The sequence below is a fragment of the Nansenia antarctica genome (genome assembly GCF_963989245.1).
Source record: "Nansenia antarctica genome assembly, chromosome: 18".
Taxonomy (NCBI): Eukaryota; Metazoa; Chordata; class Actinopteri; order Argentiniformes; family Microstomatidae; genus Nansenia; species Nansenia antarctica.
The window spans coordinates 21145489-21217577 of NC_137691.1; the positions used below are offsets into that span (position 1 = coordinate 21145489).

Here is a 72089-nt window from a genome sequence, read left to right on the forward strand (position 1 = left end):
CATATCATAACAGCTGGAGTTTCAATTAATCGGTACATCCATATTTGGCCATACTTTCAGGTTAAGACCTCAGTCTTAATGACATCAGTATTCCATAAAATAACAGATACAAGTAGCTTGTTAGTAGCAGAGTTGTACAATAGACATTTGAAGGCCTTCATTAATACTTGGGAGTGAGACTCCCCTCATCAGACTTCTTAATTAATTAAAGTCCACCTGCAAGATGACTTTATTTCTATGACGGAGACCTTGTACAAAATGTATAAAATAATTTAACCATATATATAATATAACAGAGTAGAAATATCGCAGTGTAACTATCAATTATCAAATGGTGTATGGCCTATCACTACAACCCTCCTTTCTACTGTATGTCTTGACTTTATGCATTCAATGGCTAAAGTAAACATTGTTTAGACAACACAGTCGTGGTTTATACAGTCAAATGTCACTTAACAGTCATGTTGTTCCTTAACCCCATTTAAAAATGCATTCAGAAACTATACAGTATGTGCACCATAGTTATCAATATCCATTAGTTATACAAACACTTAGACAAATAAGACTCCCTTTAAAGCACCTCTTGGCTAATTACTCTTAAGTTTTAGTATACTTTGTGCATTACCTACAAACTGATTCTATGACATCAGTAAGTAGTTGCTATTGTTATGACAATGAGAACAGAAACACTGGGAAATGTAAGAAGGTTTTTAATGGCTCACTTACCCAGGTTACTGGCAGCCCTCCTGATACTCTTCATCCTGTTTATGACATTATTTGTCATGCGAGAGATTGAGTCTGCTGACACAACACTCACCAGACAGTGAACTTTGTCACTTAACTGGGGATTCCCATTATATCCTGCTAGATGGCCCTTTAGAGCATCGATGACATCATCAGGGTGAGTCCCTGACTCCTCTTCTGGCTCCAAACCCATCATATCAAACCCATCATATCGTTGAATGCAAAGGGCAAACGTGAAGGTCCGTCTTGAATGTAGTGTGTTTTGTACTCAAAAGAAAAGCATTAAACATCTAAATAATAGGCATAAACATGTTGAATAATACCCAATGAGCTAATGTTTTGGTGAACATTTACTTTAACTATATAGTACAGAACAAATTCATATCAGAGCTCAAAAAATACAAACCAAATCCATTGAGCAATGTTTGTGCTCAATGAATTTGGTTCTGTATTCCTAATCTATAGGAATTTACAGTGTTTGTGAAGCTTTTGCTTGGGAAGGAGGAAGCCACCAGTGCAACAGATGTTATATGCCCTTGAAAGACATTATTGATCGAGTTGATCAGCTGAAACTGTTTCAGGTTCTCAACCAACTGCGTTCTCTCACTGTCAGAGGCAATTAAGAGTTACTGTACCTCCCAAAATAGTAGAAAATTAAGCCTATGTAACACCTAGAGCCCTATGTTTACCTGATTGTAGTGTTATTACAGGGGTGCAAACTTGTCACCTTTCTGCTAAATTAGCCGTTTTTATCTCAGAATTGGTCATCCATGTGAATTGTGTAGATCTGCAAAAAATATATTTTGGGTGGGGGCGGGGGTCTAAGTCTCATCCAAGTCACATGATGCGCGAGCTAACTAATCTTCCTGTCTGCTAAACTCCGCTGCTGTTGAAATAACTTTTAGCTTCAGGCAGCTAGGTACAATTCCAGACAGTGTGGAGAACAGTCACACTGTGACAGTAAACTGTTTTCGAAGTAATTATGCAGGTGTTAAGGTCAGGGCTGCCGCTACTTACACGCGCATCATTGTTAGACCACCGTTAGTGCTAGCGCTATCGCCCCCCCCCCCCCCCACCCAAGGTTAGCCGCACATTGATAGTTTTCAGGCAAAAAAAAAAAGAAATCACCTTTTTGGGCCATCACCAGTTTGCACCCCTGAGTGAGTGTAGTACTGTGCCATTTATCATAGGCCTATGATGATGACCTATCCATTGACTATAAAATGGAGTAAGTGACAATCTGGTCTACTGAATACATTTTTAAAAGGAAACTATTTACATTACTACTACATTATCAATCACATTGTCAGTGTTGGAGTATTGCTATAGTCTAGTTTGTTGCAACCTGTTGACAAACACATGTTCCAAAGGCTCTTGTTAAGAGAGGAATAGTGTAGTTTTCTTCTAGTTAAATTTAAGGTAAAACAGATTAAAACTTTGGTTTTCCTCTTGCGTTGTCCTGTGAAGTGAATCTGCTTTCATGTCAGTCAATACTTATTTCCAATCTAGATCATCAAATTCATTCATTGAACTTTCCTCTGATATAATTTATGCTCTAAAGTTCCAAATATCTCTGAACTTCTCACCAAAACCATTGACACATCATTTACAATTATTTTGTAAGAAATGTTGTACTTATTCCATAGCATACTTAGATCTTGTTTGTTTCACTATGCAGACAGAAATACAGTTTTATTTCTGACACCAGATTTGACATTTTGTGACAATGAGTAATACAGTTGACTATGAAATGCCTTAGCACTCTCAAATGTGTTTGTTATGCCGAAGAATGTAGATATCCAGATTTAGTAGAACATAATCTGAATGAGGACTGATGGGCTGCTGGTGAACTGCAAATGTGTATCTTATGTGCAGCACCGGTAAATTGTTGACAGTATTAAACAAATAGATGTCACATGCTGTGTATGCTACAGAGATAGAACAGTCCTATAGGCCTATATACAGTATGGTGTACACAACATTACATCCTTACTTGGTGATGGTTGGGGTGTCTGTGAAGAAAATAGTCCACCCATGTCTTCTTTTCTGAGGGAGAAAATACAAATAAGTAATTAAAATGTAATGTACAGTAGGCAGCTGCCACAGTAATCAAACAGATATTTGGTCAGATATGAGTGGAGTGGATCCTTCAATAAGAGACGTGTACATACTGTATTGATATCCATTGCCCTTGCTCTGTACATATCACACTGTACATATATCTTTACTGTACATATCATATTGATATTCAAGCTTATATATTGACTTTTTATATTCATATGCATGTACTCACTGTAATACCGTATACCACCACCATGCACTGTCCATACATTTATGGCTTTTGCACTGTTGCTCTGCTTAGATGCCCAACTGCGTTTCGTTGTACTTGTACTTGTACTCTGTCAATGACAATAAAGTTGAGTCTAATCTAATCTGATCTGATGAGCCTCCTTGTTACAGAAAACGAAGGGATTTGAAATTGACAAAAAGCAGCAAATCAAATAAATGTCGGTATTACTTGACTTGAAGAACCCTTTAAGTGTTTTATAACATTCATTGCACATTATACAGTATGCTATAATGTAGATGCAGTCATGTTACCGGATATAGAGCATCAATATAACACAGTGAATACACATACAGCTCTTTCTTAATTATATATATATATTTTTCATTTCATATCATTTTTTAATTATAAAGTAGGTCCGTTTAATGTTTAACCGTTTCACTTTTATTAACTGAATTATTTCTGAAATTCCTCCAAATTAAACACATACATTTATCCGTTTCATAATTTATTAGCTATCGAAAGTCAATTCACAGACCTTGCATGCTTACCTGCGTATAGACTGTTGTATGTTCTCAGTTGTGCTCCCTCAGTTTGAACTGTAGGCTTACTTGTACTTTGCATGGCAAATAAAACAGATTATTGACAGCAGTCTAGTGGGGGAACATTTTTGAGACCTTTTCTCTGTTTTGTGATTTCAGGTGTACCAACATTCACAGAAGCATATTATCTTCTTAACACGTGCAGCAACTTCGCTGCTGGATTTTCAGTTAAATTCCGGGCTTCATATAGTTATATTTCTAGTGTCATATGGCATCAAAGGGGGGAAATGGAAAGATGTCAAAATGCGGGACTGTCATGCACAAGGATAAGGATAAGGATTTATCACAATCTATGCTTGATGGAGGTCCTGAACGTTGATAAGCCATAGTGGCGTTGATCTTGTAAACCGCGTCTGTTTACAGGTTCAAAGCTTTCAAAGGAAAACACAATGCCATTTAAGAAATATTGCATTTTCACTATAATAATGTTTCAGAGGGCAATAGTGCTGCTGCAGCAATCATGTCTGTGCCCCATGTGGTTAACCACTGCTTCCATTTTGACATAGGCCTAGTTCTTTTAGTAAGATGAAGAGATTTGACAGTAAGTACAGTTCCTATAGTATAGTAATTCAATAAGAAACACACACACACACACACACATTGTGAGCTACTGTTCAATTCTCTTAGCAGATCCATTCCAATTAACAGAGTATGGCCTTCTTAGGGGGATCAGCAGGAAGAGTGTGCGTGTCAGTAATTAGGCTCCACTCCCCAGGACATGACAGCAGGATTAGAGCCTGCAGGGCTGTCAGGGAGAGACCTCAAAGCTGTACTCCGCCCCCTCAGCCCTAAAGAAACAACAATAGCTGTATCCAGGCATGCTCAGAGCAGAAATGGGCTCATTCATAGCTCCCTCCACATCCTTTTGTCTGCCCACATCATTTACACCACACTCTTCCTCATCCAACTGTATCAGAGAGGTGAATAAATGAAACCATTTACAGACTTTTAAAGGTATTGCTACGACAACCAGTAGGCCTATGTGACATGTGTATTTGGCTGGTGTTTATTTAGCAGAGCAGGGATGTGGTGTACTTCATTGTTGTTGTGTTTCAAAAGGCTGGAGGCCTTGGATCCTTTTTTGCATTGTTATCCTCTCCAACACTACCATCTACTTCTCTGAACTCTATTACACATCTTTTGCTCTCTGTGTCTTAAAATGTATTTGCGTTGCTATACATTGATGTGGACAATACAAATAGAGGCCGTGGTTTGGATGGGCTGACATGTTTAAATTGCTAAATAATAATAATAATAATAATTTAAGATGAATGATTTACGTTATTACATCCCATTATACAAGTACAAGAGAGTCACATGCTTATGGCTTCAGTTCCAGTCGACATCGCAGCAGCGAGAGAAAACTACATGGCAATGGAAACAATAAGGCAAGATATAATTGAGCAAAACAATAATAGTAACAAATAATAATGTTTCTGTAGTGTGTCTGTATGCATTTATCATTATAGTCCATAATGCATCTAGTGGGACTTTGGTGGAGTTCCTTCCCATCCCATCTGGGCATCAAAGCCGTAATAAAAATAGAAGACAGTACATTTACTGTGATTATGATTGTCCACTGTTACCAACACACCATTTTTACAAAATAATACTATGTTCATAAAATAGAATTGCTAATACAATGACAATCACAAATGCCTGAAGTGCTGGTGACTCACATCAAGGTCTCATCTCTCAGAACCTCTCACCTTGTCATTCTGTAGAACAAATTTCAGGTCAGAGGTGTGGACACTTCTATAGTGTGGGCTTGCATGCTTTCCACTCACATAGACTCTCATGAACATACTGTACTTGTTGAAGTCATCCTGTATACACATACTGCACAGAAAGAAGTAGGCTAGTGAAATCATTTCAATCCACAGTATTATTCTACAGCAAATCTACAAATCAGCAACATTATCCAGCATACATCATTCATACAGAAATAAACCAGAACCCCCCATGACAAATGGGAACCGATCACTGGGTCCTACTAGCGGGTAGCACTGCCACCACCTTTTTTGTACCGGTAAGGTCCAGGGACAGAGGTCGGAGCACACCACCACACAACACAGAGTTAGCAAAAATCAGTATAAATACTTTATTCATCAACTTGACAATTCATAAGCCTCACAGCAGGTTATTAGTGGGCTGACCGGCCCTGCCAAGACCTACCCCCCTCAAGCAGTCCATCCCAAAGTTAACCAGCGCATAAGGCACTTACGTGCAGTTCACACCCCTGGATAACCAGCTATCATATAGAAGAATTACACCTTATAATACAGGCACACATGATTTCACCCTCCCACTAGGCACACATGATTTCACCCTCTCAATAGGCACGCATGATTTCACCCTATTAAAAAGGCACTTAACTTGCTCAGGTGGCAAGACCCTTAACTACTAAATCGAAGTACATTTGAGCGATATTAGAAGCATCCAAATGGTTTTCCATAAAGAGAACGACTCTAGCGAGTTAACGCAATGTCATAATTCTCTGTCTTGATGAGCATTCATTAATTTTGGATATACACTATGGAGGACCAAGTCTGTCAAAATTAACAATAAATATATAGATAAATAAATGAGTGTATGAATAAATAAATGAATGAATACACACAGTAATAAGGAAATACATTTCTATATTTCTGTATTATTTTACGCATTCAGCTTATTAGTGGGTATCACCTCTTAAAGGTATGGACTGCTTTTCTTCAAAACCGGAGTTTTGCCAGAAAAAGTCCCCTGCCATATCTTGCTCCCCTTCGTATGATTCGCTCGTAGGTCGGGCTGTGGTTGTGATAGAGACATGAGACCAGAGGGTTTTTTACCCACCTGTCTCCTGAACACGTAGATATCGACCCCTAGTCGATCAGACTTGATTGATTGATTGAAAACTTTATTAGAATGTTTGCAGAAGTAGGTACATGAAAGTACATATTACATACAAGGTCAAACTAAAAGGATAAAAACCCAAGAAAGCCACTGGCTTATTTCAATTGGGGTCCTTGATTTTCAATTCATCGTTACATGTAAGACAGACATAAGAAAAGAACTAGTACTATCTACATGATAATACAGACAAATAACTATTACTATCTACAAGATAAACGTACATCCATCATGGGAAGAACAATACAACAAAACATAAGGTATGTACAGCGGGTAGGACAGGTGGGGACATATACCACAGGTGGGGGCGGGGGACAAAACACAAAGTATGTACAGTGGGTAGTTCGGGTCTTTTAATCTGATTTTTGTTTTAGAGGGTCCAGTTACGGATTGCAGCCTCCTGTAAATGTTTTTTGAGAGTGGTTTTGAAGGTGGGCAGTGTTTTGCACTCCTTTAAGATTATAGGAAGGGCGTTCCACATCTTTACTGCATAGTTTGCAAACGAGTTTAAACCCTTGTTTGTGGTGCAACACGGTTGAACGTGGTTCGTGGAGCTTCCTCTGGTGTTGTATGTGTGGACGTTGTTCACTTTTTGGAAGTATGTTGACAGGTACTTGGGTGTCTTTGTGGTGTAGCGTATCTTGAAGACTAGGCCCAGTGCAAGCTGCTGCACTCTGTCAACTACTCGTAGCCAATCAAGGCTCAAAAAATGATCAGCGGTTAGATGTGTCCTAGGGTTGAGGCCTAGCAGAAGCCTAACCAGTTTATTTTGGGCTGTCTGGAGTCTTGTTTTATGGGCCTTTGTGGTTCTATAGTACCATGATGTTACGGCATAGTCGAAGTGACATTGAATGAGAGCTCCTGATAGGGTCCTCAGTGTGTTTTTACTGACAAGTGAGGATATCCTGTACAAGAATCTAGTTTTATGGTTCACTTTTTTGATTACTTTTGCTGCCATTTTATCTCCGGAAAGATTTGCCTCTAAGATGGAGCCCAGGTATGTAATATCCTCTTTTCTTGTGATATTAATGTTACCCACTTTTATTTTAAAATGTTCAGCCTTTCTGAGTTTAGATGGGGATCCGTATAGGATGGTTTCAGTTTTACCTAGGTGTATTGATAGTTTATTGTCAGCTAGCCAGATGCAGATTCTACTCAGTTCAGTGCTTAGCGCTTTTTCCACCTGCAATATGTCCCTGTCAGAGACCAGCAGAGCCGAGTCATCCGCGAACAGGAACAAATTGCAATTACATGCTGATGACATGTCATTCACATATATTAGGAACAGTAAAGGTCCCAATATGCTTCCTTGTGGAACGCCGCAGGTCACTGGGAGGGGGGGGGACAGTGTTCCGTTCACACTAACCACCTGTTCCCTCCCCTCTAAGTAGGATTGCATCCAGCTCACCGATGTTCTATCGAACCCAATTGCTTTCAGTTTATCTAACAATATGTGGTGATCTACTGTGTCGAAGGCCTTCTGGAGGTCCATCATGACCATGCCGCAGTACTTGCCCGAGTCCACCTCATGGTTGATGTGGTCGTTCAAATAGAGAAGGCATGTGTCAGTGGAATGGGATGTTCTGAATCCTGATTGAAATTCATACATCAGATTTTTTTCGGTAAGGTACCTATCGACCTGTTCATAAACTATTTTTTCCATAAGTTTCGAGATGGAATTAAGAATAGAAACAGGTCGGTAGTTGCCTGGGTCTAATTTGCTTCCTTTTTTATACAGTGGGGTTACCCTTGCTATTTTAAAGTCAAGGGGGACGTGTCCCTGTTTGATGGAGAGGTTTATTATGTGGGTGATGATTGGGGTAATGGAGGCAGCTGAGTCTTTTAGAAATCTGGCTGGAATATTGTCATGGCCCGTGGCCTTTTCTGAGTGTAGAGCGCCTAGCTTTTTAAACACCTCATCGTTTGACACCATGGAGAGTTTAAAATCATCATTGCGTACACCCAGTTTATTGTAGAACGCACGGATGTGCTCTACACCATAACGCCCTGAGTGGGGTGGTAGATTGTTAACTAATTTAGTGGCTATGGTTGTAAAGAAAGTGTTTAAGCACTTAGCCACATCCAGCTTGTCTGTAAGGAGAGAATCACCAGATTTTATGCTGATGTTTGTAGACCTGGTTTTGAGTTTTTGACTGCAACCTAGTTGGCTATTAAGTAGCTTCCAAAGGTCACGTGGTTTGTTTAAGTTTTCTTCGATTTTGTTATCGAGGTATTCTTTCTTAGCAGATTTGGTCATGGTAATTACCTGATTGCATAGTTTGTTGCATTGTTTTTTAATTTTCTCAAAGTGGGTTTTGTGATCTTCGTTTAAGTGTTTCACTAATTTTGATTTGCATTTTTGAACTTCAGAGCATTTTAGGTCTCTGACTTTCATAGCATTTAGAATGTCCGAATTCATCCATGGTTCCGATCGGGTTTTAACCCTGGTGGTTCTCATGGGGGCTATACTGTCAATAATATTTAGGAATTTGGTTTTGAAACCTAGCCATGCCTCTTCAACCTGTGTGCATTTTAGTTCATCTAACCAGTCTTGCTTCTCCAGTATATGGTTTAAGGCCTCACTAGAATAGGATTTAAGGGATCTAGTGGTTACAGTTTTATGACCGCCAGCCTTGGGTTTATGTTTTTTACGAGTGCAAAAGATCATGTAATGATCACTTAGCCCACATACAATAACCCCACTCTTGGAGATTTTGGACTCATCCGATGTTAGAATGAGATCTATGGTGGTTTGAGTAGAAATACACACCCTAGTGGGTTTGGTAATTTGTTGACGGAGACCGTGTAATTCAGAAAACCTAGTGAAGGATTTGAAAACGGATGCTTCATGCTTCAGACCTTCTGCTATGGTCACGTTTCCGCACCTACCCCCTACCAGTGAATGCCACATTTTTTGCGGGTCTCTGAAATAGAATCTAGTTTGACATTAAATTACCAACCTCATTCTAAACTAAAATATTGTCAGGGTGCAGTAATTGGGGCAGATCTCATTACAACTTAGAGGGGCTACAAACAAGGAATCTTCTGTAAATTTAACGTAAATTAAGTTACATTAATATTACTACAATATAAAACCCTGTCTCAAGCCTAGGTAGGCTACACAGCAGGCTACAGAGTGCTACAGAGTAAAAACAAAACAAACAAAAAAACTGCCTAAAACATAATAAGTTAAAAACATAGTAAAAAAACACAAAATAAATCACAAGAATGAACACAGTTCAACAGTCAAAGGCCTTTTTGAATAAGTGAGCCAATGTAGTGAGTGTAGAATGGGGGTTATATGGGGGTTATGTGCTTGTATTTGCAGACTTTTATCAGGATCCTGGCAGCGCTGTTCTGGATGCATTGCAGCTTCTGTATGCTTTTGCCAGGAATCCCGATGAAGAGCGCATTGCAGTAGTATAGTCTTGAGGAGATAACGGCATGGACAAGTTTCTCTGCATCTGACAGGGTTAGAGTGGGACGGAGTTTGGAAATATTTCTGAGATGATAGGAGGTTTTGCACAGGTGTTTTATATGGTCACTGAAGGTCAGGTGAGGGTCAAACCTAGGGAAAGCAACTTCCTTCTCTAGCACCTTGGACAGGAAGGCAAGGTTGGAGACAGGCCTATAGTTGGCTAGAACCTCCGGGTCCAGGGTGGGCTTCTTGAGAAGGGGGCGGATGACAGAGACTTTGAGAGCAGGTGAGACATGACCAGTTCGAAGGGAGAGGTTAACAGCTTGAGTAATGAATGTGCTGAGAATGGGGATGTATGACTTGAGCAGAGCAGTGGGAATGGGGTCCAGTGCGCAAGTGCATGATTTCATACCTCTAAGGATTTCAATGATGTGGCTCTGCTGAACCTCTGTGAAGCATGGGAGGGATGGCAAACTCCCAGGCGAGGGGTTGGTAGCAGAGGGAGACAGAGAGGAGGAGCTGGGCATCAGAGATCGAAGGTTGTTGACCTTGGATCTGCATCGCTGCTCTGTAGCTTCAGTAGTGGGAGATGGTTGTGGCTTCAGGAGATGGTTTATGGTGGAAAAAACTAGCTAGCTAGTTATAATAATAATAATAATAATAATAACTTGAATTTATATAGCGCCTTTCAGGGAACCCAAGGTCACTTATAGGGCTTTCACACCGGCAAAGAACCGTGCCTGGAACCGGCCGGCGCGTTCAGACCGAAGCTCAATTGGTTCGGAACCTGAAAAGTTGGTTCCCAGCAGGCACCAACAAATAGTGGTTCTCAAGCACGAACCAAAACGTAGAAGAGTCACGTCGTCAGTGGGTGTGTCATATTCTAGGCTGCAGAGACCAGCAAGAAGGAAGTAGACAAAATCTAATCTAATCTAAATCGAATCATTAGTGATCAAAAACAATATCAAAAGTTTAATTATTCTCTCTTTCTTCCTCACATGCTCAGCAAACACACACACACGCGCGCGGACATGCGCGAACGCGAATTTCGTAAGCCATTTCTATTCCAGTAATGGAGCAGCTGATTAGTAAAATAACGCATATATAAAGTGTCTTTTGTTTTGTTTCACAGAAAATAGTGTTTATTTCAGACACTGTAGTGGAAGATATTATCCTCTTTTCCAGTGAAATAGCTGCCATCTAGTTGTGAAATGTTTGTTTATCCCGCCCCTTCATCACCCAGCGTTGATGACGCGGATGGTTCAGGTTACACTGGTATGAACGCGGGCTCGTTCGCCAGACAGCACCAACGTTCGGAGGTTTCCGAACGCGAACGCGAACCGGCACGGTTCTTTGCCGGTGTGAAGGTTCGCGTTCGCGAACCAAGTCTGGAAACGGCTGGCGCGTTCAGACCGAAGCTCAATTGGTTCGGAACCTGAAAAGTTGGTTCGCAGCGGGCACCAAAAAATAGTGGTTCTCAAGCGCACCAAAAACGCGAACCGTGACGTCGTCAGAGGGTGTGTTCTATCAATAAAATCCAGCTGGAAATACGAGAAAAGAAGGAAAAGGAGAACGAAGAGAGAACGACAACATTAATTTAATTAATTAATTAATTTTGCCATTTAGCAGACGCTTTTATCCAAAGCGACTTACAATTACGAATTACAGGGACATTCCCCCTGGAGTAACTGAGGGCTAAGTGCCTTACCCAAGGGCACACTAGTAGTGGTGTGGCTTCAGGCGGGATTTGAACTCACAACCTTCCGATCACAAGTCCAACTCACTATCCACTAGACCAGTGGTTCCCAACCGGGGGTACGCGGACCCCTAGGGGTACGTGAGGGGATTGCAGGGGGTACGTGGAAAGATTTGGAATTATAATTTATTTCCCTTTCCAAAAAAATAATTAAATATAGTAGTTTCATAAACCTGTTGTTAAAATGGTACGCTGCAACTTAAGTTCCTCCCCGACAGGTGATGACTGTAACACAAGTGGTAGTCACGTCACATTTAAATCACGTTCATTTACGTTCATTTACGCGCGCACGTCAGCTAGGCCTGTCAGTATACCGCAAAGATGGACAGATGGCTAAAACGACCAGCTACAGTAACGGTCAGATCAGAGGCAGATCAGACGGTCAGATCAGAGGCAGATCAGACGGTCAGATCAGAGAAAAAAAGAAAAAAAGGACCCCGCTATTATTTGGAAACATATGTTTTGTGGGGATTTACATGTACATCGGCTGATCCACCACAGCCACAGTGCTTTTTCTGCGGCGAAGTCCTGGCTAATAATTCAATGAAGCCAGCCCATTTACAGCGACACCAGAGCACCAAACACCTAGCAACTGTTGGTAAAACTGACGACTTTTTCAAGCGAAAACTGTCAGAGTTCAAGTCAAGTCAGGCTACACTGAAAAAAGCGGCAAGTGTGTCGAGCAAAGCACTGGAGGCGTCCTATGCTGTTTCATTACTAGTGGCTAAGTCAAAAACCCCACATTCAATCGCCGAAGATCTGATTTTGCCTGCCGCTATGATTTTGGCTAAAACTATGCTGGACAAGAAAGCAGCTGACGCGCTCAAGTTGGTACCATTATCAAACAATACCGTCTCCCATCGGATTGATGATATGTCCATAAATATTGTCGGACAAGTGGTGGATAAAATGAAGCAAGCAGGTCAGTTCGCTTTGCAATTAGATGAAATGACCGACGTTAGTGGGGAGGCTCAGCTGCTGGCTTTTGTGCGTTATAAAGAAGAGTCGGACATAAATGAGCATATCTTGTTTTGCAAGACGCTGCCAGGAAAGACAACTGGCGAGGAAATATTTCTGATTATTGACAGCTTCTTCAAAGACAACGATCTGGAGTGGAAATCCTGCAGTCACATCTGTACCGATGGAGCGGCAGCAATGACGGGTAAGGTGCGTGGGCTGCTTGGGCGTGTGATGAAGGTGAACCCCGAAATTAAGTGGATGCACTGTATTATTCACCGGGAGGCACTCGCCAGCAAAAGGATGAGCCCCGAGTTAAGTGCAGTTATGGATGACGCAGTTAAGGTGATTAACTTCATTCAGTCCCGGCCAATGAACCACAGACTGTTTCAAACTCTTTGTCATGGCAGCGGGTCAGAGCATGAGCAGCTACTGCTTCACACAGACGTTCGCTGGCTGTCTCGTGGCAAAACGCTGCTGCGGCTCTATGAATTGCGCATCGAGGTGTTTGCTTTCCTGACAGAAAACGACCACCCTCTTGCAGCCCTGTTTGAGGATGCAGTGTGGGTTGCGCAGCTGGCATATCTTGCTGATGTCTTCACTAAGCTGAATGAGCTCAACCTTTCACTTCAGGGCAAGTACTCACACATCCTTAACATGTATGACAAAGTGAATGGATTCATAAAGAAGGTTAAATTATGGGAGAGGAAATGTAAGGATGGAGATGTGAGCTGTTTCCCACTGCTTGATGGCCATCTCGCCACCACTGATGCTGACAGAGGTCCTGTGGTGAAAATAGTTAAAGCACATCTGTCCAAACTTGACACTGACTTCAACCAGTACTTTCATGACATTGAAACAAAGTCAGAAAAACTGGACTGGGTGAGGAACCCATTCAGAGTGAATGACAGGAGCAGCAGCAGCCTTCCTGCAAGCCTGCAGGAAAATCTGATGGACATGTCCTCTGATCGTGGGTTGAAGATGGCACATGCTGACAAGTCATTGACAGAGTTTTGGTGTGATGTTGAAAAGGAATATCCAGTGCTGGGAAAGTGTGCATTGAATGAACTTTTGCCTTTTGGATCTACATATATGTGTGAAGTGACCTTCTCAGCTTTGACCCACATCAAAACCAAGCCAAGGAACAGACTGAGTGTGGAGAGCAGCCTGGTGACTGCTGTTGCCACACTGCCTCCAGAACTGTCAAAGCTTATAAAAGAGAAGCAACCTCAAGTGTCTCATTAAAGCTCAACTGATGAAAAAAAGAATTGCAACTGCTACTGGGTGAGTCTATTTTTCACAATGGTGTAAATATCTATGTATTAAAGGGGAGTGGTTCAAATGATTTCATTAATAATCAGTAGAGTTAGATAAGAAGTTTAAGTGTGTGTGTGTGTGTGTGTGTGTGTGTGTGTGTGTGTGTGTGTGTGTGTGTGTGTGTGGATAGTTGGGGGTGTGGGTGGCTGTATTGCAAGTGCAACTGACACTTGTGATGATATTCTGGTTCAATTAGCTCTTGTCCCTGAGAGGGAATTTGTGATAATCATAATGTCTTGAATGTGTTCTCTCTCTCTCTATGTGTGTGTGTGGGTGTGTGTGTGTGTGTGTGTGTGTGTGTGTGTGTGTGTGATAAGTTTTATCCTGTCTCATCTTGTCTGTTTCCTCTCCCCATCAGTCAAGACTCTGGGATGAGAAAATGATGACATCACTGCACCTCAGACAGAAGCCAAAGAGGAGCAGGAGAAAGGGAAAAGAAACAGATATCAAATCAAATTCATTATTATTTATTATTTATTTGTCTATTTTCAGTGAGTGTGTGGGCATGTGGTAACAATTAACATTGAGGTGGCCAGGTGGCACATGTATTGGCCAATTAGCTCATGTAGTCTAATTTTGAATGGCAATGTTTTGAAATGGCAAACATGTGACTTTATGTCAGATTGTTGTGTGCAGAAAACCGTGTTCAGTGCATTTAAAAAGTGCCATTTTGAATAGCAAAATGTGTGTAAAGCAGAAAATGTGATTAGAGTTTTGGAGACATGAGAAGAGGTTTTGCTCTCTGTGTGTCAGTAATAAATGTTATATTTGCAAGTTAGAGTTTAATTGATTTTTTTGGGAAATAATCAACACGCATGAGTGAGGGGGTACTTCTGGCATGGCAAAACAGCTCAAGGGGTACACAAGACAAAAAAGGTTGGGAACCACTGCACTAGACCACCACTACCCCCCCACAACATAACTAAGAGACAAAGAAGATACAAAGAATAGATAAAGAAGAGATCAAGAAAGACTGGAAAATGGACAGAAAAATCGTGAATTTGGTCTGCCGCGGAAACGCAGTGTCTGGTCATCAACAGAAATCCAAGACAGACTGGAGGGCAGCACAAGAAAGGGGAAGATTTATGATGAATTAGTACAAGAGTTGGCGAAGGCGGGGTTCATTAGGACATCAGAACAAGTCATAAACAAACTAAAGAAAATTAAGAAGGATTACAGGGATGCTAAGAAAGAGTTGGCCAAAAGCGGAGCTGGACGGGGCGACACATGTCCAACCTACGACATGCTGGACAGTGTAATGGGTCAGCGTCGCGACCAGCAAACCAGCTGACGGGGGCCCTGAACTCAGCCACAGCTGCCACAGCCACCACATCTGAGGACGATGAATCGCCTGGACCTTCCACAGATCACGGTAGGTTGACTGCATATACCACTCGTTGAAAATGAAGTTCAGATATTCTATGTTATGTCGATCAAACATTGGAATAGCCTAATTCATCGTATAATAATAATTCATCATTAAAAACTGAAATGTCGCCACGTTGACTGACAATCAATTAATCAATTGGATATTTATGTAGCGCAAAATCTCAATCTCAGTATCTCAATTTCTGTAAGCTCGTGTTGACGTCTTAACATCTTACAAAATGTGCTCTGTTGGCTAATGCATATAATGTTCATTTTGGGGAAACGTAGGCTATGCTATAATCATGCCATCAACTTTCATGGCCAAAGTTTCCAAGCTGTTTATGTTTTGGAGGGACAAGTAGGCAACGTAATATTTTAGATAACCAGCAGGCCTTAATGTCTTTGTGATGTAATAGCGCCTCCAGAATCATCCGCCAACTCCACCAGAAGTGGTTTGGACCCTTCAGAACTTGAAGAGCCTGCCTCACAACCCAGAAAAAGGAAAAGTAAGTATTTGGGACTAGACCCCCTCCCCTTCTATTGATGATGTATGAAGATTGATGGCCTATTACACAACCTTATTTTCCAGTATCCTTTATATTTTCCAAACATATTTGTCATCATGGCTGGCATCTGTCCTGGCCTCATGCACCACCTGGTAAAATGATTTCTGTATTGCTTACTACCTGTTTTCTGTTACCCAGGAAAGGAGAAGAATGGCAATGAAGACCTCATGTCATTCCTGGAGAGGGCAGAGGAGAGGGAGAAGGCGGCAGACGAGAGGGAGAAGAAGGCAGAGGCGAGGGAGGAGAGGAGAGAGGCGAGGAAGGAGAGGAGAGAGGAGAGGGAGGAGAGGATGCTTGAGCATATGGAGCGGTCCATAGAAGCCAGCAGCAACCGCCCTTAAATCTTTATTTATATTTGTTTTACATACAATCTGAGGTCCAGCCCCTGCTCGTCGATGGAGGGAGCGTGGAGAGAGTCTCAACCCTCCGATTCCTGGGGGTGCACATTCAGGAGGACCTGTCCTGGAGGACCAACACAGCAAAGACCTAGGTTCTAGGCCCTGGACAATCTAGACAATTTGATGGCAGCTACTATGAATGAATGAATGAATGAATGAATGAATGAATGAATGAATGAATGGTCTTTATTGTCATTGATATAGTACAGGTACCAAACAACGAAATTTGGGAGGGGGGGGGCTCCCCTGGTGCTAGGAAAAAAAACTAAAAACAAGAAGGGAAAAGAGCTGGTTTACATAAATAAAGGCTATGTACACTATCCACTATACTATACTGTACAAATAAAACACTGCTGTACTCTAGTGTATGCATATGTGTATATGTATATGCATATGTGTATATAGAGTATACACTAGCATACAGCATACAGCACTAAGGGTATGCTGTACCCTTAGTGTGAAGGGTCGTATGGGATCTGCCTCATGCCAGGTTACCTTTGTTTTACCTTTTGACACTACAGGTCAGTTTTCTATCCCTGTAGATCGCCAAACCATGACACTAGTTCCACACTGCTGGCCCTGCTTTTAGGGTCTTTCATGGGGCACAAATCAATGAGCTCCTTTGAAGCCATCTCACATAATGTTTAGTAGGTCAATTTAACAGCAGCAAGCTCTTCAGTCGGCAGTTTATTTGGGTTCATTAGGGGGAGAGTGAGACCTGTTTGGTTTGCACAAACCCAGACAGTAGCAGTATTTCATTTCATTTTCATAACTTTACAAAGCTAAAAAGGAACCCCAGGACAGTGCTATAGATGGTGGTGCGGACAGCCGAGTGCATCACTGGATGTAAGCTTTCCTCCATCCAGGATATAACAAATGGTGTGTCAGAAAAGCCGGGAGGATCATCAAAGACCTCAGTCACCCCAACCACAGCCTGTTAGAACCGTTGCTGTCCAAGAGGCAAGGCCTCTTCCGGAGCCTCATGGCCAACACTCAGAGGCTAAACGACAGCTACTTCCCCCAGGTGATCAGGCTCATGAACAAGCCCACTGTAGACAATTGACTATCTTCCCCAAGCACACCCCATGTATACAGACTACGGAAACCGTAAGCTCACAGCCACTTTAATACTGAACTATCTATTGGCGCTTTTCCACTACCGGGCCGACCCGACCCGAGCCAGTTTGTTTCCCTTTCTCCATTGCCAACCGAGCCGGGCCGAACCGAGCCAAGCCGGGCCGTTTTAGCTACCCTTCTGGACTAGGAACTACTGGAGCGAAAGGTACTTTTTTGCCAGGCTGTGTGTGACGTGTGACGCTGCAGACCGTTGATTGGTCACAACATCGTCATCCCATGTTCCCGAGTTCACCGCTAACCGCCATTTTTAAATACCACAACAGATTCCGCTCTCGGAAATGTCATTTACTTTTTCTGTAATTACTTATTAATAAAGATTTGAAAAATTATGATAACCATCTTATTATCTTAGTTTAATGTCATTTCAATGCATCATAGAACTTTTATTTACAACAAGCATAACAAAAAAATTGCTATTAGCGATATGCTGTTCCTCAGTCCAGCGCGCGTCATCATCCCCCTTCTAAAACTGCCATCCCCCCTTTTCATCCCTTATGTCATTTTATCAATGAACATGGTATTACTGTTATTTCAACATTTAAGCCTCTTTCACACATAGTTCCCTGTAACTTCCATGGAATCGCAAGCTGTGCCGACCAGACATTTTCGCCGTTCACTCATGAGCCATGTATTATGCCTATATTTTTTTGTCATTTATGTCCTGTACTACTGTCACATCTTGAATTATGCTTGAATTATTATTGCCTTTTGTCTTGTGCTGCAATGCAATGTCAGGAACCGAAGCCTAATAGTTTTACTCTCCTACACGCATGTAATGTGACTTACTTGAAACTTGAATATATTGAGGAAATTGACCTGGCTGGCACACACAAATTGTACCTGGCTGGCACAACATCCTGCCCTGACTGGGCTAGACCTGTTAGACCTGTTAGACCTGTTAGACCTGTTAGACCTGTTAGACCTGTTAGACCTGTTCCTAGACCTGTTAGACCTGTTAGACCTGTTAGACCTGTTAGACCTGTTAGACCTGTTCCTAGACCTGTTAGACCTGTTAGACCTGGTAGACCTGGTAGACCTGTTCATAGACCTGTTAGACCTGTTCATAGACCTGGTCCTAGGTATCCACATGTCCTCTTCGGGGGCTGGAAAGCCTATTGAGATGCTCTTGTCATCCTATTTGATCCTGTCCCCCTGGGCTGGTCTCCTGTCCCCCAGGGCTGGTCTTTTGGCTAGCACATTCAAATCAGACTCTCTCTTTAGCTAAACCCATATTTGGGTCTTCCTCTCCCTCCTTCCTATCTAAATGTTAATTAACCATCATCCAATACATAGGCTACTATAACATTAAACAATACATGAGTATTGGTTACATTTGATGTCATTTCATCCATTACATTTGTGTTAGTTACATTTGAATACTTCTGATGTATGTCAGTGTGGCTATATATGATCACTTTGTATGATATTTAAAATATATAATGTAGACACAAGCCTGCCACCTCTGGACCCCCCAGACCTCTGGACCATAACCCCCCAGATCGCGTCGCAGGTCTTTACATATAAAAATAAATTTAAAAAAACTCCGTAGGCTACACATTGTTGTGTCCACATTAGACGATTGCATTACAAGGTGGGCTGTGCATTTAATTATTGTGTTACAGGCTTTTATAGAGTATAGTTTTATGGAGGAAAATAGTCAGCTCTTTCAAACGTCGGTTATCAGGGGTATTTCACGAAAAACAATTGTCAATGTAAAATTAACCATATCACTGGTTCAAAGTGTGCTGACAGAAGAGGAGCGTTCCTGTCTCACGGCGCTGTCAACCATCGGTGCTGATCTCTACGCAGTGAGAGAGACTCTGAGAGGCTCTGCGGTATCTTGGCAGCTGCATCAATCTAGTGCATCGCCGCTTGTCCACAATGAGCTGCTTCTCCGTCGACATGGCCAGAGGAACAGAAATGAACCCGCCAAACAATTGAACCTCATTTTGATTGCTGCTCAGAGGGAACGCTTTATTCACATTTTAAAAACACGTTTCTAGGATTTTTAATGGAAAATGGCGATAGGCACTCAGTCTTGCAGCATCGTCTGCTTGGTATCTTTCCAGATGATCTTGATATTCAGTGTACAGTGGCCTGGAGCGGAGGGTCTCACATTCCCCCAACAATATACGTAAGTATTGTGACTGCTATCTACTGCAAAAAGACTAACCTCCAGGCTACACAGGCGCATTTTGAGGTCCAGCATTCGACGCTCACTCACTCTGACCGTGATGTTGTTGGTGATACCTGACATTAATATGTTTTGGGAGCTGGCTCATGATGCGACTTATTTGGGCAATTAACGTATGGTTCAGACAGAGCATGATTTTGATGACAGGTCCAGAACTAAGTTATCAAGACTATGAATAATATAGCCAACAAACACCTACAATATTTTATTTGTATTTAATTATTTCATTCATTATTTTATTCATCATCATTTTCGATTAAACGTAATAAATGTTGCTTATAGAATAACATGTTTCCTCATGTCTGCTTACAGTACCATTATTGATGTCTGTGTCTGGCATTTGATCAGGAGACGCAACATCTTTGTGGAAGTCCCATGAGTTGATCAATGTGGTACTGCAACATTGTTGGTATTCTGGAGGATGCTAGGCCTACCCTCTCCCTGAGGGAATAGGGTTGAGTGCTGTTTGTTTTTGGTTTGGCCATGGCATCCAACTGTTAATAGATTATTCTGTTTAGCTTTATGGGGGAATATTCACATACCTGCATTCCTCATCTAAGATCGTAGGGCATAGGTTGTGTTTGGTGTGATAGGCCTTTAAGATATGATCTAATCCCCAGTTTAGAGTGAATGGTAGCTGAGTTTTGATGGTTTGATAGTTTGCTGACAACATGTCTGTTGTTAGTTGATGAACTCTGTAATTTGTGAAGCTGTTTTTATACTGTACATATATAAATGTATGATACATTGATTCTTGAAGAATATTACTTACAGAATAGATTCTTCATGAGGTTATACAACTGTCTTACAAACATTACTCCAATGTTTACAAAAAAGAGAAACATAAACAAACACTGTATAGCTTCAACATTTAAAAAAAATCCCATATTGATATCACAGACTGTCAATACTTCCACCAGTTCTGTCTATGAATTGGAGAGTGGTAACATCTCCACCCCTATCCCTCAGCTTTATGTGGTGGGGTTGCCGTTTCTTTGTTTTTCAGATTTTTGTGGCTTTATTTTTGTGCTAAATTGTATTGGATGGTAATGGTTAGTTTTTCTGAAAACTATGGTTTGATATCATTCACAAAATGTGCACATTTCACATGGTAATGTGCTCTTAGTTGAGTTATAACGGCACAAACTAGCTACAGCACAATATTAAAATGTGCAGCCTACATTTAGTCAATCCCCTCTTTGAAAGCCAGAGTGAATGCAATATATTGTTATCGGTATAAGTGATCATTTAAGCAACAAAGTAAGGATGTTGATGGATATTCTCAGGTCTTGATGTGGTTATTGGAGGCCAATACCACCAATTGCCATTGTAATTTCAGACTAAACCATGTCTTGCTTTAAGTTGGATCAATAAAACAAATCAATAAAAACCTCTGGTAGTCTGAGTTATCATGTTGAAATTGACATGATGTGTCCTCTAAGTAGTATTTGAGAGGAAGCTCAACAGTATACTAGCCAGAGACAAGGCAGCTACTCTAAAGCTGACTCTTCTTCTACAGTTGTACAGTTGGTATGATGACGTTTTTAATTACTCTGGCTGTTTACTGAAATGGCAGCAATGATGCCATTCTAGTTGTGGGTGAAGCTGATTATAACAAGAACAGGTTAATATCCATTCGGTTTAATAATAGGGTTTGAATCAATGTTAACCCAGAGGTTCAAACTGTCAACAGTGATCAATAGATCACAACTTCATTTCTACTTTTAATTATCCCTTTCTCCATTCTCCCTCTCCAACCTTTAACCCATTTCTCGTAAGCACAGCTGGCACTTAACTAGAGATCCCAGCTCTCCTGGCCCTTCCCCAGGCCCTTCCCCAGGCACTGCAGCGAGGTTGTATTGGAAGCCTGCATCACCAGATGGAACAGGGATCTTTGGGACAGTATAAAGAAACTCTGGCCAATCACAGCTGGAGTTACTGGGGGAGGGTTATATAACAATAAGAGCAGGGTTTTTTGCAGCTGGGGTGTGTGTGTGTGTGTGTGTGTGTGTGTGTGTGTGTGTGTGTGTGTGTGTGTGTGTGTGTGTGTGTGTGTGTGTGTGTGATGAATTGGGTTATTGCAAGGGGGACCACAGCCCTTCTTTCCTCAGATTTTCTGCTGAGTCCTTTAAAACCGAGCCACTCCCCTCTGCCCTGGGTCTCTTCATGTAAGCTAAATGAAGCAGAATCACCATGCTGAAGAACAGCAGCTCCCTCCAATTAAGAATTAATACTGCAGTAGTCAGGATTTATTCCCTCTCTCCTTCTCTCTCAAACCCTCTCCCTCCCTCCCTCCCCTCCATCTCTTTCTCACACTCTCTTTTCCTAACCATCTCTCACCCCTCCCCCTCCCCATCCCTCTCTGTTTCTCTCATCCACTACATCTCTCCCCCTCCCCTCCCTCCCTCCACCCCTACGCATCCCTGTCAGTGAATATGGGTCACAGTGTGCAGTACTACTCTCTCTCCTGTCCCAGGGGTGTGTATGGCAGGTAGCAGAGGAGAGGCAGAAGTGTGCTGTTCAGTTCTATTGCAGCTCTACAATACAGAGTTCTCTGATGTCCCGTAAGACCTGGGAAGAGAGGAAATGGAGCGCACTCAGAAAATCAAGGATTGTGCTTCAGCTGTTCTGAGTCACTCTGTCAGGGCTGCTCTGTGGGCAGCAATCATGTAACAAACAGTTTTTAGTCATGCACTATAATTTCCTGTAATTTATTACTCCTTTTTTGAACACATTTGTGCTAAGGACATACATATCTTGTTGGACTGTGTCCTGCATTACTCGTACACTAGCACCTCTTCATTGTATCGTCTGACCTCAAAACAGTACATAATTTTACCGCAAATATGTATTAAGTCCATACAAACTATGGTAGTGTTATGTATCGTCCTTCAATCTGTCTGTGTTTGCTTCTCTCCAGTTGTAGTGGTGTCAGTTACATTGTGGCTGCCGTTGTTGCCACACAGTTGTGTTTGTAGTGATTGATAGACTGTATTATGGTAGGTGTTACAGTACGTTCCTGTTTCATTTTGTTGTCATGACACTGATGATGACCTATGCCGAAACATAACCTATGTCATACGCCAGCTCTTAGTGCACAGTGGACACATACACACACTTGCATCATGGAAATGATCTACCTTTGCAATCTGGTTTGAATCCAAAACATTTCCATACTGGGGCAGTTGCCTTTTTTCTTTTACACAGAATCCTCTGCCAATGATCCAAGTCAATTTAACTTCACGCTAGTTTACTGGTTGCTAGCTACAAAATGTGACAGGTGTAGCAGGCTAAACACGTTTCACAGTGTCATTGATCACGCCTTGCATATGCCATATTATTCATTTAGGTCGTCAACTCCTGCGCTTGGTGGGTGTAATAGCAAAATAACAGTACGGATGGTATGGTGGGAATTACATTGGTGTAAGCTTGTACTATGCCCTAAAGCTCCAAAGCTTTGGAACACATTACCTTTAGAGATCAGGGAAGCCAGCTCACTAAAGATTTTTAAAAGAAAGTTAAAAACGTACTTCTTCAATATAGCCTTCAACTAGCTCATCTGCACCTGCCTACTGCTCATTTGCCAGCTACTGCACTTTAAATGTTTTATCTATGTATTTCTTATATTTCTTACACAGTAATGCACATGGTCTTTAACCTGACAGACAACAGTTAGGCTACAGGTCCAGTTGACTGGGACTTTGCGCTACTGTGTCTAGAGACAGACGACAGTTAGGCTACAAATCCAGTTGGTTAAAATACTGTGATCTGACGCTGCCGGATCGATGAAAGGTATTCTGCTGATGAGAGTCTTGGCATTGTTGAGTCACTGAACGTACACAGAGACTGAGAACGTACACAGAGACTGAGAACGTACACAGAGACTGAGAACGTACACAGAGACTGAGAACGTACACAGAGACTGAGAACGTACACAGAGACTCAGAGATAAGATGGATAGCGGTTACTAAATGTTAAGGCAGAGGTTGTACATATATATATATATATGTATATATATCTTTAAGTTTTCTTTCTACTGTTTTCCCCTGCTTTTATATTCATTCTATGCTTGTATATGTTTTTATATGTTTTTATATTCACTTAATGTTCTTATTCCTGTTGTAAAGCACTTTGAGCTGCATTTCTTGTATGAAAGGTGCTATATAAATAAAGCTTTACTTACTTACTTACTTGTACAGCATGCTACCGGTAAAACCTTCCACCGGCCCAACCCTAGCTGATGCACCTGTTCCTGTGTGCACAGTGCAGTGGTCACAATAACTTTCTTATCATGACTTAAGCAATGTTTGATACCTACTTTGTATTTATAGCCCAAACATTTGTGATTTTACCGCCTTACTGCATGTGTCCACAGGATAATGCACTGGGCCAGGCGTATCGAGCAGGAGATTGACCGAGTCTTCCAGCACATCAGTGGAGTCCAGCAGCTGAAGGGGGTGAGTGAGTGTTTGTATGTTTGTCCAGCTTGACTTGACTTGTCTATAGCATGAAATGCTTTCACTTGATAGACCAGTCTCAGATAACATGTTTTTATTTTAAGTAAAGCATTACCTATTACCAGTTACTAACCATTGTGGAGGAATAGTTTGTTAGTTGAAACAGTTTTGGAATTGTAATGATATAGAATAGGTTACTGTGTATGTTTCAGTTTCCTGTGTTGTAAGAGATACACCTGGGTGTGTCTTCTGTACAATGAGAGTTTTTAGCGGGTGTTGCCACTAAACCCACAGTTCACCAAAACCTAGACCTTATAGATCACCAGAAGGTAACTGTCCTACGGTGTAGAGATGTGTGGGGGCGTGTCCTCGGTTCTGTGAGCGATGACTGATGGCCATGGCGTGTGTTCACTGTGTTTGTGTCACAGCAGAACAGATGGTCTGGCAGCCTGCGCTAAAGCCTAGATGTGAGCCATGTATTTTTTTCCTTTAATTAACCCATAATCTTGCCCAGTGTTTGAAACAGGCTGGATCTGATGGAGAGAGTATTCCTCAGCCTCCATGTTATCTCACATCAAATACATACTGTAAACTGGCCTGGACTTGGACCTACCCATCATGTAGAAACATAGAATCGGCCTTAATGATGCGTACTTAGACTGTTTTCCTCTACTGTCGAGTGGAAATTGGAGTGAACAAGCAGATCACAAACTATATTCCAGTATATTATTCACTATTTTGGATCTAATAAAAACCACAATTAGTATTATTATAGAATTCGGTTTATACTGACTGGTACATACATTTTAGAAGGCATCTGTATATCACTCCATTTCAAAGGTTACCAAAGTGTACAATTTGGAACAGGCACTTAATATCAGCACATCCATGTCATCAACCTATGGAAGCATATAGTCAAATTGCATTAACATTTGAATTAAGTCCACTATATGCTTCCATATCAACCAGGTGATCCTTCTCATGGTAGTTGTTCACAGGGAGGTTGCAGTTCATTGGGAGGCCAAGCTCCTAACTGCACAGTTCCACCTGACAGACATAGGAGTCACACAGGACTGGACCACATCCCAGTTACTGGGGTTAACAGTGATTATTGTAGCCAGTTGATTTAATATGACATTCCGTTATGTAATGACCGCAGGCCTATGTTTTCGTGTAAAACAGGATTTACCTTCTTTTTAATTTCCTTGCTCAGTTACATTTGTCTTCAAATCACTGTTCACCAGTTCACAAGTCTTGTATGGGAAGGTCATGACAAGAAGGTATAGAGCTATCTACAGCTAAATGCTGCTTGATACTCTACACTACAACTTGAGAACCAATTTGAAAATGTATATTGGATTATACTCGATTAGATTCAACTTTATTGTCATTGCATAGAGTACAGGTACTGAGACAATGAAATGTAGTTTGACAAGTAACCAGCTAGTGCAAAATAGTGGTATGGTGCAAAAGACATGATATTGTTACCCTGGGATGTGATATTTTGGCAGCTTCTCATTTGGAACCAAATGATTAGGATTAGGATCCCCAGATTCTGACACCTACAGTAATCATTCACTAGTCTAGTGTGTTATTTGTATCATCCTTACAAAAATGAACTTTCTATGTGGCAATTTTTCAGCATTGTATTTTTATCTGTTTTTGCAGATCTACAATGAGAAAAGAAGGCAGTTCAGCCTGGTTAGAAATTCACCCCATGAGATGGTGGAGAAGGTAGCCTCGGACATAGAGAAACTACTGGCCAAGAAGCGGAAAGCACTTGTTGTAAGTTTGCAATTTTCCTTTTTTTTTTCTTTTACAAAAAACATTGTACTATAACACTATGTATTAGGGCTGTTACGATTCGTCGACGTCGGTCGACTTGCGTAATGTGCGTCGGTGCGTCGTAAATGTATTATTATATAAAAAATAAATTAATAAGCAAAAAAAAAAGCAAAAATGAAATGGCCTATCGCAGCAGTACGTCTGCAATGAACGAGCACCTCAAGCGAAAGCATCCTGGAGCTCTTTGTGAAGACAGCCGCAAGATAGCACCACCGTAAGTCACCGTTGTATTTCTGTTCACTTTTCCGGCCGTGTATAAGTGAAAAATGGATAGCTACTAGCTAATGTTACACAAGCAATGTAGCTCACCACAGTTTGTATGTCTTGTCTTCTGGTGTTAGTAACGTTAGCTATGTAGCTGGCTAGCTACAGTAGCCTATTGTCATTGTGGTGCTCGCACCTACTGTACGTTATCTAGCTCGTAGCTCGCATGCTACGTTAGCATCAATTTAGCTAAACATAACATAGCAGCGAGAGTAACGTTAGCTAGCTATGTAGCTACTAGCTAGCTATGTGTTGTGGTGATGGACAGACTTCTAAATGGCCATGTTGGCATTCAAGTTGGCTAAACATAGCAGTGAGGTGGAAATTAAGGGGCCTACACATGCTAATACATTTTTAAATTGTATTTTATCGAACAGTAAAAAAAGAATATTGTTAAATTAGTCGTTAGACTAATCGACTAACCGAAAAAATAATCGCTAGATTAATCGTTAGAAAAATAGTCGTTTGGGACAGCCCTACTATGTATGCATTAAATGATGACATACAATATAATGACTACTTATCTACATACTAATGGGTTAAACAAACATGTACAGAATCTATTTAGTGTCTAGAAATAGATACATACAAATATATAAACATATATTTATATATACTTTTGCCCTGCAGAAAGTCTAACTTGAAAAACAGGCTTTACTTTGTCAATAGCAGATACTTGTGCCCAGCATAAATAATGGGACAGTGAAGCATTCTTCTTCGTGTGGCTCTGCACTTCAATTATTATGAGGTTAAAGTACAGATTCTTAGCTTTTATTTGATTGTATTTGTGTACATATTGGTGTCATCATTCAGAAATTACATCACTTTTTATGCATATTCCCCCTATTTCAGGGTACCCAAAAGTAATGGGACAGATTAATAAAATGTCCAAATTAAGCACTCATGTTGCATATTTGCTGGACAATCCTTGTATGCAATAACTGCCTGACACATTCACTATTACCTCATGTCGTCTCTGACACGTTCACTATTACCTCATGTAGTCTCTGACACATTCACTATTACCTCATGTAGTCTCTGACACATTCACTATTACCTCATGTCGTCTCTGACACGTTCACTATTACCTCATGTAGTCTCTGACACATTCACTATTACCTCATGTCGTCTCTGACACGTTCACTATTACCTCATGTAGTCTCTGACACATTCACTATTACCTCATGTAGTCTCTGACACATTCACTATTACCTCATGTAGTCTCTGACACATTCACTAGTACCTCATGGAGAGTGTTCCTTGTAAAGGATACATGTAATAATTATCCATATAATAATTATCCATATAATAATTAATGAATAATTAATGAATTATTAATATTCAAATTGTTTATGATAGATCTGCTTTTGCGCCAGTCAATCAGTAACTATAACTATCTCTAAGTTAAACTCTTATTATTAAATTATTATTACATTCACAAGGGCTAAGAAAGCTTTATTTTCTAACTAAACAGTCATATAAAACAATGAGGTAAGCAATGACTGAAGGGAATGAGGGGTTTTGATTCACGGGTAGTACAGTAATTGACGAATGGGTCTGGCGCACAATGCACATCACGTTAACAATGAATATGGAATATCACAATGCACATCACGTTAACAATGAATATGGAATATTGTTTCAAACAAATCAACAGCTAGGCAATTGTACCTACACAGTGACTGTGATGAAAGTCTGACCAGAACCAGCCATATGTTGTTAAACTAAAATACATTGCAATTTATATACACTATATGGACAAAGGTATTGGGACACCCGAACATCACACCCATATGTGCTTGTCGAACTTCTCATTCCAAAACCGTGGGCATTAATATGGAGTTGGTCCTACCTTTTCTGCTACAACAGCTTCCACTCTTCTGGGAAGATTTTCTACTAGATTTTAGCACTGATGTTGGGCGAGAAGGACTGGCTCGCAGTCGGCGTTCCAAATCATCCCAAAGGAGTTGGATGGGGTTGAGGTCAGAGCTCTGTGTAAAGGCCAGTCAAGTTCTCCCAGACCAAACTCGGCAAACCATGTCATTATGGACCTCACTTTGTGTATGGGGGCATTGTCATACTGAAACTGGAAAGGGCCTTCCCCAAACTGTTGGCACAAAGTTGGAAGCATACAATTCTGTAGAATCACATTGTATGCTGTAGTAAGATTTCCCTTCACTGGAACTAAGGGGCCTTAGCCCAAACCATGAAAACAGCCCCAGACCATAATTGTTTCCACATACTTTTGTCCATATAGTGTATATACAATATACCTGTCAAAAATTGTCTCTATACATTTAAATATACATACTGTATATATATTATGTAGATTTTATTTGTTTAATTTGTAAGTACCCTGTCCTAAGCATGTGGGCCAGGACCTTTATATTTTCATATGCTCTAACTTGAACCTGTTGAACTTGCAGAGGCTGGCCAGTGAGGCAGAACGACTCCAGCGAGAGCATCCCTGGCAGGATAGCATCAAGGTAAATCTTCCCAGGAACACACTATTTGCATTGGTGATGCTGTGTAAGGTACAGTGACTTACAGTATGTAGCACATTTCTTAATGGTCTCACTGCTTTGTATATTGAAATTGTCCCCCAGAAATTGTCCTCTGGTGAAGAGAGGTGATCAACAGTAAATGTCCACACAGTCATTCACAAGTTGTTCACTCCATGTCATTATTCACCATGGGCTCAAGATTTTTGCCACATCGGCTGCCAGCCGATGTGTCAAATAGGACAATTTCAAAGTAAATGACTCAGGGTTAAAATACTTAGATAGCGCTCATCTCATGCTCTGTCATCCTCATGCTCTGTCACCCTCATGCTCTGTCACCCTCATGCTCTGTCACCCTCATGCTCCATAAATCATCATTGGATGGCCTGAGATCATCAGTCAGGGGCCGAGCTGATAGATGAGCTGGTTCCACAGAGCTGCAGCGGACTGACCATGCTTAGCCTAGGGGCTCTGTTGAGTCCTACTCACATTGGCATTCCACTTTTCCACTTGGTTTGTCCCATTAGCCCAATGAGCTGGGCCTGTGAACTCCCCCCCGTCCTCTCATACCACCCCATCTCTCCCAGGGGCAGCAAGTCCCTCCATGAGCCTCACCACAGAATTACCCTTTTCTGCACAAGCCAGCAGAACGCACAGGAAAGAACTTTGTCCTTTCGCACTAACAGAGCAACAACAGTTTAGAGTTTTGATCACAGCAATGGCAAGGCCATAGTACTCATACATGCTCGTAAAAAGTTATTTTGTCATGAGACAGTAACAAATGCTAAATAATGCTTGAGCATTCAATATTCCTGATACTTAACAGTATTTCCCATATTCTAGTGACATTTTTATTTCCATATCTGTCGCGTTTGTTTTCCAGGGGGACATGAAGTACTATGACTCAAAGGCAGAGCTGGATTATGTAAGTAGTGGGTGAACATCACCTCTTCTTAGATGAACCTTCTGTCTTCTCCCTCTCTTTTGAACCTTCTGTCTTCTCCCTCTCTTTTCAACTCCATTTTCTTTTTGTTCATACAGTGGAATTGGATAAGTAGGGAATGGTTTTGCCAAAGTGTTTGTGTGTTTTTCGTTCATTGAAGGGTCCTGTCAATCATAATAGAATACAGTTTGTGTCATCAAATTATCATCACTTAATGATTCTCTGTGTGTGTGTGTGTGTGTGTGTGTGTGTGTGTGTGCGTGTGTGTGTGTGTGTGTGTGTGTGTGTGTGTGTGTGTGTGTAGTACTCCCTGCAGGAAGGTGATGGGGAAGCAGCAAACCCCCCTCTGAAGTTGGAGTTTGTGTATGACCCTAACTTCAAAAACAATGTGAACTACTCGTCCACAGCCGTCCAGATCCCCACAGACATCTACAAAGGAGGTTAGAACCAGATGTGTTAGTACTGGTCAACCAATGCCTTGTGTGATATCCTCTACTGACTGTGGTTATGTTGCTGACAAGTGTGTGTCTTAATAAGTGTGTGTTGCTTTTCAGCTCCCGTGATTTTGAATGAGCTGAACTGGACACAAGCGCTGGAGACTGTGTTTATGGAGAACAGCCGTGAGGATCCCTCACTCCTGTGGCAGGCATTTGGGAGTGCCACTGGTGTAACCCGCTACTACCCAGGTACATCCTCCTCAACCACATCAGACACACCATCCACACCTCCCCTGCTACTACCCAGGTACATCCTCCTCAACCACATCAGACACATCCACACTTCCCCTGCAAAGGATTCAAGTATGGCTTAAACACGTCAGACTGTGCAGTTGAATGTCTCCTGGTACTTCATTTCTAGTGACTATTAAAATAGTTTTTTTTTCCAGTACCCAGATAACCAGTACCCAGATAAGCAAGATGGTGCTTATCTGCTTATCTGGAATTTTCTGTCTCATGTATTGTAATGTGTTTGAATCATATCCATCACATGTCTTGAGTGGTTGAAAACATGTTGTGTTGTGTTTGGCCAATGTTCCTAATTGAGCTCAGGTTAACCGAAAGATCAGCAAGTTGTTTACTGAACCGCTCTTCGCACCTCTGTCTCAAAAGTGTATTTTTTTAAGTAAAAAAAAAAGAAAGTAGACTCAAAAGTATAGTCAGTGATTGAATGTGTAACACATACTATAATATATAACACTTTATTAGGAACACTATACTAATCCTGGCGATCCTTTGCTTTCAAAACCTAAATTCTTTGTCGCATTGATTCCACAAGATGTGGGAAACATTCCATTGAAATTCTGGTCCATGATGACATGATTGCATCACACAATTCCTGCAGACTTTTCAGGTGCACTTTCAAGCTGTGAATCTCCCGTTCTACCACATCCCAAAGGTGTTCTATGTGACACGTTCTAGTCTTTTGGTCCGCATATCTGCTCCGCATGGTCAGCAACAATACTCAAAGGCTGTGGCATTCAAGAGATGATTGACTGGTATTAACACAGTGTGCCAAGAAAACATTCCCCACCCCATTACACCACCTGAAAGAATGAGAAGGTGTACAGGTGTTCTGTCTGGTATAGGCAATTGAAAAGTGAAATTCACTTGAAATTCTATGTTCCTTATTGCCGTCATTTTCCCTGTCTTATCTGTAGCCACACCCTGGAGAGCCCCTGACAAGATCGACCTTTATGATGTTAGACGTAGACCCTGGTATGTGCAATATATATGTTTACCCATTTGATTATGTAATATGAACAGTTGATTGAAGTGGTGATAATTTGATGATTTGATCTCACTTTCTGGTTCACAGGTATATCCAAGGGGCCTCATCCCCCAAAGACATGGTTATCCTTGTAGACGTGTGAGTGCCCTTAAGCTGCTGGTTTAAAATTGTGTGTGTGTGTGTGTGTGTGTGTGTGTGTGTGTGTGTGTGTGTGTGTGGTGGGGGTGTACAGTATTTATTATGATAGCTTTACCATGTCACCCCACAGGAGTGGCAGTGTCAGTGGACTCACTCTGAAGCTGATCAAGGCGTCAGTGATGGAGATGCTGGACACACTATCTGATGACGACTATGTCAATGTAGCCAGGGTAAGTGTGTATGTGATAATGTGGCAAGTACATTTACCTGGACTTGGACTGACATGTCATTGATTTTACATTTGTTAACAATTCCCCTCCCTCTCTCACTCACCATATCTCTCTTGCTCTCTGTTCCCCTCCCTCTCTCACTCACCATATCTCTCTTGCTCTCTGTTCCCCTCCCTCTCTCACTCACCACGTGGATCTCTCTTGCTCTCTGTTCTCTTGTAGTTTTTCTTAATCTCTCTTTCTATATTCCTTTCTCTGTCCTGCTCTGTTTCAGTTTAATGAGAAGGCAGAAGCTGTGGTCCCATGCTTCAGACACCTAGTCCAGGCCAACATTCGCAACAAGAAGATTTTCAAAGATGCAGTGCAGCAAATGCAAGCTAAAGGCACCACAGACTACAAATCTGGCTTCCATTTTGCCTTCAATCAGCTGCTAAATGTAAATGACTAAAATCTCAACACTGGACAACAGTACATTACTGATGCCCAATCATTTATGGCAGCTATCAATTATATTTCTTTAGATGTATCATCGCTAAGATGTATCTAGTAACAGTGTTGTTTTGAATCTCTAGAGGCTTGTTTTTGTGAATGGTATTGGGGTTTGTTTGTGGTTGTTGTAGTACGTTTATATCAGTAGTCTGATAGCCCTATCTGTTTTTGCTTTTTTGAACTCAATCAATAGCATGTCAGGAAAATGTATGTATAACCCTGCCTCTGTAAAGACCCTACCCCTTTTGTTTAAGTATGTTTGCAGATAAGGTCTTTTAACAGTCATACCCCCATGTTTATTTGTCTTTCACTTTCTCTTTCTTAGAAGACAAATGTTCCTAGAGCTAACTGCAATAAGATCATAATGCTGTTTACTGATGGAGGAGAGGATCGAGCTCAGGACATCTTTGAGCAATACAACTGGCCTAACAAGACGGTCAGTTTCTCATGAGATTACAAAAAACCCGAATATAAGCAGACATGTCTCAATTCCCATTTCTTCATTCATTCTCAGATCCATAAATGGCCTCCTATGGCAGACATCATTTGGCTGCCCCTCTCTCATGTTTATACTGTAGATCCTGGAGATACTTTTTTTTAAAATTCCCCTCCCCCTCAGGTGCGAGTGTTTACATTCTCTGTGGGGCAGCACAACTATGATGTCACACCTTTGCAATGGATTGCATGTGCCAATAAAGGTGAGTGGGATGTGCATTGGGGTCAATTAACTTTTTTCACTATGAAAACCAGGAAATAGACTAGAGGTGTTAAATGCAACAGCCAGCCAATATTGGTGCTTGCATTTGATATTAGAACGGATACTGTAATAATGACAATCCGCAAGCAATCAACGTTTATCAATGAATGATGGCTGAGGTGAATTCATCTTACCAGCCTCAGACGACCCCTCTCTCAGATGTAATAGGCTACTTAGACATACATTCACTGTAGTTTTGCATAGTTTAATTACTTTTCACAATCACAATTACATAGGTTGCAATTACTGGATGTCCTCTTATCTTCACTTTCCCGCAAATCTGTCATAATGATGAGCTCTGTTTACACATTATACGACCCCCCCCTATCTCTTTCTCTCTCTCACTGTTTGTCTTTTCTCTCTCCTACTCCTGCTAGGTTTCTATTTTGAGATCCGCTCCATCTGTGCCATAAGGATTAACACCCAGGTGGGTTTGTCTAGAGCCTCTCACACAGCTGAACCCTGGTTGGTGGCTCCACTTCTCCTTGTGGCACTGATTCTCAGTGGAATCATCTGATGCTGTGTATGTCTGTGTACTGCACTGCCCTCAGGTTGTTTGAGAGGTTTGAAGCTCAGCTCCATCCTGTTTAACATCGGTATGTATGTTGTTGTCAGGAGTATCTGGACGTGCTAGGCCGTCCCATGGTTCTGGCAGGCAGCCGTGCCAAGCAGGTTCAGTGGACCAATGTCTATCAGGATGCCTTGGTGAGATCATCCAGCCTGCATTAATATACAATAGCCTTACACATATTATATAAACTACCATTGTAAGACATCAAATTGAGGGTTTTAGATCCAGAGATATTTACACTTGCGAAACATCTTCTTTTTAGTAAAGGATTGTCTAAAGATTTCAACCATGTTGCATTGCATAATGGAGAGACATAATTACAAACCATGTACTGTACTCTGATTCACAAAATGAATGGTTGAGTGTCCCACTAGTATGAAAAACATGCTCATTGCCTTGGTAGTTATGTCAGCTTGTTTGTCTTGGGTCTTTTTAGGGTTTGGGGCTGGTGGTAACCGGGACGATGCCTGTTTTCAATCTCACTGTGGAAGGAAACTCACAGGTACAGTCATGACTAGTGGCCCAAGTTGACATGAAAAACTGACACAATGGAAAATCTCTAACCCTGCTGCTTTTCTTCAACAAATGTTTGTTATGGGGTACTGCCCTGTTGTGGCAATAGGATGATGTGTGATATGAAATCAAAATGCTATCTATCCAAATTCTTAATTCAAACCTATTGATTAATGCTTGATGTTCCCCAGAATCAGCTCATATTAGGTGTCATGGGAGTGGATGTACATCTGGATGAAATCAAGAACCTGACACCACGATACAACGTCAGTATATCACACACACACACACACACACACACACACACACACACACACACACACACACACACACACACATACACACACACGGGTACACGTTCAAACTCTTAGACAACAAACCATTTTCCTTTACTGTGCAGCTTGGAGCCAATGGATACATATATGCCATCGACCCAAATGGGTACCTTCTCCTGCACCCCAACCTTCAACCAAAGGTGATAAATGCTTCACTGACAGTACACTGTGTCTACTGGGGGATTGTTAGTCATTGTACTGTGAATCATGTGTCAATTATATAAAGTGAATGGAGTTGTAGGTTGAGATGTTGGTACAGTAGAACCTGGTAGTGTGTGATTGCACATTGAATGCCAAATACCTTTGATTACCAAGGATCATCGAGCAATTTCCTTATATAACCGCATCTATACCTACATTGTATTTATACATCTATACCTACATTGTATTTATACATCTATACCTACATTGTATTTCCCAGCTTGTTGACCTTCCTGAACCTGTAACACTTGACTTCTTGGATGCAGAAGTGGAGGATCGCTTCAAACATGAGGTGAGTGTTACATGTGGCTGTAGTAGTGCACAGTGTGCCCTGTGTCCACTAGAGTTGTGCCCTGGCATTGAGCAAGGTCAAACTGCACCATGGACGGTGCTCTACGGGAGTCAGCAGGTATGTTATGTCTTATGTCTCTAGGGGAGTCAGCCAGGTGTACAGTATGTTATGTCTTATGTCTCTGGGAGTCAGACAGGTCTACAGTATGTTATGTCTTATGTCTCTGGGAGTCAGCAGGTCTACAGTATGTTATGTCTTATGTCTCTACGGGAGTCAGCCAGGTCTACAGTATGTTATGTCTTATGTCTCTGGGGGTTGGGAGAAAAGCAGTGGGCCTTTTTTTTCAAATGGATTTGTAGGAACTATTTTGAAATCAAAATGTTGATGTGAGTGCAAATCATGCATTGATGTCAATGGAATATTAAAGTGAACGTTTTCGGCGCATGCAGTGTTGTTGAATACTGTTTTGTGTGTTTGTACTCTTCAGATCCGTCGACAAATGATTGATGGCAGACCAGGCGAATTGCAGATTAAGACGCTCATCAAATCAGTTGACGAGGCAAGTCAATGTTGCATTGTCAGCTTTAAGTGTGAGTGTGTGTGTGTGTGTGTGTGTGTGTGTGTGTGTGTGGATTACTTGTGTGTTACTGTATGTTGTCATGCCCAGTGCAATAATCGGTTATTGCCTAACTCAACAACCATTGTCACTTTCATGGATATCGGGAATAAACCTATACTGACATCAAACAACATTTTTCATCTCTCCAATGTAGCGATACGTAGATGAGGCATTTCGAACTTATACATGGACACCCATCAATGGTACAGACTACAGGTAAGTGAGTGGGTGATGGGCATTGCTTTGCAGTTGAAAGTGTTTTCACTTCATTTTCAGACTTACATTTTTTCACTTTTTTCTATATGGGATGCTGCCACCTGTAGCCTGGGCTTGGTACTGCCCACATACGGTGAATACTACATCCAGGCAGACCTAAGTGATGTGATGCTGCAGCTTCAGTGTAAGTACCTGTTCGGGGGGCCTCAATCTCCAAACATCCTGCCTAAATAGGATGGCTAAAGTACCTTGGCATTTGTATAACACAGACATAATGGGCTGATAACAGTCCTTCTCTGTTGCAGATCTGCAATCTCTGCTGCCCAGCTCCTTTGATACAGCGGGACATGTTTTCCTGGCTCCCAGGTACAGAGATATGAATATGTATATACTTTATGCATTTTTGTGTGTGTGTGTGCGCGTGTGCGTGTGTGTGAGACTGTGTAAGATCTCATCTGTGTCTGAACTGATTCTCCTTCAGGGAATACTGCAAACGCCTGCATATCTCGGACAACAACACACAGTTCCTAGAGAACTTCCTGTCTCTCATGGTGGAGATCACACCAGAGTCTCAAGATTGTGAGTTATCAGAGTCTGAGCTTGCAGAAGGTTTCTTTGGGAGACATTTAAAAAAAAAAAATAGACTAATGCCTTAGTCCCCAAATTCTGTGTCTGTCATGGCAGGTGATCAAGGCCTTATTCACAACCTGATCTTGGATTCTGGAATCATTGGGCTGCTGGCATCCAGGGTATGGAGGAACAATGATCTCAATACGTGAGTGAACTCAACTACATACTGTATCACAAACAGGCACCATGTAGCACTCAACCACAACTGAATAACTGACATGAACCTTTCCTCCAGGTATGGTTTCCTGGCATTGTTTGCAGCCACAGATGGTGGAATCACACGGGTCTTCCCACACATGTGAGTGTGTCTTTCAGGCTCCTAAATACACACAATGTGTGGGAGAAGGAACAGGGCGAGGGAACAGTTAGATTTGTGGATAAAATCATAGTATTTGGTTGACAATAACCTGCCTTTCCTGTCAAGTAAACATTGTGTGAGACTTTGTACACAGTGTGATGTGCTAGGTTCATATGTTGAATAATGCCTATTGCCTTACGCCGAAAACCCACCACCGACCTTACCTTACCTTACCTTACCTTACCTTACCTGTGTGTGGCAGAACTTTTGCTGGACTTTTTGCTGCGTCGTCCTCACCAAACGCGTTTGCTACTTCCGCGGCGCATGTCTCAAATAGCGGGTTTTCTGTTCTACAGGTTTTCAGAGGTGTGCTTATCGAGAACTATTGATGCTAGAAGAACACACCAAGATGAACATACATAGAAACGAGTACCTCGTCTTTGAAAGGTCAATTTCTGATTTGATGGACAGCCCGCAGTTTTGTTAGTTGTGCACTCTACCTCTCTTTCTCCCTATGCTGTCCTTCTTTCACCTCTGTCTCTTAACCACTTTCATTAACTTAATTAAGATATCACCGGGAAATTATATATATGTACTGTATATTGAGCCCTGTAGCCCTATCGTTGTATATTGAGTTTGCCTTTGATAATGGCCATCAATAATATAATGTTTCATTTCACTTCATTATGAATTGTTCTGGGTTCAGTCTCTGCTCTCATCCGTTCTTAGATATAATTCTTTTCTCCGTTAGAAAAAAACCTGGCTATAACCAGAAGGCAGTCACGCACATAGACAGGGAGACACAGAGAGAAGCAGAGAGTGATGTCATTTCACGCGACACAATGTTGCCATGGCAAGAGAGAAAGAGAAATCAGACAGGGTGTATTTTTTAATATTTCGCAATCCTGCCAATGACGTGACATTTCACGAGACACTATGTTACTGTGGCGAGAAATCACTGGAAAAATACTGCCACTATATAATTATAGTGTACGTGGGGTTGCTGCTTTGAAACAGATAGCGGAAGTGCTGATTTAAAAAAATATACATATTTACAGATGTAGACATTGAAACTGTAGTCTACTGTATGTTGCTGGTAGATCTATTGTAGATCTGTTGCTGGTAGATCAACACGCGCTGAATAGACGAGCCTTCTATTCTCTAGCGAGCGAGCAGCAGCAGTCAGCGTGAGTCGTGCATGAGAGTGCCAGAAAGGGCACCTAAATGAGACTCACACACACCACGCAGGTAAGGTAAGGTTGACGCTTGTGGTGGAATTTAGCCCTTATTGTCTTGTGTTGCAATGTCAGGAACCGAAACCTACGAATTTTACTCTCTTATGCTTGTGCAATAACAATAAACAATAATAACAATAACAATAAACTTGGAAACTTGAAACTGTGCTTATGTGCTTCACAGGGCTGCAGACTCATGGGATGAGGATCCTGAGCCCTTCAATTCAAACTACTACCGCCGCAGCCTGGACAATAACGGCTACATGTTCAGAGCACCATTGAGAGCCTGTGAGTAGCTGTCTCTGGTACATAATCATTAAGTCAAAACCTTATCTTTCATTATTGTAACACCAAGTGAAATGAGCGGGTAGTTATGTGACATTGCTGGAAATGTATTACAGTAAATGAGCATCTCGGCTCATCTCACATGAAAGGAATATATTCCGCAAGATAATTGAATACTGCACAGAGGAACAGTTTAATTGAATTTTTGACATCAGTTTACTGTTTGCTTTAACTTTGACCATGACAACCCTTACCATAGCCGTGGATGATCCGGTCACTTCAGAAAATGGCACCATTGGAATACTGGTCAGCACTGCTGTAGAAGTCAACTTAGGAGGCAGGACCTTGAAACCCGCAGGTACAGTAGGGATGTCTTTGTTATGATCACAGGTACAGTAGGGATGTCTTTGTTATGAACACAGTGATTTAGGGTGGTGAATCTTCCTCCCAGCCTCTGTGTCTCCAGTGCCAATGTCCACCTGACCCTAGTTCCCTCCTTCTCCTCCTTCTCGGGCGTCTGTGACACTGTCATGTTCTATGTGATGTATTACATGTATAAACTGTATTACATGTATAAACTGTGTCTCAGCGTATGGTCCTGTTCTGTCTCCCCCGCTGCTCAGTGGTGGGGGGGAAGCTGGATCTGGAAGCCTGGGTAGAAAAGTTCAAGATCCTGGCCAGCAACGTGTCAGACAGTCGCCAGGGCTCGCACAAGGTACAGTGTGGAAAGGCTTGATGCAGAATGACCAGTGTGGTTGTGCAGTAACTTGAACATCGTGTACAATTCTGGTTTAGTTTAATGTGTGTGTGTGTGTGTGTGTGTGTGTGCGTGTGCATGCGTGCGTCTGTGCTTCTGCGTGTGTGTGTGTGTGTGTGTGTGGTTGTTCAGTGCCATGAGGTATGACTCTTTGTCTTGCTTTGTACAGTGTGGGCCATCCAGAAGTTGTGAAATGGACTGCGAAGTGAACACTGATGTAAGAACCCCTCTCCAGTCACCAGTCAGTGTTGCCCTGGTGAAGGGTTGAAATGTACAACAGTTGTTTAACAGTGTAATAGTGCCTCTGGGGAATTATGGTATAACATGTGTGCTGGTTTGAGCACCAGAGTGTAGGAGGGAGAAAGATTGTCAGAGAGTGTGGTCTGTACTCTGTTTCCAGGATTTACTCTGCTATCTGATTGACGATGGTGGCTTCCTGGTGATGTCCAATCAAAGAGATCACTGGAAAAAGGTATTGTGTTTAATTCAAATAATTATTCAATTGCCCATGAATGCAAACAATAAGAGGAACATGAGAGATTCTCTGGTGCCTTTTGTCTGTCAACGATACAGTATGGAGATGCACAGTTTGCTGCCTTGATATGTCTATTTAGTCTGCCTGCATGTCATTTATCTCACTCTTTCTCTCTGTCAAAGGTGGGCCTTTTCTTCGGCGATGTGGACCCCTACCTGATGCATGCGTTGTACAACAACTCCATCTATGCCCGTCTACAGTCCTTCCAGTACCAGTCTGCATGTGAGCCGGTCAGCAGCAGCCACACGGGCGCGGCACCCAGGAGCATCTTTGTGGTAAGAGGCCAGGACCTTACCCTACGGCGCCTAACCTATTATAGGGCAACTTAACAGATATATGTCATTATTATGTGTCAATAAGCTATGAGAGTCTGTATGTCACAAACTGAAGAATGTAAACAAAACTGACACTCGTCATTTTTGGAGACAAGCATCATTGTTATGATTGCTTGCAAAGGAGAGCCAGCGTGGTAGAAAATAAGTTGCAGTAAATTCCAGTAAATTAATTTACCTTACCTGCAAACTTACCAAAACCGTAAACCGTAGCCAAATCAGAACATATTTACAGTTCATCAGCAACCACTCAGATGTACTTTTGCTAGCATAACGGTAACGTCTGTCTCGAAAAATGTCTCCAGTTATGTTGACATTGTGCAGTTTGTGATGTATGGACTTTCATAGCGTATTAATGACAGATTATACTCTTCTCTCCTTGTCCCTAATATGGTGTATGCAGCCCTCGATTGCTGACATCCTAAGCCTGGCCTGGTGGACCTCAGCAGTAGCATGGTGAGACACGTCACATGATTGAGGAAACACAAGCTCCAATTAACTAAATTAAGACCCCTCTTGATGTCTGCCTGACATGACATGCCTGAATGACATTCGCTTCTCTCAGATTTTATGGGATGTTCTTTTGACCCTGTCCTCCCATTACTAGATTTAATTATATTAGTAATGTTTTGTGGCACCTGCTTCCCCTTCCCTCTAATTGTGTGTTACCTGACTCATCTCTCAGGTCCGGGATCCAGCAGCTAGTCTACGGACTGGCCTACAACAGCTGGTTCTATACAGGTTTGTGTTGATGTACTGTGTGTGCACATGTGGAGTGTGTACAGAATGCACAAACCCCATTGTGTCTTTGAGTGCGTGCGATGTTTCAGTGTGTGTGAGTATGCGTCATGTTGATGTCTTTCAGCAGATGTTTCCCTTCTCCGATTGCTGTGTCTCTCATCAGCATAACAAAGAGAACTTAAAACAGCTGAGGGCCTGACTTAAGTAGTAAATCGGTGGGGAATAGTTCAGTCAGTGTTCAAATTTCCATGGCAGTAAGTTCATGGAAATAATAATAATAATAATAATAATAATACATTTTATTTATGGGCGCCTTTCAAGGCTCTCAAGGACACCTTACAAGACAGTTTAAAACCACATATCAAAACATTAAAATCAACAAAGCAAAATGAGATAAAAACAGCAAAATCAGATATAACAACAAACAAAATACATGAGATCAAACCAAGTAAGCCGTTGTGAAAAGGTGTGTTTTAAGACAGGATTTGAAAGTGGTGAGAGTGTCAATATTGCGAATGTTGGGTGGCAGAGAGTTCCAGAGGCGGGGAGCAGAGCGGCTGAAGGCTCTAGATCCCATAGTAGTCAGGCGGGCAGAAGGGATGACAAGTTGGTTGGCAAAGGAGGATCTGAGACTACGGGAGGGAGTGTGAGTAAGAAGGAGTTCAGAGAGGTATGAGGTGCTAGGTTATGGAGAGCCTTAAAGGTGAGAAGGAGAACCTTAAAGTGAATACGGAATTTGATGGGGAGCCAGTGAAGTTGTTGGAGAACTGGAGTGATATGGTGAATGGAGGGAGTTCTAGTGATGATGCGTGCAGCTGAGTTCTGGACCAGTTGGAGTTTATGGAGACATTTGTGTGGGAGACCGAAGAGGATGGCATTACAATAGTCTAAACGCCAAGTAACCAGGGCAGTAGTCTATACAGGATGTGACCAGGGCATGGACAAGAATGGCGGTGCTGGAGGGTGTAAGTGATGGACAGAGACGATTAATGTTGCGTAGGTGGAAATATGCAGACAGAGTGACATTGTTGATGTGAGATTGGAAGGATAATGTGCTGTCCAGGATGACACCCAGACTCTTAACCTGGGGGGAAGGGAAGACTGGAGTTGTCAATGGTAAGTGAGAAGCTGTGAGGTTTAGCCAAGGTGGATTTAGTGCCAACGAGGAGAACCTGTTTTATCACTGTTTAATTTTAGGAAGTTGATTGAGAACCAGGATTTAATCAGCTTTATCCTACATAAAGTGTATTACCCTCCCCCAAAGAGAGTACAAACACTCACTAGAATCTTCCCTACAGTATACTGGTGCACTCTTTGGTCTAATCCAAGCAGGCATGGCAATACCAAAATCACCATTGCACACAGTACAGTGCATTGTGATGGCTGCAAACAATGGCACTAAATACATGGGTGTGTTTCCCCCCTTCTGTTTTGCAGGTGATGTTCTGGCTGAAGGGTATGACACCAGGGAGAGGAGCTGTGTGACCATCCAAAGCCAGTTCTACTTCACCAACACCACCAACTCATATAATGTGTTGCAGGACTGTGGCAACTGCTCCAGGTATGTGTCTATTACTGCTCCAGGTATGTGTCTATTACTGCTCCAGGTATGTGTCTATTACTGCTCCAGGTATGTGTCTATTACTGCTCCAGGTATGTGTCTATTACTGCTCCAGGTATGTGTCTACTACGCTATGTCTTTGTTTAGATATTATTGTCTTGCCACATGCTTATGTTTTCTCTCACTCTCAGGCATGCACGTTCATGAATGCACGCTCACAGACACACACATACAAAAATGCAATGACCTCTGTTCCTGCTGCAGGTTATTCCATGCTAAGAGGATAGATAACACCAATCTACTGTTTGTGGTTGCTGAGACACTGCCTTGCAGCTCCTGTGAGATTGAGAGACTGACCCAGGTCAAAACAGAGTGTATCCTTCCTTTTGTCACTTACATTATGGTAAGCCATGAGGGTGGGATACAATACAGCAAAGGAGGTAAACTACACTTTATTTCAGAATCAAGGCATGATCTCCTGCATTTTCCCAAAAATGTAATGCAGTGACATTATTTGGTGTTTGTAGCCACTGGATCACTGGGAGCTGTATGTTTGATATTGACTATACAGTACTCAATATAGGCTTAAAACATCACAGCGATCACTAATGTATTGGCTTCCATAGTTAGAGCTACGGTAAGAGTTTTATTAGATGATAGGCTAGCTATACCTTCTTAACCCAGACTCACAGTTCAGGAGGAGGACCCCTGTGAGGTTTTGAGCACTGCTCGTTACCGTAAAGGCCCGCCTGCCTGCTTCGACTACAACGTCTGGGTAAGGAGTGCGACCAGAGAGAGAATACTTTACTGGCCTATTGCCCTTCTGCTTCGTGTAGTAGGTGTTTGTTCTGACAGTCTGTATTTCCTCTTTATCTCTATTCTAGGAGAACACATCTGAGTGTGGGCGGGGCCACTCATTACAATCTCCAATGGGAATCCTTATCTCTATCCAGCTGATTCTGATTTTCCTTTATCTCTGACACTTCAGTTAGACCCTAACTGAGGTCATCCATATCTTCTGCCATCCTCTTCTTGTTCATAATCATTTCTTTCCACCTCCGGTCGTTTTTTGACCTCTGCCAAAAACAGTTGATATTTTCTTCTATCATTCCAACTTCTTTCTCTTCTCTTTGCTCCCATCTCTACCTTGCCATTATTACATGTTTCACAAGCCTCTAAAGAAAAGAATAGTCACTGTTATTTTAATGACAGGGGGGTAACTCTCCATCATGTACAGTATATCCTTGGAAAGCCACTCCATTGTTTGTGATGAAAAGGGATGTTGAGAAATGTTTTATTTACCTAGATGCTTGCACCAATGCTTGATATGTTTTAAATGTGCTTCCAAAAGCTAAATAAGAGGCACTGAGAGACAACTTAAGTAACTAAAGGACAGTGGACCATTGCAATATGAATACATCAACATTTTGGGCTCTGTGACATTTTCATGAAGAAACATAATAATAATAATGGTCAGAAGTTAATACATAGATACGTGAATGAACAAACATATAAACATACATTATGTAAAATGTATTACTACATTTGGATGGTTGAAGATTACCTACTTAAGTCACATCTTGTGTCTTGTACAATGATATGCGGATATAAAAGCTCATGCATTTGTGTATGCTAACGTATGGGGAATGTAACTTGTGGACAGCTTTCAGTGTTATCATTTTATGACGCAACAACTACCCTTACCCTTGATATTCCCTTCTAGTCTGAGCTGAGCTTAGCCGCTTGAGCCATTGTGGAGAAACACTTTTGGGTTAGAGAATAATGAGTGATATTTTTGACACGCCTTTTTGGATTAAATATTTATTTTCTTTCTTGTCTGCCTGGTGTTCCACCCAGCAGTGCCTTGTTGCACTCCTATTGGATGGCGGGGAACTCAGATTAGGACATTACTGCTGCAGCCCTTGAGAAAGACACACTTTATGGAATTACTGACTTGTGAAAGGTTTCGAATGGCACAGCCCAAGATGAACATATGGACCAGTGTACAGTAGGACTTAGAAATGCTACTGCTCTGTGTGGACTATTGGACTGGGGAAGGTGAGGGAAGGTGGTTCAGTCCTGGATGGAATTTGCTAACTGCAAGGTTTAGGTCGGAGAACAGCACAATTGGCGTGCATGACTGCCTCAAGCACACACAGGAAGAATGTCCTTGCTTTCAACCCGCCTGTTCCCCCTCCAGCCTGTCTGTGGATAAGTGAACTTCCTCCTGTTGAACGAGCGGAGCACATTATCCATAAAGGAGACTGGTGCCTCAGTAGTCAGTGTCATCTCTTAACACTGGTTCTGAGTCAGCCCTGGACCAAAGCACAGACACAGGGATATCATTTTCCAGATTGCCATTCCTAATTACTGTACCAACCTGGATACATAAATCATCCAAATTAGGTATTTGAAGCCAATCAGAAATATGATGAATATGATTTGCTCAATGATTCAAAATGAATGTTAGCATACAGTATTAACAGTAGTGCTTTTCTGCTATAGCCAATCATGGAGAGCCTTTTTCAACACACTGAAGTATACTCAGTTTGTACCCCTCTGCGACAATGGGCTTTTTAGAGACACTTTGTGCATTCAACCTGGGCTGTTAATTTGGGGAAGTGCACAAGAACTCACCATTTGCATTCAAGGAGGACATTCTGTAAAAATGCTCTTTATACAGTGTATTATTAACTTTGAAGTCAGTGTTATAATTTGGTACGTTTGGTTTCTAATATATTTACTGCATGGTTTCTCAAGAATGTCCAGGTTTATGTATCTAGAGTAATGATGGATATATTACATTTTGTTTCAAATGTGAGTGTGTAAGCACTCTCCCACTTTGCCACATGTGGAAATGTTTCTATTGGTACCACCTAAAGGGTATTTATGAGTGATGAGAATTTACAGGACAGTGTATTTTGAAAGGCATGGTCTGAAGAAGAGGATACGATTGGGGCATGCATGGGATTTGATACTGTAGGTTACCCTTACATTTTCTCAATTTGACCTGTTATTAATGGAGGTAGTAAGAGGACCATTAACTATGGTAGGTAGTGGGTTTTGGATTGGAGAATTCTACAGATGTTTTTGAAGATTGGGGTGGGCATCTTAAGCAGTTTATAAAAAAGCTTTCCTAGTCATTTTATTTATTAGGCTACGGAATAATACGAATGTCTTCCTGTACTTTTGTTTTGGTTTGCTGCTATTATTGATGTTTGCTTGGGACAGAGTTTTCTCTCCTTGTGCCAGTCTTCCATGTCACCTCGTTTTTTGTACAGATGACGCAAAACAGTAAATTGAGGAAGGCCAACTTTGTAACATTTTTGTCTGTCACATAACAAAATGAATCTATAAATGTTTATATCTGATATTTGGTGATTAAATGATGTTGATATTTTTCACTTCAGCTCTGTGTAGTTTGTGCTACTTTTTGCTGAGATCATTTATTTTATTGTATCAGCCTTTGATAACTGTTTGAGTATTTGATAGTCTGTATTGACCTTGTTACAGTATACTACTACTACTACTACTACTACTGCCATTTATTTGTCTTTTGGATGACATTATCCAACTATACTGTGCCATCACCAAGACCAACATGGATTACTGTAACTATTACATTTGATTAATACAAGGTTTATCTATTAATCATGTTGCACAAAAAGTCAAACCTATTTTCAAATACATTTTAGTTTAAATCTATTCCTTTATTTTTTTCCCCATTAAACTAAGATTAATTTTAATCTTGTTGCTCCATTATTTTAAACACAAATTTAAACTTTGATTAAGGAGTCATTCTAAACTGCCACTTGGGGTGGCAGTATATATATATATATATATATATATATATATATATATATATATACAGTATGTGGTGGAGAGAGCAATATATAAAGATAAGGCATTGGCAACAATAAACAGGGTATCCGCGGTGTCTTGAAAAGTATTAAAAGTTGATAAATCAATTTTGGGAAAATCAAGACCCTTGACTGCCAGCCATGTTCAGAGCGGAGAGACTGAGACACTGCCAGACTTTTGGGGCATTTTCGCTGAACTTTGAAGACCCACCAAATATTGACTTTTCGGACTACATAAACATTGAACCAAAACTTTAGACTCTCTTCTTTCATCAGAAAAAGAAAGTTTGTTTCTAGCCTCTTTGAGTGTTTAGAAATCGGCCGTAGAACATAGGGTGGTTTCAGCAAAAACACCTGATTTTGACCAATAAACAGAGAAAACGAGCTTTTTCTGCAGAACTTTTTTCTTCTTTTTTTTCTGCACTTTTTCTGTATCATCCGACTCTGAACTGTTTGAAGAGTCGCGCGATGGCCGCGATGCTCCGCAATGCTCCGCGCCGCGTTTGGCACATACCCTGATCCGTTTCGCCATTACTACAACCCACAGCAAGCCACTTCCTTCTCCAGGCTTTTATCGAACTACTGCCCCCATCTGGGACCGAAATACATTACACCCAAGTCTGAAATTCACTCGCTAGGTGTAGAACATGTCAATAACGCGATCCCCGCGAAAAAAGAAAAAAAAAATCTATAAGACGCCAATTGGCGTCTTTGGCAGTCAACGTTACTATTCTATAAGACGCCAATTGGCGTAATGAGTATTAAAAGGTCTTATCACGATTTTATGAGGTCTTGAATTTTGTAGGTATTTTTCTGAATTAGACTCAGTCCAAAGAGTTTGAGTCCTAAAAACTTTTAGTAAAAGTGAGTTCGTGAATTTATTAGTTTTATTAAAAAACAAAGATGAACCGGAAATCCTGTTGTATGATAGTGGTCTAGTCCAGTGTTTTTCAACCACTGTGCCGTGAGAGATCATCAGATGTGCCGTGGGAAATTATCAAATTCCACTTACCGTATTGACCCGAATATAAGACGGGGTTTTTTCCCCGGAAAAGTTGCATCGTCTTATATTCGCGCCCTAGACTTTTACACGTCAATATTAATTCACAACAATTGGCGCCAAAAGACTGTTCCCCACGCGAGCCACCGTGTTTCTCCCTCTCACACACACCCCAGTGACGGTGCCTGGAGAGATGGAGACACACTCACACACACACCCGCGGAGAGACACCGCAGAGACACACTCGGACCAGCTCGAAAAAAGTGGCTCAAGTGGTTGGTCAAGTTAACATTGATTGATTGATTGAAAACTTTATTAGAAGATTTGCAGAAGTAGGTACATGAAAGTACATATTACATACAAGGTCAACTAAAAGGATAAAAACCCAAGAAAGCCACTGGCTTATTTCAATTGGGGTCCTTGATAGGTATTTCAGAGGTGGAGTTACGATGCCAATTTTAAGACCATGGTGGTCAATGAAGCAGAGGCATCAAACAACTGTCGAGGAGCCAAGAAATATGATATTACAGAGTAGGCGAGTCAATATATGGTTTAACCCCAAATTGATACAAAAGGTTTTTCAATGGATTCTGGTAGTATTGGGTGTGCTAAATAACATACTAAAAGTCGACCAAAATCGACCCCTCCGAAAGCCGTCATTTCCCAGATGGCGCCGGGGCGATTAAAATGGCTATATCTCAAATTAAGAAAATGGTGCAAAGGATTTCTCAACTGATTCTGGTACCTCTGGGCATGCTCACTAACATACTAAAAATCTAGGAAAATACCCCTTCCAGAAAGGCTTCATTTTCAAGATGGCGTCCAAAATTGTGGCCGGCCAAGCTTAAAATGGCTATATATATGTCAATAGAAAATTTATATAAATGATTTTGTCATTTGATTCTGGTACCCCAAGTACCCCTAGACATACTTAGGAACATACACCTTCCGAAGAGGCTTAATTTTCAAAATGGTGTCCAAAATGACGACTGGGAGCTTAGAATGCCTGTATCTCAAATGGGAAAAAAATTCTAAAGGATTTATAAACTGATTCTGGCACCTCTATACATTAATAACGAGCAAAATATCTAGCTAAATATATCTGCTAGGAATGCATCATTTGCATCATCAAAATGGCTGCCTGTAGCTTATTTTGGCTCAAATTAAAATTGGTTATTATATTCAACCTAGAAAGCTGGCTTTGGTGTTGAACACAAAATAAATGACCCACTTATTGTGGTCTTTAGGCCTACTCATCATCATCTTCAGGATCCTCTGGGAGAAACTTGTTATGTGGATTGTCACATTCATGAAGTTGACATGGTCCACAGACAGTAGTACAAGGTAGTCCATATTTTCTGCATGAGTGTCTTGCAGGCAGTGGTACAGTTACAATGAATGACCTTCAAGAGACTGTCTGGAGCAGCATTCATTGTTGACATGAGTGGGACAAATCTATTGTCCAGCCCCAGTCTAGAGCATCTATACCATCATCTGTTCCCATCCAGACCATGACCTGGTAGTATGCTCTACGACAGTGGAATTTGGTAGCAGATTCAGTTGGTGGTAGACGTTCAGGCGTTACCGTTGTCCGTCTGTACCGTCTGTGCACTTTCCACCAAAAAAGACAGCCATTGCTTGGCACCCAAGGTCATCGATCACATCTGTTGTCTGGTTTGGTACAGTGAATGCATTGGCACAAGCCTGAAGGACAGGATCCCCTTTTACAAGTTTTTGGAATGCTGTCTTTTTGCCAACTCCGAAGATCCGGGAAGTTGTGTCACAGCCAGTCACAGCATGGATGAACAGCAACTGAGAACACACATCCTGTCCGAGTACTTCTTTCAAATGGTTTATGGCGTACACTTTAAAACTGCCATCAGCTTTCGACTTGTCTGATCTGAAATAAAGGCCCTTGCTATCTCTCTGTGCATAGTAAAGAAGTAAGACGAGGAGATCAGTATCTTCTCCAATCAGCGTCGTGGTGTGAAGAAGAGATGATCCCACTGCGGCCCTTACTATGTCTACATCAGCATCTCCAAGTGAATTGACCACAGTGCAATCCCGTTCTTTCAGTTCATCACTTATCATGTGGATCAGTTTCTGTTTATTCAGATCTCTTGACAGGAACTCCTCCTTCTTACCTGAGAACTCTGTCTCAGCAGTGAAGTTGACAATGGGATGAATATTGTTTCCTCTTCTTTGATGTGTGTTGTCTTTAATGGATGGCCCATCCTCATAGCCATCAAACACAATGGTTGTAGCTGAGCCATAATGTTGGATGGTGAAGTCTGCATATGACTGTGCAATTTTACCATAGCTTTGTCCATGCTTCCATTGTATTCGGTGAAGGAGTGAACCACCATCAAGAACATAATGCTCCGTTTCTGGTACAGAATCTAGGATTGCATCACTTGCATGATCACAGATCGCGTGCGCTAGTTGTGGTTTATCAGCTTTGCGGAAGACGTTTCCGGCTTCAAAGAGGGCAGGAGGGAAAGGACTGAGTTCGTAACGCATAACCTCCTCCAATGACAGCTCTCCAGTTTGGGAGACAATAAGGATACGTTGAAAAAGAAGTGCAGAATCAATGATTCGATCAGGAGCAACCTTGATAGACGATTTTTGTCCAAGGGTTATGGCTTTATCCTTTCTACTAAATGAAAATGTGAATGCCAGCTGTCCGATCATTTTGTGCATGATGTTGCGTCCAACAGAGTCATAATCATGCACGTTCACTCCATCCTCAGCGACAACACCTGTAACAACATTCCTTAAAGAAGAGTCTGGAGAGAAAGGTGAACATATAGCAAGTTTTGAAGTGATCTTCTCCAGGTCAGCAGCATCCCTTTTCATCCTTGCCTCTGTTGAATCCTTGTGCTGTTCTGATGTTGTGTATGTCTGGTTTGAGAACTCCTGCATTGCAGTGTTATACTCTGATGTTATGCCCTTTGACATTGTCCAAAGGGATCTCTGATTGTCGGTCATTCCACTTCCATGTGTCATCCCTCCTGTAGTCTTCAATGACCTCATCAATGTTGTTTCGATTACAAGATGGTCAAAAAGAAGGCTTCAACTATGCTAGCTTGAGAGCTGAGAGTGCAAACACCTCTGTCAAAGACTAGAATGAAACTGGGGCTTAAATAACACTGCCAGGTCAGACACGCCCAGACATGCCCAAACACAGGACTTGGTCAGAAACTAAAAAATTAAAATAAACTGATTCAGAAAAAGAAGGCTTCAACGATGGTAGTTTGGGAGCTGGAGAGTGCAAACACCTCTAACTATAACAACTATAATGGTCAAAAAGAAGGCTTCAAGTATGGTAGTTTGAGAGCTGGAGGGTGCAAACACCTTTTTTAGTAAGCTATTTGTATTTGTATAGTCATTTTAAGCTCCTGGGCGCCAGTTTGGACGCCATCTTGAAAATGATGCCTTTCCGGAAGGTGTATTTTCCTAGATTTTTAGTATGTTCACAAGCATGTCTAGAGGTACCAGAATCAAGTGAAAAATCATAGTTATATATTTTTTTCTATTGAGATATATAGCCATTTTAAGCTTGGTCTGCCGCCATTTTGGACGCCATCTTGAAAATTAAGCCTTTCTGGAAGGTGTATTTTCCTAGATTTTTAGTATGTTAGTGAACATGCCCAGATGTACCAGAATCAGTTGAGAAATCCTTTGCACCATATTCTCAATTTGAGATATAGCCATTTTAATATCTCCACCGCCATCTGGGACGCCATCTTGGAAATGGGGGGGTCGATTGGGGGGTCGATTTTGGTCGACTTTTAGTATGTTATTTAGCACGCCCAATACTATCGGAATCCATCGAAAAACCTTTTGTATCAATTTTTTGGGGGTTAAGTGCTTTTTTTCATAGATTGATTCACCTAGAGTGTAATGTTAGAAGTTGACGAGCCCAAAAAGATCGGCATAAGAATGGTAACAGTCAGAGAAAAGCGTATCGCCGTCCGCAAAGCGGACTCTTCCAGGTGATTGACAGGAGGGTGTGTGAATACTTGACTGAAAAACCTAACGAGTGTATGCCCATACCCCAAGATGATAAAAATAACCTACATTGTTTCATTCATTCATTAAGACGATTGCCAGATGCATTGATGACATGTCTGCAGACATCGAACATTTTGTTTTGGAGAAGATACGTGGCAGTGGGCAGTTTGCTTTGCAACTTGAGTCTTCCCAGTGAGCAATTTTACGTTGATTAGACGTCTAAACAACGTCTAAATGGCCCGTAGACGTCTAGGCGAAATCGAGGCTAAATATCAGCCATTTTGGAAATTTAAAAAACGTCTATGTTTAGATGTTGAAATGCCGTTGAAACATAGACGTTGTTTCCCTGTCTATGTTTCAACGGCATTTCAACGTCTAAACATAGACGTTGTTTCAATTTCCAATTTGGCCTATATTTAGACCTTGAAATGCCGTTGAAATATTATGTTCCTGGAGGTACTGCAATACCAGGTCAATGCGTGGTGTGGACGGAGCAAGCCCCTATTCCATCTCCCTGCTCCAAAAATCAATTTAATATAACGTCCCCGGGTAGGGGACGTATCAGATATTAAACTGATAAGAACAGATACACTTGATCTTAGCCAAAAGACCAAGAAGTGATACCCGCGATGGTTTCAAGGGAGGGTAGTCATTCTCTGGCACGTCAATGTAGGTCACGGTTTAACCACAACAATAGTTTCTATAGGCATTCCACTATATAATAATAATGGTATTAGTGGAATAGTGTTTTAACAATAATAATGTAGTGCCAATGTACAAAACATCCCAAAAATACTACTTTTCACTGTTCCAACCGGGAAATTCAATACGTCCCATGGTCACGTGGTAACCCGTCTCCAATCGTAGCGAAAGAAAGCATTTGTTAACCAAAATTACATTAACCGCAAACTGGAAATAATAACCAACCGGTTTTTTATGTAGCAAAACGTAATGCGATTATTATGTGACGTTTTTTGTATTAGAGTAGAGCGTAAGGACAATAGAATGGGTTTAATAACGGTTTTAATGCATTTGAGATAAGTAGAAAATATGTTTAGACACAGACCGCATTTATCTGGGTTAAAGGACAGCGACGTATAGACGCAATTTAAACCACCACTTCCGCATGAATAACTATGCTAGTGTAACGGAGTAGAAAAGGTCAAGTTTAATTATAGCTAAAATAGGTATTATAATAAATAAGGTATTATAATAAAATAGGTATAAACTGCGCCATTGTAAACTGCACCCTGTAGGGGTTTAATGACGTGGTATACCCGAGGTGTGTCCGTGACCCGGACGCTGTGTCCGTGACCCGGATGCTGTGTAAATATAGCTGGACAGTGCATTTGCACGGGACGTAACGTGATCTCCCTCAGTTCATTGTTAACCACTGAGACGGTAAGGTCACGTTTTCTGCAGGGTCTGAGATCGCATATAATTTAAGAGATTATTAATGTATCTATGTTTTATTTGAATGTTTGATGATTAAGATAGCTGTTTTGAGTTTCCCCATGTATAGTATTTTACTTGGAACATATAGCATTGGTAAAATGAGTTTTCTGTTGTTAACATTGATGACGCTAATGTGACTGTTCGTGTGTAATATCATTTTAGAAATTAGACCAATGACCCTGCACGTTCCGTTGATGAAGTTGAAGTTGATGCACTGTACATATATTTCGACAGGTAATATTATTATTTTTGTGTTATTGTATGTCTGTTGTTCTGTTAGTAGACTGTATTCTATGAGGAGGTTGGATTTTCCACCTCACGAGTTTGCACCACGCTCGCAGCTAGCTAGCAGTCAGGTAGCAGCCATTGTTGCACGTGGTGCGCATGCGTATTCCGGGTGTGGGGTTTTTCCATGCGTATTCCGGGTGCGCTGTTTTTCCATGCATTTTGATGTTCAGGATTTCTTGTTGTTATTGTTAAATGGAGACCACTATACGATCACACAAGTGAAGATTTATGTAGTCTACACATTTTGTATTTTTGTTTTATATTATTGTTATAATTTGTGTAGTGTGAGTGACTACTATATGGCTCAGTTCATTGTTAACCACTGAGACGAAATTAGACCAATGACCCTGCACGTTCCGTTGATGAAGTTGAAGTTGATGCACTGTACATATTTTTCGACAGAATAAATGAACGTGAGCCATCCAGCTGAGAGTGATTCCATGAAAAGATACACCCCGTCACATTGGTGCCGTGACCTGTGGACCTGAAGTCAACTCTTCACCTTGACCGGGACCACTCTGCTGGATCACTCTGCTGGACCGCTCCTGCGTGCTGTCTGGTGGGCGGCGTATGGGGTCACTCAGTTCATTCGGTGATGTTATGCACAAATGGATTGTTGAATTAATGAATGTGATCTGTGATTTATTTTAGTTTTATTGCTGTTTTGGTGACATTTTTCTTTACTGGTCTTTTATCTGATTAGTCTGTATAGTACTGTTTTATTGAATTGTAATTCAACATGAGCCACAGACCAGGATGTTTCAGTACGCCACTAAGCAGTAGCATTGGGAGGGGTAGAGCGATCCTCCTCAGTGGAGGTAGGGAGATTCCAGTGTTGAGTTATGATAGTCCTGTTCAGGGGGGTGATGTTCATGTTGTGGGTAGTCAGGATGCTGCTGGGGCCCTTTCAGTTAGTGGGGACACAGTTCCTTCTCAGAGCCACGACATTGATCATGCACCGAGCACACGGGTCAGTGATGCCTCATCCCCAATCTCTGCTTTCCAGTTACCTAATGTAGTGAGCCAGATGAGTGACATAATTAGAGATGTTGGTCTACAGCTGGCAGATAGCATACTTGCACGCCTTGACTCAACGCTACCTCCTCTTAGCACTGCGCATGCACAGACCGCGCCCACTGATACATCCACCCAGAGTCTAGACCTGTCCCAAGTCCAGTTGGTACCTCACAGGAGGGTGAAGGAGCCTCCAACGTTCAGAGGGGATGATAAGGACGCAGTGAATGTGCGTGAGTGGGAAGACATAATGAGGAGTTATGTGAAGAAGGCGAACATCAGAGCAGATCAGCAGGCGGAAGAAATATTCACCCATCTCAGGGGCAGGGCTAAGGATGTAGTGAAGTATGGGACGAGGAGCAGTGGCATTAATGTCGCTGAAAACCCAGAGGCCATCTATGGTCTTCTACGTAAGCATTTTGCTGCTGTTCCCTGTTCACCTATCCCCCTAGCCGATTTCTACACCACGCTGCCGAAGAGTGGTGAGGATGCGTATGACTACTGGCTACGCCTCAATCAAGCTGCAGATGTTGCCACTGATCGCCTCAAAGAACAAGGTAAAACACTTGAGTGCCCTCTCCTGGAGGTGACACGTATGTTCATCAGGAACTGTCCATCCAAAGAGCTTGCCATGACTTTCAGATCAAAGACGATCGTTAAGTGGACTGCTGTAGAGGTCCAAGATGTACTTGACGAGTTCCACACTCAGGTGTGCTCGAACGGTGGTGCCGCAGCCGTGAGTAAAAGGCCCAGTGAGGGTGTGCTAGTGAACAGAGTTGAGATGTCAGGCACTGATATGTGTTCACCTGAAAAGCAGGATACTCGCCCAGACAAGGGGGCAGAGGCCTTTGAACGTATCATCTCAATGCTAGAGAAAGTCCTAGTGGAGAAGTCTGCTCCTGCTAAGGACATGTCAAACAAGCAGTATAGACCCAGCCCCCCCAGGATTGAGGGTCTGAATAACCTGCCGTGTGCTGTGTGTGGCGACGCTAGACACTCTGCTTGGACTCACTGCCGTGACCAGAGGCTCTGCTTCCAGTGCCATTCGCCTGGACACCCCAGATCCAAGTGTCCGATGCAGGGGCGTGCCCAGTCGGCGCAGCAGGGAAACTTATAGATCTGCATTCAAGGGAGGACTGTGCAGATCCTGTTGATATCTCTCCCAATGATGAAATGGCTGATTGTGAGTCAACATACAAGTCATTCATCTCCAGAGCGCCTTCGAACAAAACAGTAGTATTTCAAGGTCTACACCGAGTCCAAAGGTCTGATAGTTTATTCTACACCACTGTCTCCGCTGCAGATGTCTCTCTTAGAGCGATGATAGACAGTGGTTCTATGGCATGCACGCTTAGCGAGGCTGCGGAGGCGCGTCTCTTGCAGCGTAACCCTGATCTGAGAGGATGCCCCGCTGATGATGTCATTATCATAGGATGTGGTGGTCACCGAGTTGTACCTAAGGCAATATACAATGTCGATGTGGTGGTGTATGACTGCAAGATGGTCATCCCAATGCTTGTGGTGCCTGGACAGACCGATGACATGATACTAGGCAGTAATGCCATCAAGAAAATCCTAGAGTTGATGAGGAAGACTGACAGCTATTGGCGGCTGATATCTGAACATGGTGGTGGCAGTGATGGGGACTGTCATCACTTCTTCTCTCTCCTTTCCAATACAGAGAGATGGAGGGGTGAGACAGTGCCTGAGAAGGTTGGCACACTGAAGCTACAACAGTGTGTGGTGCTACAGCCAAATAGTGAGCATCTTGTATGGGGCAGACTCCCTGTGTCGGCACCTATATCAGAGGGCAGTACGGTGGTTGTGGAACCAACTCAGTCCAGATGCAGACCGAATAAAGTTCTGGTTGGCAGAGTTGTTACGCCGATGTGGGGCGACCGATGGCTGCCTATGAAGGTCGTGAATCCCACCGGTGAGCCGGTAGTGCTGAAGCGAAACACCAAATTGCCGGACGTGTTCCCCTGCATTGCCGCTGAAGATCTGTCCCCGCCCGACCACATTCAGTCTTCCCCATAATCCGTGACTAGTGAGTCTGTAGCAAGGCCCAAAGAAGACATCAGAAAGGCACTGGAGGAACTTGGTCTACGCGACCTAGACTTGGACGCGTGTGAAGTCTCTGACCTGTGGAGAGAGAAGCTTTGTCAGCTTGTTGTGAAATACGAGTCAATCTTTTCACGCCACAAGTTGGACTGTGGTGAGGCGTCTGACTTCGTGCACAAGATACATCTGGTGGACGAGAGGCCATTTCGCCTGCCCTACCGCAGAGTGCCACCGAACCACTACGAGAAGCTGAGGTCTGCCATCAACGACATGGAGGAGAAGGGCATAATTCGTAAGTCCAACAGCGAATATGCCTCGCCCTTGGTTCTTGTGTGGAAGAAGGATGGAGGATTGCGCATCTGTACGGACTTCAGATGGCTTAATGCGAGGACAACGAAAGACGCACATCCGCTGCCTCATCAGGCTGACGCGCTGGCTGCACTAGGTGGTAATGCCTACTTCTCCACAATGGACCTTACCTCTGGTTTCTACAACGTGCCTTTACATGAGGACCACAAGAAATACACTGCGTTCTCCTCTCCCTTTGGCCTGCATGAATATAACCGGATGCCTCAAGGGTTGTCCAACAGCCCGGCTACATTCATGCGGATGATGCTCTCGATCTTTGGGGATCAGAATTTCACCAGTCTATTGTGCTACCTAGACGATGTTATGGTCTTCGCTCCTACAGAACAGCTGGCACTCGAGCGTCTAGAGATGGTTTTCTCTCGTTTGAAGTACAACAATCTCAAATTGGCTCCAAAGAAGTGCTATCTTCTGCGGAAATCAGTACGGTTTCTCGGCCATATCATCAATGAGTCAGGAGTGCAGACGGACCCTGGGAAGGTTGAAGCCATTAGCCAAGTACAGGTATCCGATCTGATGGACAGTGATGGGGTGTCTCCTTCACAGAAGAAGATTAGGTCCTTCTTGGGCATGATGCTTTACTATCAGCACTTCATTGAAGATTGTTCCTCTAAGGCCAGACCCCTATTCAAGCTTCTCTCTGGACAGAACGCTGGAGAAAAGGCACGCAGAGGGAGAAAACCAGTGAAGAAATGTCACAATCTTGTAAAGCTCAAACCAGCTGACTGGACGCCCGAGTGTAGGGATGCTTTCGAGACATTGAAGCGCGATCTCCTGCATTCTGTAACCCTGGCCCATCCTGATTTCGCAAAGCCATTTATCCTAGCAGTGGATGCTTCATTCGATGGGATTGGCGCCGTCATCTCTCAGCTCCAGCCTGGTGATAAAGTTGCAAGACCAGTTGCCTTCGCTAGTAGGACGCTGTCACATGCTCAGTTGAACTATCCAGCTCACCGACTTGAGTTCCTGGCATTGAAGTGGGCTGTATGCGAGAAGTTTTCCCACTGGCTGAAGGGAGTGCATTTCACAGCGTGGTCGGATAACAACCCCTTGACCTACATCCTAACGAAGCCCAAGTTAGATGCATGCGAACAGAGGTGGGTGGCCAAACTTGCTGCATATGATTTCGATCTGAATTATATCCCAGGGCCTAGGAACATAGTCGCTGATGCGCTGAGCCGTGAGCCATTTGTTAAGTCCTGTGTGAGCCATCGCCTGGTGAGGGAGCCTTACCTGTCCTTGCTGGATCAGGTGAATGGAGTAGTGGCTGGTACGGTGCAGGACGCTTTCCGGCTGACTACCAACTGTCAAGGTGTTCAGCACACTGATGTCGACACAGATGAGGTCCTGAGTCCTGAGTCTTCTGGAGGTGCCATTAGTGCTGAGGAGGTGTCTGCTGTCATGGATGTCCATCGTACTGGGGGTGTTTCTCAGCTGCCCTACATTAATCCGGAGTATTTGCAATTGCCCGAGGAAGACCCTTCCATCGCCATCCCACAGAGTCAATTACACAATCTCCAGCAACAAGATGCTGTAGTGAGCAGGGTTCTCTTTTATATGCAGCGACATAGGAAACCAAATGCACACGAGAGAACAGCTGAGTCTAGCTGTGTGCTCAGGCTGTTGAAACACTGGAAGAAGTTGAGAGTGCGTAGTGGACTCCTCTACCGTGTGAAGAGAGACCGCATCAGGGACAAGAGGATCTTTCAGTTCGTCACTCCAGAAGCTCTGAAGCGACAAGTCTTGCATGGAGTCCACGATGCTGCTGGCCACCAGGGTCGCTCAAGATCATCCTCTCTGGCCAGTGAACGATTCTTCTGGACAGGCATGCAGAGGGATGTTGAGAATCACGTGAAGCACTGTCAGAGATGTATTTTGGGGAAGACTCCTGAACCACACGCCCGAGCACCTCTTGAGAGCATCCGCACTTCAGCTCCTATGGACTTAGTGTGCATCGATTTTTGGACCGCAGAGCAGAGCGACAAGAAGACCATTGATGTTCTTGTTGTTACGGACCATTTTTCTAAAGTAGCTCTTGCCTTCCCCTGTCGGAACCAGACTGCGAAACAAGTTGCCCGCTGTCTATGGGACAAGTTTTTTTGCATATATGGGTTCCCCAAAAGAATCCATTCGGATCAGGGAGCTAACTTTGAGAGTCGGCTTCTAAAAGATCTACTAGAGATGGCAGGTGTGCATAAGTCCCATACGACTCCATACCACCCCATAGGCAACGGCGTCACAGAGAGGTTCAACAGGACCCTCGGGGGCATGATAAGGGCCCTCCCTCCACTGAGCAAGTCCAGGTGGCCACAGATGCTCCAGACACTGACCTTCTGCTACAACTCCACTGTGCATGAGACCACGGGCTTCGCGCCATTCTACCTGATGTTCGGACGGGTCCCACGGCTGCCCGTGGATGTCATGTTTCATCATGTGCTGGAGGATGATGCCGTTGTCAGTCGTCATGAGTTTGTGCAACATCTGAGGAGAGATCTTTCTGAAGCAGCACAGATCGCTCAAAGGAATGCCATCAGGGAACAAGATCGTCACGCCAAACTGTACAACCGGAAGGTCAGAGGACTGCCGTTGGGTGTTGGTGACAAAGTGCTACTTGCCAATCGAGGTGAGAGAGGGAAGAGGAAGATCGCAGACCGGTGGGAATCAACTCCTTTCGATGTGGTGTCTGTGAGATCGGACATCAACGTGTACAGGATCAGAGATGTTGTCACGAATAGAGAGAAGGTTGTACACAGGAACATGCTGCTTCCGGTTGACTTCTTGACAGTTCCGGAACAAGATGGGAACCCGGCATCCCTAGAGGAGTCGCAGTCTATAGCTTCCTGTGCCAGTGTTCAGGGCTCTGTCACCTCTGATGTTGAAGAGGCCTCTCGGTTGCGCACCAGGGACTGGGTCTTGGAGTCGCCTGAGCACGCGGGGGCAGAGAGCATCCATGAGGAAGAAGTCAACGGAGGGACTATGCCCGTGCCGAGTGCCTCGAAGGAAGACCGACCAGATGAGTTGCTGGATAGTATTCCTGATGACTCTGTACCTGACTGCCACACTGATTATCCCCCTGACACAGTATGTGACACAGTACACTCACCTGAAGCTAGATGTGATGCCCATGGTGACCTTCCAATTCTAGTTGAGGTTGAGCCGGAGCAGGTAGTTTGCACACGTTCACAGAGTGCTCAAGTTCCATCAGTTGTCACGAGATGTGGGAGGAGTGTTAGGAACCCAAATAGGCTTATTTGTGAGATGTCAGGGCAGATGCTTAAAGGGAGTACTGAGCCTTTCATAAGTTCTGCATTTAGTTTCATTGCGGCGTCTATGTAGGGGCGTAGTGCATCCAGTTTTTTTTTCTTTATTTATTTTGCTTCCGGTCTGAGTCGTGACCTAGAGTCATGAGATCCTCTTGTAAGGGCAAAGTTATGTACAACTGTGGGATGTAGATGGCATCTCTTTCTCCTCTGTGATAAGTACGGGTTTTGGTACCAATCTGTCCTTACACACTTCTTATGGAAGAATTTATAATGTTGAGTTTTGGTACATCAGTGCTCGAGATCCACGTTGTTTTTTTTGTTTTGTCATTTGTTTGTTTTTTCGCTCCTGTTTTTTTTACTGTCCTCCGGTTTTCATGCTGTTGCCCCATTTTAGTATAATTTAAGGGGGGTGTATGTAACGGAGTAGAAAAGGTCAAGTTTAATTATAGCTAAAATAGGTATTATAATAAATAAGGTATTATAATAAAATAGGTATAAACTGCGCCATTGTAAACTGCACCCTGTAGGGGTTTAATGACGTGGTATACCCGGGGTGTGTCCGTGACCCGGACGCTGTGTCCGTGACCCGGATGCTGTGTAAATATAGCTGGACAGTGCATTTGCACGGGACGTAACGTGATCTCCCTCAGTTCATTGTTAACCACTGAGACGGTAAGGTCACGTTTTCTGCAGGGTCTGAGATCGCATATAATTTAAGAGATTATTAATGTATCTATGTTTTATTTGAATGTTTGATGATTAAGATAGCTGTTTTGAGTTTCCCCATGTATAGTATTTTACTTGGAACATATCATAGCATTGGTAAAATGAGTTTTCTGTTGTTAGCATTGATGACGCTAATGTGACTGTTCGTGTGTAATATCATTTTAGAAATTAGACCAATGACCCTGCACGTTCCGTTGATGAAGTTGAAGTTGATGCACTGTACATATATTTCGACAGGTAATATTATTATTTTTGTGTTATTGTATGTCTGTTGTTCTGTTAGTAGACTGTATTCTATGAGGAGGTTGGATTTTCCACCTCACGAGTTTGCACCACGCTCGCAGCTAGCTAGCAGTCAGGTAGCAGCCATTGTTGCACGTGGTGCGCATGCGTATTCCGGGTGCGGGGTTTTTCCATGCGTATTCCGGGTGCGCTGTTTTTCCATGCATTTTGATGTTCAGGATTTCTTGTTGTTATTGTTAAATGGAGACCACTATACGATCACACAAGTGAAGATTTATGTAGTCTACACATTTTGTATTTTTGTTTTATATTATTGTTATAATTTGTGTAGTGTGAGTGACTACTATATGGCTCAGTTCATTGTTAACCACTGAGACGAAATTAGACCAATGACCCTGCACGTTCCGTTGATGAAGTTGAAGTTGATGCACTGTACATATTTTTCGACAGAATAAATGAACGTGAGCCATCCAGCTGAGAGTGATTCCATGAAAAGATACACCCCGTCACACTAGACTACATGGAATCTCAGACTAAATGACGGTCTGGTACATATTTTGACAATCTACAGGCGTTTAGGGTATTAATTTAAACTCAACGTGCTGCTAGACTAAAACAGGTTTAGACACAGACAGCATTTATCTGGGTTAAAGGACAGCGACGTATAGACGCAATTTAAACCACCACTTCCGCATGAATAACTATGCTAGACTACATGGAATCTCAGACTAAATGACGGTCTGGTACATATTTTGACAATCTACAGGCGTTTAGGGTATTAATTTAAACTCAACGTGCTGCTAGACTAAAACAGGTTTAGACACAGACCGCATTTATCTGGGTTAAAGGACAGCGACGTATAGACGCAATTTAAACCACCACTTCCGCATGAATAACTATGCTAGACTACATGGAATCTCATACTACATGACGTCTGGGACGTATTCTGACAGTTTAGAGGGGTTTAATAACGGTTTTCATGCATTTAAGATAATTAGAAAATATAGCCGTAATATAGCTGGTCTATATTGGTTTATATTGTAGACGCGAGGTTTAAAAGACGTCTATTGCTCACTGGGTTGGCTCAACTCTTGGCCAATGCACGCTTTGTGGATGGAGACACAATCACAGAAAATTTCTTTTTTGCAAGACATTGCATAAAAAAACAACAGGGAAGGACTTCAGTGGGACACTGATGTGTCTGCACTGATGGAGATAGCTGTTGTTCGTATGGTAAACTTTGTAAAAACAAGACCTCTGAAAAGCCGCTTATATGCAGCATTATGTGAAGAGACGGGAGCCCAGCATAAGACGTTATTGCTCCATACGGCGGAGCGTGTTTGAGTTACGGGAGGAGCTGAACACCGTTTTAACTGATGAGAAGTGTGATGACGCAAAGCTGCTTGCAAGTGACAAATTGTGCGCAAGGCTCGCATACATGGCCAACATACATGGCCAACATACAGGGCCAGGCTTCGCACTGAGTGAGTATAACAACAAGTTCTTATAATGTTAAGTATATGATAGGCTACTATGTATCATTTTGTAACATTTGGGATGGTGGTGTTGTTGTGTCTTGTTGTTCTCTCTGACTTACAAGATACACTTTATAATAATAATGACTCTGGTCTCTGGAGCAACGTTCAACGTGCGTCTTTATTCACCATTCCAACAACAACTAGACCACACTAGTCAATCGATGATAACATTGTCAAGATGTAATGCTACGGAGGCAATAGCAATCAATCCCAGATCTATGCTAAACATAGCAATATACTACATCCCCCCTTTTAAGCATTAAAAGTCTCTCTTGGGTCAACTGAAAATTAGTCTCTGAAAAGATGAAACAGACAATAAGTGTCACTGGGCCTTATGGCTTCAGTCGATGGATTGATCTTCTTCTTTAAGAACTGTACTCACTGTACTCACTACTAATGTGTATGATCTAAACAATAACAGTGCAGACCTGACTATAACTTGTCAAGTAACTTGTGAACTTTCACTTGGAGTAAAATCAAACTTGTAAACATACCACACTTTCTAAATGTGTCCAACTATCATCTAGTAACTAACTAAACTAAGGGTCAGAGGTCACCAGTACTTAACCCTGGTGGAGCACAACCTTCAGCGTTGGCCCATCTCAAAGTCTTGATACCTTGCCGGAAGCGCCACAGCTCTGCCACTTCTGGTGCGGCAGGTAGGAGTGGAGCTCTCGCCCTCACAGGAGGACGGGTGCTGAGCTGGATGATCCGGTGACTCTGGGGGTCCTCCCAGCGGGCTCACAGGTGCAGGCTGCTCCAGTGGCTCAGGATCTCTCTCTTGATGCAGACTTGGATGAATACGCCTGAGATGACGTCTGTTCCTTCTGAAGACAACACCAGACGGGCTTCTCACGTTGTATGACCGTGGCTCTTCTCGTTGGTTTAGGACTCTGGCTGGCATCCATCCACGTCTCGTTTCCATGTGAACCGTTGCACCAGGAGCAAACTCAGGTAAGGGCTGTGAGTTGCGGTTGTAGTAGTGCTCCTGTCTGGTTTGGAGATCTTTCAGCCTGGCATGAACTCCTCTCGGGGTAGCTGGCTGTAGAACAGCTGTAGAGCAGGGCAGCGTGCTTCGTAGTACTCTTCCCATAAGCACCTGAGCTGGGGAAACATCTGTGCCTGTTATTGGAGTGTTTCTCAATGCTAGCAGGGCTAGATGGGGGTCTATGTTGGTCTGCAAAGCTTTCTTGAGTGCATGTTTGACCGTCTTCACCATCCTCTCTGCCAGACCGTTGGATTGAGGATATGCAGGGCTGGAGTGAATGAGCTGTATTCCCCAGGATGCTGCAAACTCCCTCATCTCTGCACTTGCAAAAGGAACATGGTCGCTTACCAGCTCTTTTGGGATCCCGTGCCTCGCGTAGACTGCTTTCATCTTGCGGATGACTGTGTGAGCGGTCTTGTCAGGTAGATGGAGCACCTCTGGGTACTTGGACAGATAGTCCACCACGACAAGGTATGACTGGCCCTGGAGCTCAAAGATGTCAGCCCCGACCTTTAGCCATGGTATCTCAGGGATATCATGTGACATGAGGGGCTCTCTCTGGTTCTGTGGTTGGAGTTGTTGACACGGAGAGCATCTCTCCACTGCGTTGTCGATGTCACGAGTCATTCCCGGCCAGTACACGACTTGTCGGGCCTGTGCCTTTGTCCTCTGGATACCTTGATGTGCGAGGTGTAGTCTCTCTAGTATCACCTGTCTGGCGGCTTGAGGAATCACAATTCTGTCGCCGGTCATCAGTAGTCCGTCCCTGATGTGGATAATGTGCCGCTGAGGCCAGTATTGGTAGAGACTGGCGGGCACACTACGTCGTCTTTGGGGCCAGCCGCTGCGGTGTCTCTCAGCCACTGCCTGTAGTGTCTCGTCAGCTGCTGTGGCTTCTTTGAGCATCTTGAGCATGTCTGAGCTCATGGCAGCAGTAGCCTCCATCGTGTGGATCACTCTCTCCTCGAAGAGGTCCTCTTTTCCACTGTCGGCCTGTTCGGTGACAAACGCGCGGGAAAGGGTGTCGGCGACGTGCATGTCTTTTCCTGGCGTGTATGTTATTTTCAAATCATACCGTTGAAGCTGGAGCAACATGCGCTGTAGTCTTGCTGGGGCTTTGCTCAGGTGTTTCTTAAAAATCACTTCAAGTGGCTTGTGATCAGATTGGACTGTAACAGTGTTGCCGTAAACATACTGGTGGAAGCGTTTGGCTGCGAACACTATCGCCAGCAACTCCTTCTCTATTTGGGCGTAGTTTCTCTCAGCTTCTGTGAGAGCTCGTGAGGCATAGCACAGCGGTCTCCCCTCCTGGAGAAGACAAGCTCCCAGTCCATCTTTCGACGCGTCAGCCTGTATGGTGAGAGGCATGGCTTGGTCATAGAACTTCAGCACAGGGGCGTTGGTGAGGGCTGACTTCAGCTTGATTAAAGCATCATCATGTTCATGGTTCCACTGCCAAGCTGCATCTCTCCTCAGCAGCTGTCTGAGCGGGGCAGTCACTGAAGCTTCATCAGGGATATACTGAGCCAAATACCTCGTCATCCCCAACAGCCTCTGCAGCCCTGTCTTGTCCTCTGGTGGCGGCATGTTGTTGATGGCCGTCACCTTTGTGTCATCCGGTTTCACTCCCTCTGGTGTAATGACGTGGCCCATGTATCTGACGGTGTTGATTTTGTACTGGATTTTTTCCTTGTTGAACTTGACGTTGGCTCTCTGTGCCCTCTCCATGACCTTGTGAAGGATGCCATCATGTTCCTCTTCTGTGGCGGCGGCGATTATCATATCGTCTGCGATGATATGGACTCCTTCGATGTCTCCAAAAGCCTCACAGTTTTTCTGCTGAAAAACTTCGCTGGCGGACTTGATGCCAAAAGGAAGTCTCTTAAAGCGGAATCTTCCCCACGGCGTACTGAATGTGCACAGCATAGATGATGGCTCGTCAAGTCTCACCTGCCAATATCCGTCCTTCTCGTCCAGGATCGTGAATATTGACTTCCCAGAGAGCTTGCTCTGGACTTCCTCCGGGGTTGGTATCGAGTAGTGCTGCCTCTTGATTGCCTCATTCAGATCACGAGGATCCAAACACACCCTCAGTGATCCGTTCTTTTTCTCAGTGATGACGAGGCTATTCACCCACTCGGTCGGGTCTGTCACAGGTGCTATGACGTCCTTTTTTACAAGCTCTTTCAGGGTTGTTTTCAGTCTGTCCACGACACTGACTGGGATCTTTCTGCATCCGTGGACGACTGGGGCCACACTTGGGTCTGTGTGTATGTGGTGCACACCGGGGAACTCACCCAGGCCACTGAAGACAGATGCGTACCGCTCCACCAGCTCCTCTTTTGTAGCTGGTGCCTTGACTGCAAGCGTCTCTATTCTCCTCACGAGCTGCAGTGTCTCGCACGCTTCTCTGCCCAGGATGGGCGTGGTGGACTGTGCAGTCACAAAAAAAATTTGATTTGCTCTTGCTCTATTGGGTGTCTCACACGTGAATGTCACTGTTCCTTTCGGTTTCAGGCGTGCTCCTCCATAGGCAATGAGAAGTGTCTGTGTAGGCTTTAGTCGTGGGGGCCCCGGTATCTCCTCGAAAATGCACATTGGAAGCACGTTCGCCTCCGCCCCCGTGTCCAGCTTGAATCTGACCGGGGTGTCTCTGAGGTTGACTGTGGTGTACCACGCGTTGTCTGTCTGCTGCGTGATCTTATCTACCCTAACACAGAACACTGAGCCTACAAATAAAGAATCTACCTCGCTCTCAAGTTGACTGACGTCCCTTGCTGTGACTGTCCCATGCTGTGGTGCGCCACACACTTTGGACCAATGGTTTCTCTTGTTGCATTTGTGGCATGTGGTCCCGAAGGCAGGACATTGGCGGGGCGGGTGTGTCCCTCCACACTTCCCGCATGTGTTTGTGCTGTCCGTCTGCTCATTTGCTCTTCCTGACGATCTTTGTTTTCTGTATCCTCTTCTCATCTCAGAGTAGCTAGTAGTTCCTCTGGACAGTGCTTGAACTGGGGCGTCTGCGTGCCCTGTCCCCATAGCTTGCAGCTGTGACTTGGCAGCTTCTGCAGCTCTGCATATGGTTAGTGCTCTGTCCAGGGTTAGGTCTGTCTCTCTCAATAGTCTCTCTTTCATGCGAGGATCAGTTAGGCTAAACACCATTTTGTCTCTCAATGTGTCATTCTCACCTGCACCAAACTCACAGTCTCTGCATTTCTGACGGAGTTCAGTCACAAACTTGTCGACACTAACTCCCTCTGACATAGAATGGGACCAGAATTGGTGACGTTCAAAAACAATGTTCTTTTTGGGGATACAGTATGCTTCAAATGCATCCATGATCTCTTTCATTGTCTCGTATGCTGGGTCTTCAAAATCAATGGTGAATGTATTATATACCTCTAATGCCTCTTCTCCTATGGTGTGCAGCATGATGGCTATTTTCACATGCTCATCTTTATCATCTGCACCAGTGGCAATCATATACAGTTCAAAACGTTGTTTCCACCGACGCCAATTCTCACTCACGTTTCCAGAGAGCATGAGCGGCGCGGGAGGCTTGAACTGTTCCATGCTTTGCTTTCACTCGCTAGCTACTACGAACGAACGTCGCACAGGGTCGATAGCTAACTATAGTTCTCCACAAAGTTTCTGCGTAGATCGACGGCGCCTCGCAATTCCTTATATTTGTGAAGAAGTCACATCTTCTGACACCATGTTGTGTCTTGTTGTTCTCTCTGACTTACAAGATACACTTTATAATAATAATGACTCTGGTCTCTGGAGCAACGTTCAACGTGCGTCTTTATTCACCATTCCAACAACAACTAGACCACACTAGTCAATCGATGATAACATTGTCAAGATGTAATGCTACGGAGGCAATAGCAATCAATCCCAGATCTATGCTAAACATAGCAATATACTACAGGTGTGCCGTGGTATTTTTTCAAGGTAAGAAATGTGCCGTGGCACAAAAAAGGTTGAAAAACACTGGTCTAGTCTATTGCAAACTAAAACTGTTAAGTTAAAGGTGTCACTGAGGTAAACGGTTACAGCTCAAAGTGGCGATGAGGTCTGGAAAAATATTGACAAGGTCTTTAAAAAGTCTTAGAAAGGTATTGAAATTAACCTCAAGATTCCTGTATATACCCTGATAAAGCATAGGTGCCATAAATAAAGCTTTTGCGGGCCATGACTATAGGAGCTAGAGTGGACACTGGGCTCGCTGGCAACAGCAATCTACCCTTTGACTATTTATCTCTAGAGAATAGACACTCGGAGAGGAGAAGGAAAACATTGTACAAAATTGATTCGATATTATCATTGAAGACGGTACATTCCACATTGACATTGAACACCGCAGGATACTATCTACATCACCCACCCCCCTCCCCCGGATGACACCCATAGTCAGTTAATGCTCTAACAGTCCCCGCTTCCATAGAGTTGATACGATTGACATTCCTGATAAGTCTCTCTTAATCAATGACTTGATTAGCTCCTATGAACCAGATTTCTTATTTATAACTGAGACTTGGTTAGATAAAGATAACAAGACACCAAGTAATTTTTTCTGAGTGGGGCAGTCCCACTCATATTTTCCATTTGTATTGACAGTTACAGTGAAGATTTAGACAGGAAGGATGGGTGAGAGAGAGAGGAGGGATGACATGCAGGCAGGGTCGGAGTGGGACTCATTTTCAGCTCTGGAGTTTCATGCCTCAGACCGGCCCACTTTAGTTCACAACCGATTACAGTATATTAAAATCATGTAATTACAACCTTGGTATTTTAGTCTGTAATAGCGGACTCACTGTTCTCTACAGTCTTCTCTACATTTACAGGATGCTATGTCATGGGTTTGCTTCATTGTTCCCACACTGGTACAACAGCTCACCTGTGCCTTCTACTGTGATAGCAGCAATCCCTTGCTGGACACCACTAGGGTAACCAGGTCCCAACAAACCAAATGTGGGACAAGGAGTATGTTTGTGTGGGACAATGTGGGACACCCTCTCAACAGGCCCGGACCGAACTTTAGGTGCCCCTAGTAGCATCCGCTTCCCCTGGCCGAGTTGAGAGCTATGTCTATCCAATTTTTAAAATATATATGCATTTCCATTCTGTTTCCTATTCTGTTTGGTTTATTCAGTAGCATCCAATAATAGACTATGCAGATAACAAACTTAACAAATATATAACAAATATATTTTATTTGAATGTGAACCTGACAATAAAGTATCTGTATGGAGCAGAAAGTGAAGTCAAAGTGCAGTATCAATTTAGTATATTAATAAAGAAAAGTAGCCTGACAGTGTTAGGCCTGTAGATTGTAGGCTATCTAGCTAGCTAACTTGCCTCCCATTTGCAACACAAATGCATTGACATAGCTGTCAAGGCTAACGCGCGCACATGTGACACTCACAATTGTGTTGTCACAATTTTGTATATATTGTATTGTATTAATTTGGTAATTATTTGTTGCAATGTTCACCTCCCGCCAATAGAGGGCGTTTATCTTTTCCGAGCTATCGGTACAATAAGACTGTTGCAGCGGGCTCGTGTCCTCAGATTAGACAGCCTGCTGAACAAGCAACATGATGTCTCCTGTTTTATTTCGTCTTTCTGCATAAAACAGGTATGTAAAGTCACCAAGAAGGAAAACGTTTTAAGAACCAGATGTATATAAATATTAAGTGTTAGTTGATACAGTTATAGGTATTGTTAACCACTGAGGGGTGTATTCTGTCGAACTTTGCAAGTTCGCTAGCATTGAGGCTAGTGGCATGCTAATTTGCGTTGAGGGGGAGAGTGGTGATTCGCGCCAGTGTTAAGTGTTTCTTTTGTTTCGTTTTGGCTCCTGGGCTCATTGGGTTTAGTTTGTGAATCAGTTAGTATGTATGTATGTATGTATGTATGTATGTATGTATGTATGTATGTAATAAAAGTATAAGCTCACTTCAGTTACTGTTGGTAAGTGTAGCCTAGTTTTGTATGTAAATATGTAGTTTGCTGGACAGAGGCTGATATATTTTGAATATTGTGTTGAAGATAATAAAATATAGATAATAAGATTATAGTGAACTGTAATAAAAACAGTAAGGAGCGTAACAGTTAGTGTTAATAGGTCAATTTATTTAATTGGTTTAGTATTGCATGAAGTGCAGGTAGAAATATGATGTGTACATGGTGTGATGTGTACCGTATTTTCCGGACTATAAGTCGCACCCGAGTATAAGTCGCAGCAGGCCAAAAATGGGTCATGAAGAGGAAAAAACCACATATAAGTCGCACTGGACTATAAGTCGCATGGTTCAAGGGAACGGGCTTGGCGGAATCAGCGGGGAAAGAAGACCCTGTTGAGCTTGACTCTAGTCTGGCACTGTGAAGAGACATGAGAGGATTTGTAAGCCCAGGAAGGACATAATTCACGTTGAAACTTCTTCTGAAAGGTTAAGGAATACTTGTATTATCGAGTGTAAAGTCCGCTAGCTAGCGCGGGGCTAACAACATGGCGTCGCGGAGGAAAAATGAAACTTTGAACAGCCTCTAAAAGGTAATAAATGACTTTAATATCGTTTCTAACGTCCATAACATTGTGTATAAGGTCCATAACATAATGTTTAATGTCCACATTGTCGTGTTTAATGTCCACATTGTCGAGTATAATGGCTATTCTATCGCGTATGAAGCGCTACCGGAAGTAGCACAATGCTACTCGCGGGTACAACATTGCAACGTTAAACAGCCTCTGGAAGGAATAAATGACTTTAATATCGTTTCTAACGTCCATAACATTGTGTATAAGGTCCATAACATCATGTTTAATGTCCACATTGTCGTGTTTAATGTCCACATTGTCGAGTATAATGGCTATTCTATCGCGTATGAAGCGCTACCGGAAGTAGCAAAATGCTACTCGCGGGTACAACATTGCAACGTTAAACAGCCTCTGGAAGGAATAAATGACTTTAATATCGTTTCTAACGTCCATAACATTGTGTATAAGGTCCATAACATCATGTTTAATGTCCACATTGTCAAGTATAATGGCTATTCTATCGTGTATGAGGCGCTAGCGGAAGTTACTCCTTGGTTCATGTCAGTCAGAGATTACCGTATGTCAGTTCATGTCAGTCAGAGATTATGAATTATTGATATATAAGTCGCACCTGACTATAAGTCGCAGGACCAGCCAAAGTATGAAAAAAACCGCGACTTATAGTCCGGAAAATACGGTACATGGAAGTTTGTTAGGTTATGATGATTGTTGGTTGGAAAGGATGGTTGTTGAGATGCATGGGGAACAATGAGAGTGCATAAAGAGAAGATTAATTTGATGTTAAGTAAATAAAGATTACACAGCCTGCTAAACAAGCAAAATGATCTCTCCCGATTTATTTCGTCTTTCTACATAAAACAGATCCCTATACGTTGCTGGCCCCGCCCCTTACCAAGGCGGGACCTGTAACAATTCTTGGCGCCCAACGTGGGGCGGGCATCAGATGACCGCCTGGGGATGCTCGTCCCTGCAACTACCAACTCAAGCCCACAAGTAGCCAGACCGGCTGACGTCCGCCTGGAGGAGCTCGTCGTCCGTGCAGCTACCAACCAAAGCCCATAAGTGAACTGACCAGCGTGGAGGAGCGAGGGGTGTGCGACTGAGGCAGCTACGGTGACCAAGTGAGGAACCTGGCTGGAAGAGTGCAGCACTCCAAACTCAAAGACGCCTGGGACTGTGAACAGTAAAGATGGACGGAGATGGCAAGGTAACCGCAGGTGGCGACGAAAGAAAGAAACTGGTGTGGCAGATAAAGAAGGGACTCCACCAGCTGACTGGGGAAGAGATCTTCAAAGTCGTCCAAAATATCCCACAATCTGATGAGTATGCTAATATTAAGGAGGGTGATGAGGATAATTGTTTTGATTATATTTGTACTTACCTCCATAGCGAACCAGTGTTGGGGTTAGAGGATCAGGGGTTTGCACTGTTACTACAACTGAATGATCTGGTGCGCGAGTTAGTTGTGCTACGTCAGCCTACTACTGTAATGTCTGAACCGATAGGTAATGTGAAGGAGGTTGATGTGTTTACACCTGCACCCATACTCACCTCACCAGCGGTCACTCTACCTATAGGAACAGAACGCAGTCCTGCTGATACGTGTGAGAGAAAATTATTATATGTAATAAGCTACATTTAAGAATCAAACATCATCTTGGGTTGAATGTCTGCAGAAGATGATTTCCTGTTGTCACACACAACAGAACCAGTTTCTCTACTTGAAGCTTGACATGGGCTAAGACAATAGATACATTTACATGATTACAAAGACCTGATTGCCCTACCATCGAGAGCAGTTTCTGACCTTTGTGTCGCCCCAGACCCAGTACTCTAAGACCAGACTGAACCAGTTGTGGCCATTGTGCTCCGCTTCCACCCTTTGTCTCCATGAAAGAAAGTGGGGGCCGCTTCCCCCCTAGCCTTCATCATAATCACCTTCATCAAATGTACACGTCCACACCCATTGCTCATGATTGGTCTAAACCTCACCTGAGGGCGGACCCCTTACCTGAAGGTACCTGTTTGTATAAATACTCAGATGAAATGAATGATGATACTTTTTGAGGAACTTTCACTGTCAAGACCTATCTGACATGCTTGTAAATTTCCTCCTTCTGCAGAAGAATATTAAATATCTTTTCTTATACATCTTGAAACGAAACAGGCTGCCATTATTGAATAATTTACTCTAACATACGTCAACACCTGTTAAAGCAACACCAACATCTCACCCTGTTAGAGTTGATGTTGTCTCCATGAGAGATTTACCATTACTACGCAGAGAATTTAAGATTCAAGGCGGTCAGGTTGGCGACAGTACATCAGACATAGGGTTTAACAGTCTATGCAAACAGATAGATGAGGGTATCAGAGTCAAACATACAGAGAATGAAGTTATTCAAGGCGTGTTACGCATAGTTAAACCAGGACAGTTTAAAGATATGCTCATCAACAAAGATGACCTGACTATCAGTGAACTTAAAGGCTTCCTACGCTGGCATATGAGCGAGAAGAGTGGCAGCGAGCTCTTTCAAGAGTTAATGAGCACAAAGCAAAATGAACAGGAGAGCCCCCAACAGTTCCTATACAGAATGAT

General features: G+C 42.8%; 2 protein-coding genes across 2 annotated transcripts in view; both read left to right on the forward strand.

Moving 5' to 3' along the window:
• The window catches only part of LOC308173181 (aminoacylase-1A-like), a 7472-nt gene extending 6644 nt beyond the window's left edge, over positions 1–828 (forward strand). The window contains exon 16 of the mRNA XM_080548173.1: positions 1–828. This exon is cut by the window's left edge and continues 1186 nt beyond it. The gene's annotated coding sequence lies outside the window, so the exon portion shown is untranslated.
• An 18632-nt stretch (positions 829–19460) lies between these two features.
• cacna2d2b (calcium channel, voltage-dependent, alpha 2/delta subunit 2b) lies at positions 19461–43089 on the forward strand (the record flags this gene model as incomplete). Its single annotated transcript, XM_080548642.1, has 38 exons — positions 19461–19576; positions 24012–24093; positions 25762–25878; positions 28629–28688; positions 29587–29628; positions 29951–30086; positions 30201–30332; positions 31304–31361; positions 31462–31512; positions 31643–31742; positions 32017–32178; positions 32557–32667; positions 32851–32929; positions 33366–33415; positions 33604–33693; positions 33996–34061; positions 34264–34338; positions 34473–34547; positions 34829–34900; positions 35388–35459; positions 35674–35735; positions 35843–35919; positions 36041–36101; positions 36217–36314; positions 36420–36510; positions 36601–36663; positions 38083–38186; positions 38443–38541; positions 38807–38898; positions 39110–39157; positions 39341–39412; positions 39598–39750; positions 40211–40263; positions 40493–40548; positions 41986–42109; positions 42374–42483; positions 42802–42884; positions 42994–43089. 38 exons carry the CDS (start codon positions 19461–19463, stop codon positions 43087–43089), a joined length of 3288 nt encoding a protein of 1095 aa, XP_080404768.1.
• Between the last annotated feature and the right edge of the window lie 29000 nt (positions 43090–72089).